At 37.2% G+C, this 57,786-nt stretch overlaps 2 protein-coding genes and 3 long non-coding RNA genes across 6 annotated transcripts in view; 3 read left to right on the plus strand and 2 right to left on the minus strand.

The window, feature by feature from the left end:
- Positions 1-91, plus strand: part of LOC139192603 (uncharacterized) — an 872-nt gene extending 781 nt beyond the window's left edge. The window contains exon 2 of the long non-coding RNA XR_011576818.1: positions 1-91. This exon is cut by the window's left edge and continues 409 nt beyond it. This is a non-coding gene — a long non-coding RNA (uncharacterized lncRNA).
- A 17,669-nt stretch (positions 92-17,760) lies between these two features.
- Positions 17,761-20,481, plus strand: LOC103455985 (patatin-like protein 2). Its single transcript, XM_008395604.4, has 7 exons — positions 17,761-18,047; positions 18,182-18,363; positions 18,748-18,937; positions 19,039-19,200; positions 19,420-19,725; positions 19,857-20,029; positions 20,172-20,481. Exons 1-7 carry the CDS (start codon positions 17,898-17,900, stop codon positions 20,254-20,256), a joined length of 1,248 nt encoding a protein of 415 aa, XP_008393826.2. The 5' UTR covers positions 17,761-17,897; the 3' UTR covers positions 20,257-20,481.
- A 1,434-nt stretch (positions 20,482-21,915) lies between these two features.
- On the minus strand, positions 21,916-22,758 carry LOC103400166 (uncharacterized). Its single transcript, XR_011576797.1, has 3 exons — positions 22,571-22,758; positions 22,251-22,423; positions 21,916-22,152 (listed from the first exon to the last, which is right to left on the minus strand). It is a non-coding gene; the product is annotated as an uncharacterized lncRNA (long non-coding RNA).
- Positions 22,759-30,381: 7,623 nt separating this feature from the next.
- LOC103455986 (patatin-like protein 2) lies at positions 30,382-33,380 on the minus strand. Its single transcript, XM_070814842.1, has 7 exons — positions 33,143-33,380; positions 32,834-33,015; positions 32,514-32,703; positions 32,256-32,417; positions 31,852-32,154; positions 30,722-30,894; positions 30,382-30,624 (listed from the first exon to the last, which is right to left on the minus strand). The coding sequence occupies exons 1-7, from the start codon at positions 33,275-33,277 to the stop codon at positions 30,546-30,548; spliced, it is 1,224 nt and encodes a 407-aa protein (XP_070670943.1). The 5' UTR covers positions 33,278-33,380; the 3' UTR covers positions 30,382-30,545.
- A 1,948-nt stretch (positions 33,381-35,328) lies between these two features.
- LOC108169415 (uncharacterized) lies at positions 35,329-37,722 on the plus strand. 2 transcript variants are annotated; one of them, XR_011576027.1, is made up of 3 exons: positions 35,329-35,550; positions 36,169-36,237; positions 37,559-37,722. It is a non-coding gene; the product is annotated as an uncharacterized lncRNA (long non-coding RNA). The 2 variants fall into 2 exon arrangements; XR_001785729.3 differs by lacking the exon at positions 35,329-35,550 and having other exon boundaries at positions 36,103-36,237.
- Positions 37,723-57,786: the final 20,064 nt, after the last annotated feature.

Genomic DNA, 57,786 nt, shown 5'->3' on the forward strand with positions numbered 1-57,786 from the left:
CAAGTGCTTATAAGTAAGTTATTCTCCATATTATTAATTGGTTTATGGTGGAACCTTAACTTTCTTCATGATATTAGATCAGGTTGTTCCATGTGCTTATAAGTCTAAACCTCAACTTTCTTTGGCTTAGACTTTCCTTTTTGTTGAGCGATCCCCATCTTACGACTTTATGCTTGAATTGTTGATGTTAAGAGCAAGTCCACTTGTTTTAGGAAGGCAAAGATAAGGCAAGGGTAAGGGTAATGAAATTGTCCTTAGTATTTCATTGCCCTTACTATTCACTCTAAACAATAATTGCCTTTGTGTAAGTCCATCCGTTTAGGAAGAGAAAGGGTAAGGGCAATTACTATTCACTTTATGTTACATCCACCCTTAATTTAAATTGTATTATCATTAAGTTTGAGTTTATCTTGTTTTTAAAAAATGGTTTGTAGTTCTTAATTGGTGAAGGGGCCACCCCTTTATTTGTGTTCCCTCCCCGTGACCCTCTTTTTTTTCCCCCTCTTTCTTCTCTCAACTCTCTTTGCACTCTCTCCTTCCTTCCCCGTGTATCATCACACACACTAACACCCTAATCTCCTTCAACAATAACAACAACAACAACAAAACATCATCACCATCACCCTTGTGTTCACAAAAACGAAGAAAGGACACCCCAAACCCTTCTCTTCCTTTCGGCCGGTACTGTTCATCGTCTTCCCCGATGAGTTTCTTGATTTTTCAACGTTGGTAAGCTTCTAAAAACCCTTGGGATGTGTTTTAGGGTTAGATTGAAGCTTGTTTTAAATTGTGTATACGTTTGAATCACATAAAATAGCTCAGGAAAGCTTTTCCAAATTTTCCTGCGAGTACTGCCAATTTCGAGGAAATTTCCGGCCAAAGCATGGAGAGTTGACCGGCTTGCAAGGTATCAATCTCTTCATCTCACTGAGTTCTACAACTTTCCTTTTTGTTTCACCCAATTTCGTTGAGTATTGAAGAAGTTATACTCATTTGAATCTTACCCAGTTTTCGGCGACCTCGGTGATTTTCGAGGCGTTTTTCGGCCAAACCACGGCGAGTTAGACATCATGCAAGGTACCATTCTCTTTGTCTCGTCGAGAAATACAACTTTCATTTTTGTTTCACTCGATTTCGTTGAGTATTGACAAAATTATTAACGTTTAAAGGTTGTTCAGTTTTTCGGCCGAAATTCGGCCTTCTCCTTCATTGGGTCCAGCGACCCATGAAACTGGTGGGCCAAAAATCAGCCCCTTTGGGCAGCCCAACCCTTTAACCCTTTGAACTCATCCCAAAACCCTTAAGAACCCAAACCCACGGGCCTTTAGGCCTAACCCGGAACCAATTCAAAGCCCTTAACCCAATTATTAAAACCCAATCCACTAACCTTTTAAACCCTAGGGTCTCAAGCCTTTGGGCCATCCACCTAGGGCCATCGGCCCATTTACTTAAAACCCTCAATCCTTTGGACCTTAGACCCAAAACCCAAAACCCTAAAACCCTAGGTCCAAACGACTTTAGGCTCAATCCTTGTTAAAGCCCTAACCCCTTTTAGTTTAAAAACCTAAACCCAACCCACCTAAAGTCTAAGTCTAAACCCTTTAACCCTTCCAACCCTAAACCCTAGCCGGCTCAAACCTTTTGGAATATTCCATCAGAGAATATATTCTCTGGAATATTCTATTGACGTTTACAAAATTATCCGAGACCCTTCTTAGGGTAATTCGACGTTCTGAATCCATTTCCAACGTCCGTTTTCCCAAATTCAATTGCTATTATATAGTTTTATTCATTGGACTCTTTATGTGCTTAGGGGCAATTATAGTGGCGTTTCTGTCTTCGCTAGCTGCGTGACTTTTCAACGACAAAGTACTGTGAGTGGACCCCTTCTAAAATACATGTTTTGAATATAGAAATGCATACATGAAAAGCATGATTTAATGATTATGTTCTATGAAACACTTTGAGATAACATGCTTACTAAGGCCAGATTGAATTACTATTATTTTTCCTATAACCCGTGTTCTTATAGAATATCCGATGGATGACGATATGATATTTAGAACACCTTTTTATAGTATAGACGATGAATGACCTTATACTATGAAGTTGTTTTTCAATATATATATGTTCAATGGTTTTGTACTTACTTAATAGTCCTTTCTGCTACGAAACATAGGGATAGATTCCGGTCTGTCCCGGGTGACGGTTTGGTGTTGGCATAGGGCCTGAAGTGTGTTTCCTCTGGCTATTAGCACAGGGACGGGGAGCCGGCATAGGGTCTGAAGTGTATTTTCCTCTGACTGTCTGCTCAGAGACAGGGAGCCGGCATGGGGTTATTGGACATTCACTAGTGATTATTATATATATAAGTTATGATTTGAGACATTATACAACATGCTAGGTTTCGGAAAACCTATGTTTATCATGATATATGAGTTTTCATAAAACCTGGGGTTAGTATGTTGATAACTATTTTACTATATATATATATATATTAACTTGGTCCACTCATGTTTGTTTTGTGCCCCATTCAGGGCTTAGAATCGAGGCATACAATCCCGGCGTCAAGGCATTTCTGCATCAGCATATTCGAGTCCTCTCGATGTAGGACCCACTTCTTTGTTCATTCAATTTTATATTATTTCTTTTAGTATTCTAGTTAGTTGTGTGCTCTGAACACGTTCCTTAAATACTTATTCTTTATTCTTTTATATTTATAAACCTTATCTATTCTTTATTTTCAGCAATTGCACTCAATAAATGACTTTCGTCATCCTCGGGTGTCGGTCTGCACGTGCCTTTCTTGGTATTCGGGGAATATAGGGATCGGGGTGTGTCACTCTAAACAATATGTTTAATTTGTAAGTACTGTCACTTAGTACTACTTTCTAATGGTTTTCCTCTTCACTTGTAAGTGAGAGATCTTAGGTTGGCTTAACCTACTCCCCCACTCTTTAGTGTAGATGATATCGTTTGTTCAAAAATTTTTAAGTGTATTGAACGTTTCTTTAATTGTGAACCAAGTAAGATTGTTTTAAGTATAAAAACTTTGTAAGTTTTTTATATTTTTGTATTTTGTCGAATTTTTAACCGTAGACTAACCCTAGTAGTTGATATTTGTATTTTTTTTTATAAATCAAATTAGCCAAATGATGTCACGTGACGTGGCGCATCAACATATTTTTCAATTTTTCATTACCGTTGAAAATCCAACGATCTTGATCAACAGACGGTTAAAAATTCAACAGTTGTGGCGAGCAAAAATTGGACCCGTTTGGCTCTAGGTACAACATGTGGGTGGACCCCACCCTATTGCAAGGCCGACGTCACCATTACCAGCGGGCGCAAGGCCTTGCAATTCTTTCAAAGGAAAACTAATGAAAAATGTTTGAAAACTTTGAGTTTTAACGATAAGAACAAAATAAAGGGTAAAATGAATAGTATTATGATTGATTTTTTAGTGTAAAAATATGATTTTTCGTTAAAATGAACAGTACTGGGAGCTTTTCGTTAAAGTTCCCTTCTTTCAAGGGCAGTCCAACAGGCTTCCTGGAGCCCATCGAGCGCCAGCCAAATTTTGCACCGGTGGACCAACAATTTTTGGAGCAAGGGCAATTTGACTCAATTGCCATGGCTTTTGGATCACCGCTAGACATGCTCTAATAATCGCAGATATTTTCGGATGGAATAGTTCATTACCTTCTAGCTAGTTGAAAATTTATAACCACAGATAACATTTCTTCTGTTCTTATTTTTTGGCGACAGCAGCTAAGGTAATGAAGAATTAGATTAGAAAAACCATACACCAAGGCAGGGTAGTCAAGCAACAAGAATTTGTCGAAAAGAAAAAAAGAATTAGTCAAAAGACCTATAAGAAACGGTACTTGGGCATGCCCAACTAGTCTCTATAAGCCAAAAGGACGAATTATAATCAACTGGGAAATCTCACAAAGAAAAACCAAACCCCAGTACGCGGTACACCATGATTTGACAACGTGTTCTGTATTTGTTGATTTTTTCATGACTTGGATTAATGCCTCTTCTCTAATTAATTGTTCAGACCAGATTCTTTCTAGTAAAAAATGTTCGTGCAAAAAAATAAATTCAGAGTAATATCAGAGAAACCACATGCACATTTAGTAGACCATTCTAATGTCAAAACGGCACTTTGCAGCCCTTATGTAGTTACGTAACCAACAAGGTCGGCTAGAGAGGCTTAGGGTTAGGTTAGACTCACCCAACGTGATTGAATTAGGGAATTATTTATTTACTGTACACTTGCGTGCTATTATGGATGAGGAATATTGGTCAAAAGTTTCGACACAGTTTTTAAGTTTTCTTGGTACTTAATAGTTAATTGTTTTAAGATGCAAGTGCACTATTGGAATTGTCGTGTTGAATTCGATTTTCTTGGTACTTAATAGTTAATTATTTTAAGATGCAAGTGCACTATTGGAATTGTCGTGTTGAATTCGAACTGAATCATTCAGAAATAAAAGTCCAGTAGTGTGTGTTGAAAATTATAGTTAGTCATGATTGTATGTGTATTTGTTTGGCTGAACAACAATTCAGAACAGTTTAGAATTAAAATCAAGAAAGTTCGTCATGTTGAAGATTTAAAAGAATCAAACATCGAAAAATTAACGAAATAAACTACAAGATATGATAAATGGTTTCCGTTCTAGTGCAGGGTTTTCATGATAAAATTTTACATTTGATGTGTTATACAGATAGTAAAATTTAAGTTTGAAAACAATATCGGTATGATTAGAATTGAACAGTTGTCCGTCCCTTTCAAATTTTGACATGATATCAAACTGAGTTTTGTGACCGAGCCTTTACCTTGCACTATCGAGTTTAATGTAGGCCCTAATAGTGTCTTTAGCTTGCCCTTCCGAATTACCAAGTTTAATATCTTGCTACTTGTGAAATTGGCTGCATGTAAGGCCAATAAATTAGAATATATAATGAATAATGATTGCACTTTTATTAATATCAAGACTTGTGTTAAAATGTTCACACATGCTGTGTTGTCTAGCTGATAATTGATACAAGTTAGGAGATACTATTGATATGGTTATGAGTGAGCGTTAACCCGGCTCTCTGAAACGTTGACATGCATAATAGCATAGGTTGTATTTTAAACTTTTAAATGAAGAATAATAAAGGGTAAGTTTATAATTATGTGCCCATGCCATGCACTATTACAATAACGCTATGACAAACAAGATCGACATCATTATTAACACTCTATAAAAACGTGAACCTTTCATGATTGTACGTGGAACTCAAGTACTTTATAGAGTTAATCATCAATAGTTTCAATTTTGTGTGTCTAAATATCATCACTAATAAGATTATTACTCGTTTGAATGAATTTTCTTCCCCATTCATACATGCGAGAACATAGCATGTAATCAACAATGCTGAAAATCACCAACTTTATTCACCAAAACACGTTCACGCGCTTAATGATCTTTTCATTGTATGTGTAATTATCTTGTATAATTTAGGCTTATTTTTTATCACGCTCCCTATAATTCAATTTCGATCCCACTTTATCATTTGAAACTCAAAAGTTATCATTTTACTCTTTGGAACTCAATTTTGATCTCACTTTGTCTATTGAAAATTAAAAGTCGTCAATTTACTCGTTGAAACTAGATTTTAATCTCACTTTGCTTTCTGAAACTCAAAGATTACTCCCTAAAATTCAAAATTCATTTTACATGCCTTGTTTCAATTTTTTTAAATAAGTTCATCCCTTCAAAATTTATAATTGGTAATATGCCAAATTTCACCTTGAAATAAATGCATAATAAAAAAGAACAAAAAAAACCATCGTATCTCTTCACCAGCCACGGCCATTAAAAACATATGAACAAAGTGGGGGGGTATGGGCAACGAGTGGAAAAACAAGTTTTTTTGTTTTTTGTTTTTTTGGGGGGGGGGGGGGTGGTTTCTTTTGGTTTTTTTTTTTTTTTTTTTTTTTTTTTTTTTTGTTTCAATCTATGTAGCTACATTTGATTGGATATGTGAGCTTTATACTTGTGCCACCTTAGCTATAAGTGTGCCTAATTATATCACAAAAGTAAACTTAATGATTATTTAATAGAATACATAGAAAAAATGAGAAATTAGGTTTTCATCCCTCATTTTACTACTCAATTGATTAAAATCCTATTCCTTTTTAATTTTTGATCAAGGTCCTTGGGTATTAATAACATCATTAATTATTTCAATAATAAAATATTTTTTTATATTTTTAAATACATTCATTTAATGTTAAAAATGTTACAATTAGTATATTTATATTTATGACTAAATTTTTTATCATATATTTTTAGCTTTAGTTTGTACCCATTTTTAATTTGTACCAATTTTTTTTTCTGTTTTAATTTGTAACCAGATATTAATTTCTTTTTGTGCCCATATTTTTTAAAGTTTATTTGCATTTGTACACATATATTTTTTTTATTTGTACTTTTTATTTTGCTAAATGTACCCATGCTAATTATATGTACCATTAATGTAAAACTTTTTAATCTTCAAATGTACTCATTCTTAAATATACCAATTTGTTATATGTAAAATGTACCCTTTTTTATATAAAATCTATTCAATTTTTTTCTAATCCATTTTTAAACTTATATGGGTACATTCTTTTTTCTTTGATTTTAAATTGTATCCATGTCAAGTTTAATCGAAGAAATTTACTAATGTTATTAAGCCTAATATCTTTTTTTTTTTTGTGATTTTGAAAAATGTACCCATGTTTTGATACAATAATTTTTTTGGTTAATTATGATGAATGTACCCATGTTTATACACACACACAAACACACACACACAATAGTATATTTATATTTTAATATTTTTAATCCCACAAATTATGGTTTTTTATTTAAAATCTCATTTATATAAACAACTAAAATTTCTAATTTATAATTTAAAAAATATAGTAACTTACATAGAAATAAATTATTGACACACCCCGACCGAGGTCAAGGCATGCTGGCCGTCACGTGAGAGTGACGTAGCCATGTGCACAATGCGGAAGCAATAAAGATAAGAATTATACAAATAATTAAAAACCGAATTACTAGAGTGCACTACTAAACATAAAGTGATAGGAGTTAGTTACAACAGTAAACATTCCTAATCAGAGCATAAAAGTCTAGGTGCAGTCCAGTAGGACAAGTACTAGTTATACAGTACTAGGAATGTCCTACTATTATTTAGATAGGGCAGAACTGCTGATGTCCTCAAGCCACCAAGAACAAGCTTACTTAAAACCTGGAGGGGCGCAAAACAGAAAACGTGAGTGGGCAAAAACAAATGTTTTACAAAATCATTTTCTTTATCAATATATCTAACCCCTCGCTGTATATATATGAAATCATAACAATTCAATTCATGCTTCACATAATCATAGTCACATGTATGCCATGCCAAAATATAACAAAGTAAACAATCCAGGTAAGAATGATTTCATAGAAATATGATATGTTAGCCGGAACCCCTGTGGTAGTTTGTACGGCTGAATTCATAGTTCAAAAGTCAATCTAGCCGGAGTCACTACAATGACCTATACGGCAATATATTGCACATAAGTCGGAATCACTAAAAAGGGGTCTGTACGACAAGATTGAGTGTAATATAATTATGCTCAATTCTATTCTCTCATAATAGCTGGGCGATAAATCGCTAGTCACCTATGAGTCGGAACCATGAATAAAGTCTATACGACAAGACTGTGCACTTAAGTTGGATCCAATATGAGCATATAGTGTGGGAGGTGACGTAAATAAACAGGCCTATACTTCATATCTCTGGCTAAATCACCATCACCCTAGGTGCAGTTTTATGAGCTCAACATTATTCAATTACATATCACATCATCGATGATTCACATAATCAAACATAACTTACCTGAACTTACCTGTGCCTCCACAGCACCACATTTATATATATATATATATATGCAACCATGAAATGCATATTCAAAATATAAAAGCATTTAGCATATTATTTCAAAGCATACTTTCCTAAAAAAATGCATTTCTGGGAAATATATTAACTATAGAAATATATACTGAAAACAAAAGCCCACTCACTGGTATGTCGACGGGTCGTAACCCCTGAGTCGCCTGTGGATACGCTCATCCTCGGGATCAGTCTCACCTATATGCGAATTAACTATAAAAACCTTATTTTAAAGCACATAGGCAAAACTAGCTAATAACTTCTCATACATTGCTCAATTTTGGTATTTGAATATACCAGCGTGACCTACACAACCTCACGAACATCGTGATATTTTTAAAATAATTTTTCTGTGGCTCACGCGCCCTCACGTGCTGAGGAGGGCACGGCCTCACGCGCAGGCGCACTGACGGATTCCCTAACTGCCGTTAGGGAATATTTTGTTAAAATCTAACAGATTCCGTTGAAATTGACTGACGATGTTAGCATATTCCGTCCAAACTGACGGAATATGCCGTCATCTTCTTCGGCGAGTAGCCGGCCACCGAAAAACTGGGTAAAACTTTAAAACGTCTATTCTCGCTCGTTTCTTATAAAATTTGAACCATTGGAAAGCTAGCAACATGTAGAATCACGTTATACCATTTTTAATCCTTGAAATCCATTAGAATTTACCTGAGGAAGCTCGATAATCCAGTCAACTTCGAAACTAGATATCCCGACGTCCAAATTTATCCAACGAACCACCCGAGCCTCCTTAGGACCTTCTAAAGCTCTCTATGAGCTTGAAATTCCCTGAAATCAACATATTTACGTCCACATGAATAGTGACAAAAATCAGGGCGAGGGTTTCCACGTGAAATCGAAGGTTTCCTTACCTGAAATTGATACCTTTGAACTCGTAGGGTCCTTGGTGTTTGTCCGTACAAGAAGAAGGATAGAGAGAGAGTCTAAGAAATGAGAGAAAGCACGAGAAGAAGAGAGAATGAGTGAGTGTGGTATGTGTGTGATCCACGTGGTCACCAATCCAAGACCACAAAACAACCTCTAAGTCTCAATATGTCACACATACACACTACCATTTTCCCGTCCAAGGATAAAGCTGTCATTTTACATCACTGATAAATGAATTTCGGGATGGGCTGTGACAATCTCTCCACCTTGTAAAATTTCATCCTCGAAATTATACATAACAAATACATCCATTAATAATCATAAAATAAGCGTGGGTACATCTCTCTCATTCGATCATCTGTCTCCCAAGTAGCTTCTTCCACTGAATGATTTCTCCATAATACTTTCACCAAACGCACAGTCTTGTTCCTTAGTTCCTTATCTTTCCAATCCAAAAAAGTCACTGGTTCCTTATCATAAGTCAAATCCGGATTAATTTCCAAAGGTTAAGGAGGAATCACATGCGAATGATCTGAAACATAATGTCGAAGCATCGAAACATGAAATACATCGTGCACCTTGGACAACTCTAGAGGCAACTCAAGCCTGTAAGCAACCTCACCGACTCGTTTGGTGATCATATATGGTCCAATGTACCTAGGACTTAACTTTCCTTTCTTTCCAAATCATACAACACCTTTCTAAGGTGATAGCTTCAGGAATACCCAATCGCCTACATGATACTTCCGATCAGTGGCATGTTTGTCTGCTAAGCTCTTTTGTCGATCTTGGGCCGCTTTCAGGTTAGACTTAATTACCTGAACATTTTGAGTAGTCACATCCACAATCTCAGGGCCCATTAAAACTCTTTCGCCAACCTTTGACCAACATAAGGGCCTACGACAAGATTTCCCATAAAGTGCCTTAAATGGTGCCATACCAATACTCGAATGATAACTGTTCTTGTAGGAGAACTCCATCAAATCCAAACAATCATGCCAACTATCTCCAAACTGCAGCACTGAAGATCTCAACATATCCTCTAATGTCTGAATGGTCCTCTCAGATTGTCCATCTGTTTGAGGATGATATGTCGTACTATAAAGCAATCTCATACCAAGAGCTTCCTGGAATGCTATCCAGAACTTGGAAGTAAATCTAGGATCCCAATCCGAGATAATATTAACTGGCACACCATGATACTTCACAATCTGCGATATAAATAACTTAGCTAATCGGCTTAACGAATACTTCTTCCTCACTGGAATAAAATGCGCTGACTTTGTAAGCCGATCAACTACTACCCAAATGCCGTCATGACCATTCTGTGTACGAGCAAGCTTGTACATAAAATTCATAGTAATATTTTCCCATTTCCACTATGGAACGGGAAGTGGCTGCATCAACCCAAACGACTTCTTCCTTTCATCTTTAACCTGTTGGTAAATGGCACACCTACTCACATATTCGGCAATTTCTCTTTTCATACCCGGCCAATAATAAAATGGTCTAATGATATGATATATCTTAGTGCCTCCTAGATGCATCGCATATGCCGAAATATGTGATTCATCCAAAATTTCTTTCTTTAATTCTGCATTATTCGACACATATTTCCTGCTTTCCTGTATCAACATGCCATCAGTTTCTCGAATCTCAAAATCTTTCTTTTTGCCTTGGTTCCTTGCTTGAATTATTTCCTGGGTCTCCTCATCAATCATCTGAGCCTCAAGCACACAATCAATTAATACTGGCCTAACCTGAAAATTAGCAAGTAAGGTTTCTTCTCGATCTTCCACTCCTAGCTCCACTCCAATGGACCTCAAATTTGCTAAGAGAGGAACATGACAATCATAAATGACATTAAGTCTGGCTGGAGTCTTTCTACTAGGTGTGTCCGCCACTGCACGACCAGGGTGATACTCAATCGTGCACTAAGTAACTCAATCCACCTTCGCTGTCGAAGATTAAGATTTCTCTGAGTAAACAAATACTGGAGACTCTTATAATATGTGAAGATCTTACATTTCTCACCATAAAGATAATGTCTCCAAATCTTCAAGGCAAAGATAATAGTTGCTAACTCCAAATCATGTGTAAGGTAATTTTTCTCATGAGGTTTCAACTGTCTCGAAGCATAAACAATTACTCTACCATGTTGCATCAATACATAACCCAAACCATTTAGAGAAGCATCACTATAAACCTCATAATTACCGCCATAATCTGGAAGCGCTAGAACATGAGCATGGGTGATATAGTACTTCACATGTTGGAAACTTTGCTCACATTTATTATCCCACTCAAACTTAACATCCTTTCGCGTCAACCTCGTCAATGGCAAAGCAATCACTGAAAAATCCTTAACGAACCGTCTATAATAGCCTGCTAAGCCAAGAAAACTCTGTACCTCGGTGACGGTTCGAGGTTGCTCCCAATTTTCCACAGCTACCACTTTTTGAGAATCCACTTGAATGCCTTGAGCAGAAATGACATATCCCAAAAGTGCCACTTGATTCAACTAGAATTCACATGTGCTAAACTTAGCATATAGTTAGTGTTCCCTCAAACTGCTCAACACCAACTTCAAATGTCTAGCATGCTCAGCCTTATACTTAGAGTATACCAGAATATCATTAATGAAGACAATAACAAACCTGTCCAAATATGGTTGGAATACTCGATTCATCAAATCCATAAAAGCTGCTGGTGCATTAGTTAACCCGAATGGCATCACAAGAAACTCTAATGACCATATCGAGTCTTGAATGTGGTCTTAGGGACATATTCATTTTTAATCTTCAACTGGTAGTAACCTGACCTCAAGTCAATCTTAGAAAATACACAGGCACCTCTGAGTTGATCAAACAAATCATCTATACGAGGCAATGGATAATGGTTTTTAATGGTTACCCGATTTAGTTGCCTGTAATCAATGCATAGCCTCAAAGTTCCGTTTTTCTTCCTCACAAATAACACTGGAGCTCCCCAAGGTGAAGTACTTAGTTGAATAAAACCTTTATCCACTAACTCTTGCAACTGTACTTTCAATTCTCTTAATTCAGCATGAGCCATTCTGTAAGGAGTCAAAGATATAGGATTCGTACCTGGAAGCAGATCAATAACAAACTCCACCTCTCTATCTGGCGGTAATCCAGGCAAATCCTCAGGGAATACATTCGGAAAATAATTGACCACACAAACATCCTCCACACTACTAGGAGCATCATCATTCAACACCACATAAGCCAAACATCCCTGACAACCTTTCGACAACAATCTCTTTGCTTTCATGGCTGAAATAATACCATGCCTCACCCCACTAGGCTCTCCTACAAATGTAACTTCAGGTAATCCAAGACAATGAAATGTGACTGTCTTCCCATAACAATCTATCTTGGCACGATTATAATGTAATCAATCAGTACCCAAAATCACATCAAAATCCATAATATCCAACGACATAAGATTAGCCGGCATAATAATATCCTCTACTATCATTGGATATACCCGATCCACAAAACATTTATCCCATATAGGCATAGAAAATTCTAAATTATATCCTAGAAATGTAGGATGAGGTTGTGTCATTTGAGCAAATGTATGAGAAATAACAGAATGTGTAGCACCACAATCAATTAATACTCTAGCAAAATGACCAAAAATATTTAACGTACCCATGATTAAATCTGGATTATTCTGGGCATCTTGCAGTGACATGTTGTGGATACACCCCTGATTCTGCTGTTGTCCACCATGACATCTGTTGGCATGAACACCACGTCCCTGCCTCTGCTGACCCGACTACCCTGAAGATCCTGCACTACTAGCAGCAATCTCTGCCTGCTAGGGTTGTCCCCTTGGTACCACTGAGATCCACTGGCTGAATGTGGCTGATAAGTCATAGATCCTCCATGATACTGAGGATACCCACTCTGATACTGAGAATCCTGAGAGTACTACTGTCGTCCTGAGGTGTAAGGAGCGGCGTCGCCCTGATAGTGGTAGGCACCTCCTCGTCCAGTCTGAGTATAACCACCAGATCCTGAAGTTTGCTGGGTAAGTGCAGGTGGTGGGAATGAAGGCTGTTGGGGTCTCTGCTGACTCTGAGGGCATTGGGCAGCCCTATGACCCATCTGTCCATAAATAAAACATCCATTGCTGCCTCTCATACACTTCAAAAAATGCCGATTATTACACCTGCGGTATAAGGGAGCACCAAATCCACCTGAACCACCAAAATCTCTCTACCTCTGAAACCTAGGGCCTCCAGTAAATCTACCACCTCTCCTTTGCATATTAGTACTCAATCCTCCGCTAGAAGAGCTGGAACTGCCACCACTCATATTAAAGTTCTGGGTCTTGCGGGGTCCCTGAAATGCTTGCCCTTTTCCTTTGTCATCTCCTTTCTGGCCCCTATTCTTTCCTTCCTCATCCTCACTTTCACTAGGCATGTTCTCTGAGGCCTCAATCCTCAGTAGATTTCATAAAACTCCTGGTAAGAGGCACAATGAGTCGATGTCGCTATGGAACGCCATTTCTTCTTAGTACCCAAACTGAAACGGCGAAGCATCTCTACCGGATTAGCAGCAACCTCCGGATCATATCTCGACATATCAGTAAACATCTTGTAATACTCATTAGCGGCCATCTTTCCTTGCCTCAGATGAGTAAACTCATGTTTCTTACGATTGATATACGTATGAGGAATGAACATTTTCTGAAACAACTCCTTAAACACTCCCAGTCCGCAATATCTGCTGGGGTCAACTGATAAGACTCATGTCTCCACCAGGATGCAGGCTGTTCTCCAAAAAACTAGGTAGTCATCTCGACCCACCTATCAGGAGCAAGATTCCCCTAACTCTGCATCACTTGAAAGGTCTTCTCCACATGATTAAGCCATTTTTCTGCCCCCTCATGACCTTCATTTCCCATGAGTAAGTCAACTTCAGATTATGAACTGTCTCAAGAAGTGTCATCTGGGGAGTACGGAATGCAGTTTGAATGGCAGAAACTATAGCTTCCCCTAATTCAGCAATATCAGGGAAACTAGATTCATCTGATTAACGGGGCTCTCTACGAGGCGGCATAGTTCTGACATAAGACATCACAAGGATTAGAACATTCAATAATTATACAGAACTGCTATACATAGGCTCTAATACCAAACTGACACACCCTGATTGAGGTCAAGGCATGCTGGCCGTCATGTGAGAGTGACGTAGTCATGTGCACAGTGCAAAAGCAATAAAGATAAGAATTATATGAATAATTAAAAACCGAATTACTAGAGTGCACTACTAAACAGAAAGTGATATGAGTTAATTACAACAGTAAACACTCCTAATCAGAGCATAAAAGTCTAGGTGCAGTCCAGTAGGACAAGTACTAGTTATACAGTACCATGAATGTCCTACTATTATTTAGATAGGTCAGAACTGCCGACGTCCTCAAGCCACCAACAACAAGCTTACTTAAAACCTAGAGGGGTGCAAAACAGAAAACGTGAGTGGGCAAAAACAAAAGTTTTACAAAATCATTTTGTTTATCAATATATCTAACCCCTCGCTGTAAAACATGTATAATTTTTCTAAAATCAAGATATAAGCATATATATATATATATATATATATATATATATATATATCTGAAATCATAACAATTCAATTCATGCTTCACATAATCATAGTCATATGTATGCCATGCCAAAATATAACAAAGTAAACAATCCAGGTAAGAATGATTTCATAGAAATATAATATGTTAGCCAGAACCCATGTGGTAGTTTGTACAGCTGAATTCATAGCTCAAAAGTCAATCTAGCCGGAGTCATTACAATGACCTATACGACAATATACTGCACATAAGTCGGAATCACTAAAAAGGGGTCTGTACGACAAGATTGGGTGTAATATAATTATGCTCAATTCTATTCTCTCATAATAGCCGGACGATAAATCGCTAGTCACCTATGAGTCGGAACCATGAAAAAGGTCTGTACAACAAGACTGTGCACTTAAGTTAGATCCAATATGAGCATATAGTGTGGGAGGTGATGTAAATAAACATACTTGTACTTCATATCTCTGGCTAAATCACCATCACCCTAGGTGCAGTTTTATGAGCTCAACATTATTTAATCACATATCACATCATCGATGATTCACATAATCAAACATAATTTACCTGAACTTACCTGTGCCTCCACAACACCACATTTATATATATATATATATATATATATATATATATATATATGCAACCATGAAATGCATATTCAGAATATAAAAGCATTTGACATATTATTTCAAAGCATACTTTCTCAAAAAAATGCATTTCTGGGAAATATATCAAGTATATAAATATATACTAAAAACAAAAGCCCACTCACTGGTATATCGATGGGTCGTAACCCCCGAGTCGCCCGTGGATACGCTCGTCCTCGGGATAAGTCTCACTTATATGCGAATTAACTATAAAAACGTTATTTTAAAGCACATAGGCAAAACTAGCTAATAACTTTTCATGCATTGATCAATTTTGGTATTTGAATATACCAACGTGACCTACACAACCTCACGAACATTGTGATATTTTTAAAATAATTTTTCTGTGGCTCACACGCCCTCACGGGCCGGGGAGGGCACGGCCTCACGCACAGGCGCACTGACGGATTCCCTAACTGTTGTTAGGGAATATTCCGTTAAAATCTAATAGATTCCGTTAAAACTGACTGACGGCGTCAGCATATTCCGTCCAAACTGACGGAATATGACGTCATCTTCTCCGGCGAGTCGCCGGTCACCGAAAAACTGGGTAAAAATTTAAAACGTCTATTCTCGCTCGTTTCTTAACCAAAACTTATGAAATTTGAACCATTGGAAAGCTAACAACATGTAGAATCACGTTATACCATTTTTAATCCTTGAAATCCACTAGAATTTACCTGAGGAAGCTCGATAATCCGGTCAACTTCGAAACTAGCTATCCCGACGTCCAAATTTATCCAACGAACCACCCCGAGCCTCCTTAGGACCTTCTAAAGCTCTCTATGAGCTTGAAATTCCCTGAAATCAACATATTTACGTCCACATGAATAGTGACCAAAATCGGGGCTAGGGATTCCACGTGAAATTGAAGGTTTCCTTACCTGAAATTGATACCTTTGAACTCGTAGGGTCCTCACGAACACAATGATACCATTTTCTTCCTCGATCTGTGAGGTTTAAGAGGTCCTTGGTGTTTGTCCGTACAAGAAGAAGGATAGAGAGAGAGTCTGAGAGATAAGAGAGAGCACGTGAAGAAAAGAGAAGGAGTGAGTGTGGTGTGTGTGTGATCCACGTGGTCACCAATCCAAGACCACAAAACAACCTCTAAGTCTCAATATGTCACACATACACACTACCATTTTCCCGTCCAAGGATAAAGCTATCATTTTACATCACTGATAAATGAATTTCAGGACGGGCTGTGACAATTATCACATTAATTTCAAGGACCTCAATAAAAAATTAAAAACTAACAAGGTTTCAATCAAAGAATATTCATAACTAAGGACCGCATCCAAAGTCTTCCTAGAAAAAAAACCAAAAGTGGAGTGCATATTGAGTTTCAGTAAGTAAAGTGGCAACTTTTGAATTTTAGAGAGAAAAGTGAGATCAAAATCAATTCCAGGGTATAAAGTAGCACTTTTTGAGTTTCAAGAGGTAAAGTGAGATCAAAATCGAGTTTCATAGAATAAAGTGGTGACTTATGAGTTTCAGGGGGAAATTGAATTGCAGGAGCGTAATAATAAATAAGCCTATAATTTAAATAGAAAACTAGATTTTAATTCTTAAATAAGATGAAGTTTAGAAAAATGTCTTATACAAGATTAAATATTGATTTTAGTCCCTTAGATTCTATTTAATGTCAGCATATGCATTCAATTTCTTTTTTTATTTATAATTTTATGGTGTCCATGAATTACATTTTATGTAAAATATAGTAAATTTTAATTTCTTTTGAAATTAAAATGAATTAGCCTTATTTGTTGACATTTCCATCACCACTTTATTGTAGGTATCTTATATAATAAAGAAATAATTTTGGTACAAACTTTTCGATACACTTATGTTTTTGCATATTTTCTTATGTGCCACTAATTCATTACAATATATTTAGGTACATACATTTTGGTATACTAGTTTTAGTATAATATGTTTAGGTATAGACATTTCGGTATACTAGATTGGTATAATATATTTAGGTACATATATTTTGATACACTAATTTAGTGTAATATATTTAGGTACAAACTAATGTTTTTGCATATTTTCTTATGTGCCACTAATTCATTAAAATATATTTAGGTACAAACATTTCAGTATACTAGTTCAATAAAAAATGTTATGGTACGGATGTTTAGTTACACTAAAAAGGAAGTTAAATAAAATTAAAGAATTAAAATATGTATAATAATAAATTTAAAATTTAAAGTAGAGACATTAAATAAGAATTTTCTTTTTTGAGAAAATAAGATATCTATTAAATATGAAAACAAAAATATAATATGAATTTGAATTAAGTACATATTAAATGACTAAATTTTTTATTAAATTTTAATCTTATTCAGGGATTAAAATTCAAAAGCCCCTAATTTAAATAAGATTTAAAGTGGACTGTTATGCTTGATAGTGTAATCACCTAGAAGATTCAACTGTCATTTTGATTAACCAACCATGTCCAGTACAAGAATGCAATACCTAATTTGAAAAGTCAGGAATAGATAATGGTCCAACTAAAACTTGTTTTGGATACATACCTACAAGCTTAGGGTCAAAGTTGGAGGGGAAAAGATCTCTATATAAGGCGTAGATAGGTACTCAAGGTTCTTACACTCAATTAATCTTGTCATCCCCCAGATTAATTGTCATCACCCAGGTTTGCTTTCTGCATTTGCTTCCGGTTCATAATAGTACTTACCGTTTCGTTCCTACGTACGCTTCCCTGTGCCGACTATCATTCATAATATGCCTTCGTTTTCTCAAATGGAAAGAGCAAGATCATTTCTTCAGTCTCCCACTTATGGAAACCTCGTCACTGTTCTTAGCATCGATGGAGGTGGTATCCGAGGGATTATCCCCGGAACTATACTCAGCTTCCTAGAGTCTGAGCTTCAGGTATAAATTTCAATTTAAACCCATAATTTAACTTCAAATTAAAAATGTTAAACGCCACTTTAATTTAATCTCATGCACAACATATGCTTGCACATTCGAACTAACCTTCACTTTAATTTGTTGGCCATATGCAGAAGCTGGATGGTGAAGATGCAAGGCTGGCAGATTACTTTGATGTAATTACAGGGACTAGCACAGGTGGACTTGTGACTGCCATGCTTACTACCCCAGATGAAAATAATCGTCCCTTGTTTTCTGCTAAAGATATTAACGCTTTCTACCTCGAACACTGCCCGAAAATCTTCCCCCAGGACAGGTACCTACTTAATTACAATCTTAACTTGAAATCTGTTTGAAATGGACCTTGCATGCATTGGGAATGAATTCTACAATGATAGGAGAAGAGACGTTGCCTGGGTTTTAAGTATAAGTTGGGTTTCTCACCATATTCTCAATTGATTTTATAGTAGAACCTAACTTTTTTAGGAGGAAGGATCTTGCATGGGTTTATAAGTAATTAAATTGAGTCACTCCATATTGCCAATTAATTTTATAATGAAACTGCAACTTTTTTCAATTGCTTCTTATAAGCTTATCGACCTTTTTCATTCGTTAATCTTTTCTTTCTGCTTCTTTTCTTTCCTATATTTCACAAGTCTACTGTTGCTAACAATCAGATAATCATTTTTTTTTTCTTCAGCGCTCCACTAATTGGTGAAGCCGTGGATATGGTTAAAAATTTGACGGGACCAAAATATGATGGGAAATATTTACATAATATAGTGAAGGAAAAATTAGGAGACAAACGATTGAACGACACATTGACTAACGTTATAATCCCAACTTTTGATATAAAGCGGCTCCAACCAACCATCTTTTCCAGCTATGAGGTTGGTTAATTTTTTAATACTCTCTCTTGGAATAATTTTGTGAAAAAGTTTGCTCTATCTCTACATATATATTTATTGTGTGTGTATGTTGTTGATTTTAGGCCAAGAAGAAGAGTTGCGTAGATGCTTTACTCTCGGACATATGTATTGCAACTTCAGCAGCACCAACCTACCTTCCAGCACATCATTTTGAAACCAAAACTTCCACTGGTGAAACAAGAGAGTTCCATCTCATTGATGGCGGTGTCGCTGCTAATAACCCGGTAAACATTAGTACGTAGTTTCCATAGTTAAAATATGGATAAGACTAATTTGTTATTAAAAACTCGAGTGTTAGAATTTTGAATTTTCATGGGAATACCTATCTCGGAATCCAATCTAAACACCTATATTTTATGTAAAAGACATATTTATCTATTCATGACAATATAATTACCAACTAGCAGTACGATTTCCTCTGATTAAATTTGTTCATTTCTCAGGCCTTGGTTGCCATAAACGAAGTCACGAAGGAAATCCACCAGGGAAATTCCGACTTCAACTTTTCCACGAGACCAACTGAGTATGGTCGGTTCTTAGTTGTGTCGTTGGGTACTGGTTCTGCAAAATGTGAGGAGAAGTACCATGCCAATGACGTAGCTAAATGGGGTCTTTTGGCATGGTTGACAAGCGGAGGTTCTTGTCCACTCATCGATGTATTTACCCAAGCCAGTAGTGACATGGTTGATTTTCACCTTGCCACTGTTTTCCAAGCTCTTAACTGTGAGAAAAGTTATCTTCGAATCCAGGTATATATACATCGATCCTTCTATGTATGTTTAAAATACTTACACTTTGACAACAGAGCATACTTATATTGCTATATAAATCAATTATATGTTGAAAAAAATATTTACGTGAGGCAAATTTATGTTTGTAGGATGATACATTGGAAAAGACAGTGTCTTCAGTAGACATTGCTACGAAGGAAAACTTGGATAATCTTGTGAAAGTTGGAGAGAAATTGCTGAAAAAGCCTGTTTCAAGGGTGAATATGGATACCGGTGCCTTTGAACCTGCCCATCAATCTACAAATGAAGAGGCTCTCGTAAGGTAATATATAATTTAATCATCATTCACCAAATATCTCCACTATATACGTATTTTAGCAAGATCATATATGTTATAATATTGATTAAAAATTGCTCATTACTATTTGTTTTCTTGACTAATAATTAATCTTCATGTGCTGCAGGATTGCTAGAATTCTGTCTCGGGAGAGGAAGGTCCGTGAAACGCAATCACCACATGGAAAGGCCGTAACCAGCAAGCCCAACTGATGATCAAGCTGCTTTCTCTCTCACAAACAATTAGTATTCCCTTTAATAGAATTCAATTTTTATTTGGAAGATTAATCAATTCATTTTAGTTAAAATAAAGCACTATATAGAAAAATAATTAACCATATGGTGAAATTATTGCTAATTAATTACTCTTGTAATTCAGTACTGAAATTCATTATTTTCTCTCCCAATAAATACTACTCAGCTTCTTGGTTTTGATTATTTTTTCATCTTGTAATTTTTTATTTGGTTATGAATTTTTTTCTTCGACAGTTATCACGGTTTTGTATTCTTTCCTTTTTCTTTCTCAGTCCCCTTAACCCTCTTCCGAAAAAAAAAAAAATAATAATAATAAACACACACCCCTGTTTAATTTGTTTTTAGCCTTTCAGACCGTAAATAAAAATATGCGAGACACTAAAACACGTGTGTAAAAATCACCTCCTAACAATAATAATATTATATATAACTAAAAAAAGTTGAAACAACAATACGGCTGAGAGCCATATATAACCAAATTATGCAGAGTTTAATTAACTATCCCCAACATTGCCAATTGACTAAAGTTTGAACAGTTTCGACCAAAGTAGAAATTTTCCCTTTCTGTTAGTAATATTCTCAGACTTTTACGTTTTTGTTTCATTGGTTTGGTTACTTGCTGGAACGAAAAATCAATCTTTAAAGTCTCTTTCGCGGGTCTATGGAAAACAAGTTCCATCACGAAATGACTCCACTTCCATAAAGCAAGAACAAAAACGAAATTAGTAGCTCACGTGTTCTTTATCTAAACAATAATTAAGAGCATTTTGCTTATAATTGTGGACTTTGCTGGTAAGAGTCATTATCCAAGAATATAGACTCATCAAGCTTGGACCATAGCTTGACCAAATGGTCAAATATGCATGCTCCTCAAACCGTTCCAAACGCTCACGTATGTTACATCTAACTTTTCAAAACTTTCTTTACGAATCGAATTTTGTCGGCGGGAGTGGTTAGGCATGCTTACATAAGAGTGAAACAAATATAATTAACCTTGCTATATATATATATAGAAAGAGGGATGAGGAGTTTTTGCATTTCAAAAGAAAATTACATTTTAATTTTTGTTGAAAGTATTTAATTAGATCAATTGATCATATATAGTTTTAAGCCGCAATTGGTTATTGACTAATACTTTGTTTGAATAAGGAAATTTATAATTACTATGATAATTAGGTAAATTTGAAATGACAGAAATAGAAATGACGAAATTATTTTTTTTAGAATTTGTGAATTTTCTTGTTTAGTTAACCTAGAAGAGTAATGGAATTTGAATATGAATTATTTATTTATTTTTAAACTCTCACTCAAAGAAATTTGGAAGTGACCTATTTACATGGAATTCAAATTTGACAAATGGAGGTCTCAAATTCAAAGTATTTTTTCTACGCAAAAATTCTAAATTTATTTGTTTATGATTCAAACAAGTGAACTAGTGCATGTCAAATTATAATTTATATCTTGTGTCAAAATTACAAGTTTATTTTCCTCATCCAAACATAATGTAAGTTTTTTTTTTCTTTGGGCAACTTACAATTATTTTGGAATAGTCATTAAGTTAGCATATACAACACCCGGAAGAAAACTTATTCCAGCACAAAAAAGAATCTAAAAGAATAATCTAAACAGTATGATGGATCATTTGCCCCCAACTTGACGTTATTACAGCAATTTAATTATCATTCAAATGAATTACCAAAACAAAAGAGTCATGATTTTTATCCAAAAAACAAAAACGAAAGAATCTTGGCTAGTTTGGTCATAGACTCAAAGGGTGATATATGGCTTTGCAGCATGTCCAACAGACGACTTTGCAAGGCGAAGCCACTTCTCTTCAGATAATAGTTTTGCAAACTTGCACAATCACAAATAACAACTTTCGATTATGACAAAAATTATACCACAGAAATTGGGGAAATTTATATCTGGTTTTGGTAATTGATATGGTGTACCTAGTGAGAGCCTCTTCATTGGACTCGTGTTTTGAAGGCTCCACCCTGCCAGTCTCCAAATTAACCCTAGAAACTGGTATTTTCAACAGGCCTTCACCCACTTTGAGAAGATCATCCAAATTCTTCTTAACGGCTATGTCCACAGAAGATACTTGTCCAGTTAACGTGTCATCCTGCATTTTTGTTTATTCCATTTAAAAACACTTATAATGGTGTTTGGCAAAAAAACATGGATATGGGTCAAACAAACGCTTTCTAAAGAATTGCTTGAATTTTTAACAGAAATTTTAACATATTTGTAACAAAAGAAAGTTGCTGACCGTTTAGCATGGTGTTGATCAATATGCTGTTCATTGCTGGGGTTCATGCCCTCCTTCTGGTTTTATATATGTTCCCCTTTAGTTCTCTGTCTTTATTTATTTGAATAAGAAAGGGGGAAGAGGCGCCTGGCTCTTAGAGAGTGTAGGACCCTTAACCTTTAGGGTTGGAGAGTTAGACGCTACGCATTCTACACCGTGTTATTAAAAGGAGATAAGGAGATAATATATTGTTTTTTTTATTGAACAAATGATGTTATCTACATTAAAGGGGAGGGGAGGTAGGCTAATCCTCACAATGGGGATAACAATAATGTGGTTCAAATTTGCTTAAAAGATAATATATCTTAATACTCTATTTGCTTAAAAAAATCAACAAAAAATAGTAATTGAAATGTAATAGGGTGACGTAAAGCACATGCAAGGTCCCTCCAATAAAACTAATTGGCAATATAGAAATTGCCCAACCACTTATAAGTACAAGCAAGGTCCCTTTTCCCATCAATGTGAGAATTTTTTTCTTTTGTCAAACCCATCAGTGTGAAATTCATTCTTAACAAGTAATAACTAATTAATAACTAATAAAATTAATTAATGTACCTGAATTCGAAGGTAATTGTTCTCCGAACGAAGGGCTTGGAAAACTACAGAAAGATGATAATCGACCATATCAGAACTTGATTGACTGAAAACATCAATTATTGGGGTTCCACCACCGCTGGTTAACCAATCTAATAAACCCCACTTGGCTGCAGAATGCGCACGGTATTTGAAACTCAGCTTTTGGCGAGCCAGTTCCGAGAGATATCACTAGAAATCGCCCATAGTCCATGGCCTTTATAGGGAAGAAATCTTCACTCCCACTTATTATTGTCTTTGTCACTTCACCTATTGCAAGTAAAGTCTGGAATAAGACCAAAAATAATGTTGGAAGTCATTAAACCAACCAAATAAAATTTAACCTATCAGAAAAGGTCTTAAGTTCAAATTAATTCTTATATATACCGGATTATTCGCAGCCACACCGCCATCTATAAGGTTAAAATCTTTTACATTCCCTTCTGGGTCAATTGTTTCAAAATAGTGAGCTGGGAGATAAGTGTTAAATGTCCCACATCGGTGGGGTAAAGGAAACCTAATGGGTTTAAATAGTATTATCTTACTCTAACTAATATTGAGGCATTTTGTGTTATAACTCCACACTTGACGGATTAGGCAGGTGGAAAAGTTGGGGACAGTATCGGTGTCGTTAGAGTGGGGTGGGTCGGCGATCCAAAAATTCCAACAATAAGCTGGAAAATATAGTTGGCGGGAGCTGTTTTATGTTAAATGTGGGAATGACAACATTAGTCAATGTCTGATGAAGTTTTTTAGAACCAAGTTTCTGCCCAACCAAGTCATGCAGATACTTCCCATCATATTTTTTCCCTGAGGGCTTTGATAATCTTTTTCATTTTCGGAAACAGCGGACAACTGTTGTTTAAAACATTAATGTTCATGTTAGAAACTGTGGCATGCACCCAAACAAGTACAATGTCAGTGGATAAGAATTTGATTCAAAAACTGTGGACTAGCTTCTTGGATAGAGCTCATCAAGTTGGACAAAGTCAGTTCGTATTTAGCCATAAATTGTTTACTAATCTCTGTGAAATAATTGCAGAATGGTGGGTGAGACTCCAAGCATGAGACTAGTTGGTTATAATGTAAAGCCATATTGGAGGGTTAATAAACAAGGCACTAAGTTTGGCCAAAGCCAAACCCTGTGATATGCTCATGAACTGCCTACCCTTCAAGCAAACCTCCATCAAGCATATGCAGCTAATACTTTAAGCTTATTATTAAGATTATCAAGTTGTTCTGTGCGGCTGCGTACAATGAAGCCACACGATGTAATATTCCTTGTCAAATGGCCACTAGCTAGAAAAACTTTACGCGTTATATATAATTTGATTCGTATAAGGCGGCGATGCACATTAGCAGTAACTTAAGAAGGTCAATTCGAGGGCCAAAAGTTGCTGGTGTGATTGATCTACTGGCCAAATGCAAAGCACTTGTAAGAAATAAAAAATTGGTCTACCATTCAATTATGTCTGCATATAACTTCAACTTGATGGTAAAGTGATGCTGCATAATTTAATCAAGTTGTATATTGTCATGAGTTTTTCGTGTACTTTGATTAAGGGCGTATGTAGTATTTGGTTGTCCAGTCAGTAACCTTATGCTTCAGTAATACCAGAATCATTGTATGATTCTAATGCTCCTGTCAACAAGGAAGAGGAAAATATATTTTAGTTCTGTTTTTTCATGCCATGTATCACATTTCAGAAAATAGAATTTTCCACAAATTTATCCAGCTTAATTAAATGTGCCCTGCAGTAACTTGGAGGTATATGCTTCTCTTTTAGCATACCACATGACTGGTATGCCTAAATTTGGCTCCAATATAACTGAAGCGAAAATTAACTTACCAGTTAATCTTTTCTGAACTTACTGAAGTGGTGATTCAAAACTACATGTTGTGAGTGGTAGAAATTTCAGTTGTTTTTAGAGCATATACTGTACATACATATGTAAAACAATTGTGTATATAAGCACGCTACACCGCAGTGAGTTGGATGAACTTTATAAAGAAAATATTGAAGTGCAAAGAATCACAATGACTCTATTAGAGGATTTGTTCGACAAGATTTGAAGGATGCAAAAATAAATCATAAGATTGCAGTATGTTCATAAGATTGATGAGTCTGCAATATTTCTCCAACATATAAGCTGTTTTGTTTGCTATACTCCAAACATTTACTGAAGAAAAAACAAGTGCAACTATGCGCAGATCAGTGAAAAACTGAAATTCAATGAAGAAAACGGATCGACAAGACTCCTGATGTAACAAATTCTAAGACAGTCAATTGGATAGAAAGCTGAGCTTAAGAATAAGCTGTTCTATCTGAGCTTAAGAATAAGCTGCAACAAGCCTCACATTGCTGACCTTGATTTGTACTGCTCACGAGTCATGATGGGGCAGGTGTTGAATAATAGAAAGTCCCACGTCAGAAATCTTTCAAAATAATTTTCATTTTATCTCAAGTGATTCCACTACTACTTGTACTAAAAACTCACACCAGCTGGACTGTACGAGCCATCTGGTTAAGTTAAGGACAATATCAGTGTTGATTAGTGGTGGGTCGCTAACCTGCCTCTCTGAAACTGCAGGTTTTGTTAAGAACCAATGGGAAAGCCATCGCTAGTGACTCATCCACAATGCTTTAAAAATGCTGTTAAAAAACAAAAAGAAGGCCATCCCTAGTACTCCATGTTCAATGTTTTACTGATCATTATGTTTAAATGATTAAGTTTTGTTCATGTCAGATGCTGTGCTTTGGGGGTGTTCATTTGAAAAAAAAAAGGAAGCCTGTACTTTCTGACTGACTGCTTCATATATATTGATGCCAAGAAAAACCAGTTCTTCCTCCCATGGGATTGTATGGCACTACAAAAAAATGCTCTAAATTAGTTCGTGCAAACCCTAGAGGCCAAGATAAATGGTGGCCGGCCTTCTTCTTTTACCAAATATAATATGATTCACCTAATCTTTAAAGTCTCTGCACAGTTAAACTATGCTTGTGGACTTGTTGGTAAAAGTCACATTCCAACTTGACTAATACAAAATTATATTAATACCGTCTCATTCCAACTGACCAAATAGTCAAGCTAATTTGTGACAACATTCCCTTTACCAAATAGTCAAGCTATTCTGCCCATGCAACATTCCCTTTACAGAAAAAAAAACCCCTCAACCCTTTTGTTTAAACAACAAGCAACAAAAGTGCCAGACGAGAAAAGTTCTTAAAGTTGAATGTTGTAATTAATATCACTATATCTAGAAATAAACTAAGAAGAGTTGGTGAATTAATGGCTGTTTTTATCGAAAGATCTCCAAGAGGCCGGTCTGGCCACATGTATGTGCATAATATAAACAGAACTATTGGCAATTTTACTCAATTTTTTTTTTCCTTAGACTATGAATTTTAATGATGAATCACAACATAATAATAGTTGAACTAAGGAATATTTGCCACCCCACGGGGGATTTATTCGATTACATAAAGAATACTAAAGAATCTAGAAAGTTGGATCAAATGATCATTAGCTGTGTACACAAAGATTAAGATGTGTTTTTGATGATCAGTTGGGTTTTGCAGTACATTGACCATGTGGCGACTTTGCAAGACGAAGCCTCTTCTCTTCAGAGAGTAGTTTTGCAAACCTGCAAAATATAAAATGTGGATGAGTTATAAATCAGAGAAATGTTAGCATATAGATTGTGGAAATATATATTATGATTGATATATGATCTGTATACCTTATAAGAGTTTCTTCATGATTACAAGCTTCAAATTTCCCCGTCTCTAAATTAACCCCAGAATGAACAGGTTGTTTTTATAGGCCTTCACCAACTTTCACAAGATCGTCCAAATTCTTCTCTGTTGCTATATCTACAGAAGATACGTCCCCATGCATGCAGAAAAAAAAAAAAATGTATTTGTTAATAAATCTGAACCTTCAATCTTAGTCTCAACTCTATTATTTTATGATGTTCTTAGTCGCGTAGAGAGAATGAATTAATACCTGAATTCGAAGGTAGTTTTTCTCAGAGTGAAGGGCTTGGAAAACCACAGAAAGGTTAAGATCAACCATATCAGCACTTCCTTGACTGAAAACATCGATGATCGGTGTCGAGCCTCCGCTGGTTAACCAATTCAATAAGCCCCATTTAGCTGCATTATCCCAAGTTTTATCCTTTCATCCAAACATAGTGTAAGTTTTTTCTCTTTCAGCAGCTTACAATTATTTGGAAATGTAACGACTTGTCCCCAAATATTATGGCTTTTATAATTTTAAAGCATGAATTTACGAAAATGCCCTTCGAGGCAAAAATGTTGACTTTTGTTGACCGTCTTGTCGTGTCACGTAAGGTTTGTTTCCTTGGTGTATCCTTGTAGTACTCATTGTTACGAACTCATGGGAGCAAGTAGAATCGAATTTGGAGTTACGATGAACGTTTTAAGGAACTATGAAGTAGATGGGCAAAGTAGTCAATTCACTATTCTAGATATTAGGGTTGGATATTTTATCATTTAAATAATTTTTGTCATGCGGGGCCCACACCCCACTTCTCATTCTTACATGTGTCCTCCCCTCCCCCAATCTCCGAAACTCTTTCTCCCTCATTTTCCTATGTCACTCCCCCCTCCCCTAACACACCTACATACCACTTGCTCGCCATTCTCTCTAGTGAGCACCACAAACCAACCACCACCTCGCCACTCTTCCTCCGGTGAACCACTCAGACCACCATCACTTTTCCTAACGTGCTCAGGACGCTAGGTTGATGGTTCGAAACGCACAGTGGTTGCTGCCACTATTATTGATTTTCCCGTCAATTCCTCGATTTTCTTGACGAAGTGAGTCTCGGGACTCCCTTAATATTTCTCATCTAGCTATCCTACGTTTATAAGTTACGTTAGACGTGTGTGTTGATGAAGTTTGGTGCAGATCGACTGGGAGGAAAAGTTCCCCAGATTCTGGTGGATATCCGGCAGCTTCAAGCCGTTTTTCTACCAACTTCGGCCACGGATGGCCACAAGATAGGTATAATATTCTTCCTTGTTCCTTGGGCTTCATTTTGGTATATAGAATGACTAGTTTTAGTTAAGTTTTGGGGATGATCGGAGATTGGAAGCTCCGGCTTTCTTCTTCGTGGAGACTGGCCGACCCATGATTTGAATTCGAGTCAACTCGACCCATAACCCAATAACCGGCCCAAATCCAACTTATTAACCCAGGCCCAACCCAACAATCGGCCCAACCCAACAACCCAAACCCCAGATCCGACCTGGACTTAACCCCAACTTCCATGGTCGGCGCGTAGGCTGCACGTGGCGGGTTGTCATGGCCGGCGCATAAAGCACATGCACCTTCGTCATATGTACTGTTCTTTGCTGCCATCCACGGTGGTGCCGGTGAATTTTTTGACGACTTTTCCAGCAACCTATCTCGACGCGTGCGATGATGCGTGGCCTTTCGGGCCACCGCCCCGTGGATGCGTGTGGGGGAACCTGAGCTCCCTTCTTAGGTTTGTCGACGTGCCGAATCCAAATCCACTGTTCATTTTATGAAATTCGATCATTTCAGTAAAGTTCTATTAAATGGGCTCTATTTGTGTTTAGGTGCATCGGTAGAAAGTGACACCGTCTTCTCGAGTTCGAGCGACTCTCGGGCAACAAAATATATGTGAGTGGACCCCTTTTTAAATTGCATGTTTTTATAAAATATTATGCATTTCATATTTCATGAATTGATTACGTTTCATGATATGATTTACGGATTTCTTTATTTATGGTTTACGAAGAATTTATGATTTATTTAAATTGCTCTTACGAAATAATTATGATTTATTGAATTTATGTTTTACTAGAGGTTAGGAATTATTGGATTTTCGTATATGAAATTCTATGGATTTACGAATATGATTTACTACGGTTTATGAGATGAGGTTTTGAGCTTTTGAACTCCGGTGTTTTAATACGAGTTTTGAGATACGTTTTATGTGCTTACCTAGTGGCTTATCATACAACACATACACACAACATGGGTATGTAGACGTCTATGGCCATAGGACACAGTTGATGATATTTATGACATACTCCCAGCTTTACTGGCGAAACCAATGTCGGACAGCTTCACTAGCCACGACTAGTGTCTATGTGTTATGTTATGCTATTTTATACAGCTTCACTTTCGGGTGATGGACGTGTTATACAGCTTCACCTTTGGGTGATGGACATGTACTGCCTTCGGGCGACCATGATACCCCTAGTTAAGTACCTCATTGATGTGATTCACAGATGTTTTACGAATTTACCTTCGGGCGACTATTTCCATTACTGAGCATTGTTTTACACGTACTTATTTTATGAATGTTTTCCATGACATGCTAGAGTTTTCAGAAAACCTATTATGTAGTATTATATGTGTTTTCAAAACAGGGGCTAGTATGTTCAGAAAGAAAATAGTTTTCTTATTATTAGTTCCACTCACCCTTTGTTTTGCGCCCCCTTCAAGAGTTAGGATCGAGGCATACAATCCCAGCGTCATAACACCTCTGCATAGGTATCTTCGAGTTTTCTCAATGTAGGACCCATTCCTTGGTTCGTACCATTTTATAATAATTCTTTCACATTATTCTTGATTAGTTGTATACTTTGAACACGGTTCTGCATGAATGTATTTCTTTCTAATTATATATTTTATTTGTATGCATGTTTAAAATTACTTCATCACCTTCGGATGTCGGCCAACACGTGCTTATTCTGATATTTGAGGATATTGGAATCAGAGTGTGTTAGGAAAAGTCATTAAGTTAGGATATCCAACACCTGGAAGAAAATGGAGTAGGATTATCTTCCTTTTTTTACCCTTCCCTCCCCTCCTATTTGAATGATCATGATTAGGCCATGTCAACATGTTATATTAATTTTTTTATAGCAAGAGAAAGACAAAATAAGATAATGTAAAAGAAGGGGATGAAAGGGGATGGAAAGAGGAGGGGAGAGAATCCTAGTTCGAAGAAAACTTATTCCAACACAAAAAAGAACCTAAAAGAATAATCTAAACAGTATGATGGATCATTTGCTCCAACTTGACGTTATTACAACAATTTAATTATCATTCAAATTAATTACCAAAACAAAAGAGTCATGATTTTTATCAAAAAAAAAAAAACACCCGGAAGAAAACTTATTCCAACACAAAAATAAATCTAAAAGAATAATCTAAACATTATGATGGATCATTTGCCCCCAAGTTGACGTTATTACAACAATTTAATTATCATTCAAATTAATTACCAAAACAAAAGAGTCATGATTTTTATCAATAAAAACAAAAACTAAAGAATCTTGGCTGGTCTGATCATTGTTTAATTAGGCTTTGCGGCGTGTCCAACAGGCGACTTTGCAAGGCGAAGCCACTTCTCTTCAGATAATAGTTTTGCAAACCTGCAAAATAACAAGTAACAACTTTCTATTACTACAAAAAATTTACCACAAAAATTGTGGAAATTTATATCTGGTTTTGGTAATTGATATGGTGTACCTAGTGAGAGCCTCTTCATTGGACTCGTGTTTTGAAGGCTCCACCCTGCCAGTCTCCAAATTAACCCTAGAAACTGGTTTTTTCAACAGGCCTTCACCCACTTTGAGAAGATCATCCAAATTCTTCTTATCGGCTATGTCCACAGAAGATACTTGTCCAGTTAATGTGTCATCCTGCATTTTTGTTTATTCCATTTAATTGTGTTTTTACAATTAGATTAGGAGCCTGTCTTGGACTCTTGGCAACTAAAAACAGTTATAATAGTGTTTGGCAAAAAAACATGGATATGGGTCAAACAAACGCTTTCTAAAGAAGTACTTGAATTTTTAACAGAAAATTTAACATATTTGTAACAAACACCCTAATAAAACTGCTTCATGAGCAAAAGCTATTCTTACAAAGGAAATTCCAAATGCGTATATTTAACGTAGTATTTTTTTTTATCACTTTCATTGATAATTAAGGTAGTCAACAATGTGATAGGTAAATGTGATCCACTATATGTCGATTCAGATTTCGCATGTTGATATAAAGATAAGAAAGTTGCTGACTGTTTAACATGATGTTGATCAATACGGTGTTCATTGGTGGGGTTCATGCCCTTCTTTTGGTTTTATACATGTTCTCCTCTAGTTCTATGTCTTTCTCTATTTATTTGAATAAGAAAGGGGGAAGAGGCGCCTGGCTTTTGGAGACTGTACGACCCTTCACCTTTAGGTTTGAGAGCGAACGCTATGCATCATACACCGTGTTAATAAAATGAGATAATATATATATTTTTTTATTAAACAAATGATGTTATCTATACTAAGGAGGAGAGGGTAGGTTAAGTCTCATAAATAAGATAGTAATAATGTGGTTCAAATTTGGCTAGGAGAAAATATATCTTAATACTCTATTTACTTTAAAAAAGCAACAAAAAATAGTAAATGGAATGGGGTGACGTAAAGCACGTGCAAGGTCCCTTCAATAAAACCAATTGGCAATATAAAAATTGCCCAACTACTTATAAGCATATGCAAGGTCCCTCCTCCCATCAATGTGAGATTTTTTTTTTTTGTCGAACCCATAAATGTGAAATTCACTTTCAACAAGTAATAACTATTAACTACTAAAATTAATTAATGTACCTGAATTCGAAGGTAATTATTCTCCGAATGAAGGGCTTGGAAAACCACAGAAAGATGATAATCGACCATATCAGAACTTGATTGACTGAAAACATCAATTATTGGGGTTCCACCACCGCTGGTTAACCAATCTAATAAACCCCACTTGGCTGCAGAATGCGCACGGTATTTGAACTCAGCTTTTGCCGAGCCAGTTCCTAGAGATATCACTAGAAATCGCCCATAGTCCATTGGCTTTATAGGGAAGAAATCTTCACTCCCACTTATTATTGTCTTTGTCACTTCACCAATTGCAAGTAAAGTCTGGAATAAGACCAAAAATAATGTTGGAAGTCATTAAATCAACCAAATAACATTTAACTTATCAGAAAAAGTCTTAAGTTCAAATTAATTCTTTTATATACCGGATTATTCGCAGCCACACCGCCGTCTATAAGGTTAAAGTCTTTTACATTCCCTTCTGGGTCAATTGTTTCAAAATAGTGAGCTGGTAGATAAGTAGGTGCAGCTGAGGTTGCAATGCATATGTCTGAGAGTAAAGCATCAAAGAATGGTTTACTTTTCACCTAAGCACCCAAGAAAAGCAGATATTAATTCAGCTATATACATCCTTTTCTTTTTTGCTATAAACAGGGGGAAAAATAACAAAGTAACAAACCTACCTCATAGCTGGAAAATATAGTTGGCTGGAGCTGTTTTATGTCAAATGTGGGAATGACAACATTAGTCAATGTCTGATGCAGTTTCTTAGAACCAAGTTTCTGCCCAACCAAGTCATGCAGATACTTCCCATCATATTTTGGCCCTGATAGGGCTTTGATAATCTTTGTCATTTTCGGAAACAATGGACAACTGTTGTTTAAAGCATTAATGTTCATATTAGAATCTATATATGCAGGAAGAGAAGTAATTTTTTTTTTGGTAAGAACAATATGTTCTGTATCAATATTCTAAAAATTTGACATAAAGATGCGGACATTACTGTTTCTGGGGGAAAATTTTGGGGCAGTGAGTGAGGTAGAAATCCTTAATATCCTTGGCAGCAAATACAGGGCGGTTGTTGTCATCTGGGGTTGCAAGCATTGCAGTCACAAGACCACCGGTGCTTGTTCCTGCAATCACATCAAAATAGTCGGCGATTCTTGCATCCTCACCATCCAACTTCTGCAACATGATCAATGAAATTCGACATTTAGTACTTAATGTGAAACATTAATATAATTTAGCAACTATTCTTTGACATGCAATTAATAAGGATGCATATGAAGACGAGATTGAATATCCTAGCTACCTGAAGCTCAGATTCAAGGTAACCAAGAATGGTTCCTGGGATAAGTCCTCTTATTCCACCCCCATCAATGCTGAGAATCGTTATTAAGTTTCCGTAAGTTGGGGCCTGTAATGGTATACTCTTGGTTCTGTCCATGAGACTTTCAGAGATAGAGAAAAAGAAAGAGAGATGGATTCTAGAAGAGGCTTTAAGCAAATATATAGCCTGACTGTTTTGCTGAGTTAGCCTTTGAGAGTACAGGGGTACTTATAGACTCCTCTTCATTAAGTTTCGAAGAATATCAACCAAGTTACTGGATCATATGCATGCATGCACCCAAACAAGTACAATGTCAGTGGATAAGAATTTGATTATTCAAATACTTTAGAGAAGCTTCTTGGATAGAGCTCATCAAGTTGGACAAAGTCGGTTCGTATTTAGTCATAAATTGTTTACTAATCTCTGTGAAATAATTGCAGAATGGTAGGTGAGACTCCAAGCATGAGACTAGTTGGTTATAATCTGAAGCCATTGGAGGGTTAATAAACAAGGCACTGAGTTTGGCCAAATCCAAACCCCATGATACGCTCATGAACTGCCTACCCTTAAAGCAAACCTCCATCAAGCATGCAGCTAAATACTTTACGTTTATTATTAAGATTATCAAGTTCTTCTGTGCGGCTTCGTATAATGAAGCCACATGATGTAATATTCCTTGTCAAATGGCCATTAGCTAGAAAATTTTTACGCGTTATATGTAATTTGATTCGTATAGAGGTCGCACTTGGTGCGATGGCAAGTGCCTTCGCCCATGAGCGGTAGGTCTCGGGTTTGAGACTTGGGAGCAGCCTCTCCATAAATGGGGGTAAGGCTAGCCGACATTCACCTCTCCCAGACCCTGCGTAAAGCGGGAGCCTTGTGCACTAAGTACAACCTATATGTAATTTGATTCGTATAAGGCGGCGATGCACATTAGCAGTAACTTGAGAAGGTCAATTCGAAGGCCAAAAGTTGCTAGTGTGATTGATCTGTTGGCCAAATGCCGCACTCGTAAGAAATAAAAAATTGGTCTACCATTCAATTATGTCTGCATATAACTTCAACTTGATGGTAAAGTGATGCTGCATAATTTAATCAAGTTGTATATTTTCATGAGTTTTTCGTGTACTTTGATTAAGGGAGTATGTAGTATTTGGTTGTCCTGTCAGTAACCTTATACTTCAGTAATACCAGAATCATTGTATGATTCTAATGCTCCTGTCAACAAGGAAGAGGAAATATTTTGATTCTGTGTTTTCATACCGTATATCACACTTTCAGAAAATAAAATTTTCCACAAAATTTTCCAGCTTAATTAAATGTGCCCTGCAGTAACTAGGAGGTATATGCTTCTCTTTTAGCATGCCACATGACTGGTATACCTAAATTTGGCTCCAATATAACTGAAGCGAAAATTAACTTACCAGTTAATTTTTTATGAACTTGCTGAAGTGATGATTCAAAACTACATGTTGTGAGTGGTAGAAATTTCAGTGGTTCAAAAATATTTAAAACCATTGTGTATATAAGCACACTACGCCGCAGTGAGTTCGACGAATTTTATAAAGAAAATATTGAAGAGCATAGAATCACAATGACTCTATTAGAGGATTTCACTACAAGAAAAGTGAGCTTTGGGTACAAAACAAAGGGCACAATTGAGAATTTTGTGTCAGTTTGACAACCAAAAAGCTTAAACAGTTCTCATTCCAAAAAGGGCACCATCTATTGTGCCCAATGTTAAAAAAAAATGACACAAAACAGTAATGAGCACGGAAACCGTGCCGAATAGGATCAGATGACAACTTTTTCATTGAAGATGGGCACAAAAAGCATTTTGTGTCTATAAAATATGTTTGTCAGCAACGCTGTATGTCCAGCCAGCCTTGCATGTGTCAGATTTGGAATTTTTTTATTAATTTGCAAAAACACGACAAAGATTATTGTGCCCTCTAGTTTAATATATTTAAATAAAAAGTAAATTTTGTGTCCTTTACATATTTACTTTTGGGATTTTTATGGGGCAAGCAAGGAAACCAAAGAAGGTTTGGATAGGATAAGTTAAAATATGTAAACTTAAAAAATATGAAAAATCTCCCTTCCCTTCACAAACGTCCAACTCCCCTCTCTCCCCTCATTTTCCCCCACCTCTCTTCCTCCTTCGTCCTCTCTCTCTCTCTCCCCCCTCTTTCACGCAAGCCGTCCACCGGTCACCAACGACCGTCAAATTAAACCTCCAGAATCCTCTTCACGTCCTCTTTCCAACCCCCAAGTTAGTTTCTACAAATTCGTAGCCGAATTTCGTCAATTTCAGATCTAAGAAGCGGTGGCCGCGGATTTTCCGACAAATTTTCGGCCAAACCTGCCGGAATCGAACCTCGACCCAAGAGGTAAAAATGATCCTCTCCTTGTAGGTTGTCCTCCACTATAAGTTGTTTTCCAAAATAAAAACTTTTAGTTTTGGGATAGATTCTAGATTTCGAATTTTAAATCCATTTTCTGTATGCATGTCAAAGATTGGGACGAGGAAGTGAATCAAGTTTGTTTCCAACCTGGGCCGAGAAGAATTGGACCCGCCCACGTATGGATTTTTTTTGTATGCATGTCAAAGATTGGATTTTCTTTTTGCTTAAATTCATCCTAGTGTTACAAGTAGCTTCTGGAAGTTTATGGAAGAGCTTATGAAAAGATTCACATCCGTTTTACTCGTTTAAACTTGAAGTAGTTAATTGTCTTATTTTTCATTTGGGGCGCTTGGTTCCACTTTGTTGTCCTGGAATGTATGACGGTAGTTGATGAATGTGCTGTGCATGTGGGTAACCTGTAAATTCCAAGTGTTCATATATAGTACAAAAATATTCTATTTGCCATCAAGCTAAGAATGCCCCTCATAATAACTTATAAGTATATATTTGTGTCTGATTTGTGGTTCTCATAAAATTATACGAAATTTACAATATTGTATGTTTACATGCAATTTCTCTATGTGCATGAACACTTATGTGGAGGCGGTGGGTCGGGTTTGGGAAGATCGGTGGATGTAGAGCCTGAATCGGAAATCACGTTGGTAAAATCAGGTAATCTTTTTCTAAGAATTTTCAATTTTAATGTGTTTTGGTTTCTAGGTAGTACTTTGTTTTAGTATTTCTTGTTTCGAATTCATGATCGCTGACTGGTGTTTATGTGATAATTAAATTATGTAAATCTTCATTTCTTGACTGTTTTTAACTGGGTTTCTTTGGGGGAAGTTTCAATTTGACTATAGAAGATATTCCCTAATTTTTTTGCTCAGATCTGACTTTGATTTAGGTAATTTACATTAGGTTTCTTTTGGGGAAGTTTCAATTTGCCTATAGGATAACGTCATTATCATTGAATGTGGAAATTTGTCAATGTCTTACAGTTAATTGTGATGCCCATGACGAGATGTGCATTTTTTTTCCATTACACTTATGTGTTTTGTCAATTAAACTCCAGACCAACTACTACTTATCACCTAAGTTCCTAAAATTCGTGTTTGTTATATGTTGTAGGAAATGACCTATTTTGAGATATTTTTTTGCATCTCTCTTTTATTCTACATTCGAAAGAGGTAGAGTCGCATTATTGGGACTGTGGATTGCTTTTTTCATGTGTTAATCTGTGTGAAGATTGATTGCCATGCATGAAGAAATTAAAAATGTTACTAAAGTGTCTGGCAAAAGTCATTATGTTTCAATCACGGACGAGTGCATGTATACATAGCAGAATTACACCAATTAATATGTGGGAGGAAAGATATATAGCATCTGATCTGGTAAAGAAAAGGAATCATGATTTAAAAATTTGGAAGCCATTACATATTTATTCTTGCTGCTCTGTGTAAATGATGTCACCTTCATTTTCAATAGCTTCTTGGTAGTCTAAATTTATAGTTCATTTTTTCAGCGATATCCAATGTGATAATGTATTTTACTGCTTGATATATTTCTTACTCGTGGTCATTTTTTAGAGGCTGTCAGAGCAGGGGATGTCAATACTGTGTTTTTTGTGGTGGTTGAAGGTTGTTTGGCGTCCGATGAATTCAAATGGTATTAGGAATTATTGGTTTCATTATCTGTATGAATCAGTTTGTAGAACTAAATCATAAAAGCTTGTTTTTGCCCTACCCATAGTTTAATTGCCTGAACTACAAGATATTGATATTTTGGTGGATTGATTGGATGGTATCTTTAGAAGATATACAAATGCTTTTATCAATCTCTGCAAGGAGAAATGGCTTGAGGGGTTTGCTGGTTTGCATTATAGTTATACTATGTCTTCTTGGAATTGTATATAAGATGCACTTTTTTCTTTAATTATTCTTACTAAAGACTAAAGAGTACCGGCTTTTGTTTGTGTGTTTGTCTTTGTTACCAGAGATTTGGAAGTACCACCAAGCTGGCCTTCCTATTTGGACGTTCCACGCTTTGAAGATTTAAGTATCACCGACAAGCTAGCCTTCCTATTTTGGACTTATTTTGTTTTGAATTCGACTATATCTGTTATGGCTTTTGATGAGGTGCAAGGCTTGTTGGGGAAAATGCATTTGTCCAAAAATATGTGCTTTCAAGTTTTATTGTATTAGAGATAAAGTATGTAACATTACATTATGTTTGTGAGATTGGGAATGTGTTGTAGGCCTTTTCATTTTAAAAAAATTAAGGTTTTTCATTTCGTCAATTTTTTTTTAATATTTAATTCATGTTGGCACAATTACAATATGAAGTGCCAACGTGTCTGGAAAAGGTTGTCTGACAAGGTGTCAGAAACAAGGCACATATAGTGGTCTATTTGTGCCTGCCTCTTTGAGCACAAATCATCATACTGTGCGCTTTCTGAAATGGTGACGCCCATAGAGGGCACAGACCCAAAAATAGTAGCTGCATTGTTGCTATTGGTCTATGGGCACAATTGTTGGTGCTTTTTGACCTCAAAGAGCATAGATAAATTATTGTGTGCAGTGCTCATTTTTTTTGTAGTGTTTGTACGACAAGATTTGAAGTACGCAAAAATAAATCATAAGATTGCAGTATGTTCATAAGATTGATGAATCTGCAATATTTCTCCGACATATAAGCTGTTTTGTTAGCTCCAATCATTTACTGAAGAAAAAACAAGACCCAACAATGGGCAGATCAGTGAAAAACTGAAATTCAATGAAGAAAACGGATCGACAAGACTCCTGATGTAACAAATTCAAAGACAGTTAATTGGTTAGAAAGCTGAGCTTTAGAATAAGCTGCAACTAGCCTCACATTGCAGACCTTGATTTTGTTGGGGCTTAAAAAGACTTCATTACTTTGGAGATGTTTATCTCACAAAGAAGAATGTAATGCAGCGGAATTGATAGGTAAGAGAAAGAAAGAACACTCAAAGTATTACACAAAAATTTTTATTCACTCACAAACTTAGTACAAGAGGAAACACTCAAACACTCTTAGAAGCTTTGTTGCTTCTTCTTACTTCTTACTTGACACTCTCACTTCTTACTATTTGCTCTCTTGGTTGTTACACAACACCACACACCTATTTATAGGTGGTGTTCACCGATTATCTTTGTTACCATCGACATGAGCATTGCGGCAATGGCCACATGATTTTGCTGCCTCTAGATCTTTCTTTAGCTTGGATATTTTAGTGATAACCGACTGGAATTGCTAGAATTCTCCAGCTATATTACCGACATAGATTGCTAGAATTTTCTAGCATTTGCACATTTACTTTGGGTTGGATGACTTGTCTTGGGTTGAAGACAAGATTACCTTTTAACATCCCCCCTTAATCTTGTCTTGTGACGCCGATTGAGTTTCTCAGTCTGACAAAGTCTTCTTGTTTGAGTGGCTTAGTGAATATGTCCGCAACTTGATCTTGAGACTTCACGTATTCCACTTGCACATCCTTTCTTGCAATACACTCTCTTATGTAATGATAGCGGGTATCTATGTGTTTGCTCCTGTCATGGAATACTGGATTCTTTGCTAGAGCTATTGCAGACTTGTTGACATAGATCTCTGTTGGCTCTTCTTATGGCATGCTTAATTCTTTCAGCAAGTTTCTCAGTCAGATTGCATGACAGACACATGAGGTAGTAGCTATGTATTCAGCTTCGCAGGTAAAAATAGTGACAATCGGTTGCTTCTTCGACATCCATGTGAATGCAGTGTCTCCCATGAAGAACACAATTCCAGTAGTGTTTTTTCTATCGTCGGAATCTCTTGCTCAATCACTGTCGATATATCCAACAAGTTTGTAGTTATCAGAACTAGAATAGAACAAGCCAAAGTTAATAGTACCTTTAAGGTATCGAACAATTCTTTTGGCCGTCTTCAAATGTGTAGTTGTGGGATTCTCCATGTAGTGACTGACCAATCCGACGGCATAGAGAATATCTGGTCTTGTGCAAGTCAAGTAGTGCAAGCTTCTAACTAGAATTTTGAAAAATGTTGGATCTACGCTTCCTCATTCGTCATGCTTGGTTAGTTTGACTCCGCACTCCATTGACTTGCTTATGGGCTTGCAGTCTTCCATTTTGAACTTTTTCAGTATCTCCTTTGTGTAGCTTTCTTGGGAGATGAAAATACCTTTTTCGTTCCGCTTGACTTCAATGCCTAGGTAGTATGCCATTAACCCGATGTCGGTCATCTCAAATTCTTTGGTTATCACTCTCTTGAACTCTTCAAACATGTTTGGATTATTTCCTGTGAAGATTAGATCATCCACATATAAGCACACAATTAGAATATCTCCATCTTTGACTTTGATGTAGAGAGCATGTTCATGAGGGCACTTGGTGAAGTTGTTTTCTTGAAAGTACTTGTCAATGCGACTATTCCATGCTCGTGGCCCTTGTTTTAACCCATAGAGGCCTTTCTTCAGCTTCAGAACTTTGTCTTCATGCCCTTTGATTTCATAGCCTGACGGTTGCTGAATGTAGACTTCTTCTTCAAGGACTCCATTTAGGAAAGCGGACTTCACATCCATTTGTTGAATCTTCCATTTGTTTTGAGTTGCCAAAGAAATTAGTAATCGTATAGTTTCCAACTGAGCAACGGGTGCAAATACCTCATGACACGTCCCAACCCCGATATTCTCTGAATACCCGGATAGGCACGTGTTGGCCGACACTCGAGGGTGACGAAAGCCATTTATTGAATACAAGAGTAATGATTAGGAGAAAATGAACATGAATAATCATTAGAATCTAAAGGTAATAAACAAAGTTTAAGGAAATGTCTATAGTGCACATAATACGTTCTAATTCAAGATCACAAAAGGAAAGATCATTACAAGATATCACCCAAGTGAGTGATAGATTGCTACTGGTAGGGGAATGCCTCGTACGTTGTGTCATAGTCCTCGTTTCTAAAACCTGAATGGGGGCGCAAAATAAAGGTGAGTGGACCAAGTTCATATATACAATAAAACAGTTATCAAGATACTAACTCCCACAATTTATATAAAGAAAACTACTAACATAATAAGTGATAGATTTACTGAAAACCCTAGCATGCCAAAAACATCTCAAAGGTCATATCGCAGAAAACATTGCGGAGATAAAAAAAATCAAATATCTCACAGATCGTCTCGTAAGCGCGGTGTGCTGCCAATAAGATCACTGAATAAATATAACTCCTGGCCCTATGCCAGCACCGTGGTCTCTGCACCCTTAGCTAGAGATTACCAACTCCCGGCCCAATGCCTGCTCCATGTCCCTCAGCCCGTAGCTAGGGATTATTTCTCCCTGCCTAACTGCCAACACCAGATCCTCGCCCTAGGTGGCATAGTGTCCACTAGGTACGCACAAATAATTACGCCTATCAAATATAACCACTTTATAGTATAAAGTCATCCATCATCTATACTATAAATAGGGGTTTTGAAAATATGTTCTAGCATCCTATCGTCATCAATTAGATAGTCTACCAGTTCATGGTTTTTATAGAAAATATGATATATTAAAATATAGCTCAATATAGGCCAACAATTAATTCTTACAGAATAACGAGACGATAATCAACATTTCAATAAACATGCTTAACATAAAATCAATTCATAAACTCGTAAGGCATGCATTTCATTTATGCAAATAAACTATAAAATTATGCAAATTTTAGAAGGGGTCCACTCACAGATACTCTGTAGCAGCAAAGTTATGCGGAAAAGAATTAAGGAAATCCCCATTAGCAACTTCACCTAAGCACAAAAATATACAATTTATCAAACTATGCCCAAACGATAAAATTCCAAGAAATGGAAATGGGTCTTGGGTTTGGATTTGGATTAGGGTTTAGGTTTAGGTTAAATAGGATTAAGACCTATTGGGTTTTGGGTTTCGGTAGTTTAGGAACAAATGGGTGGTTTGGGCTTGAGCCCAAACCCACACAACACACATACACACACGCCAGCACACACACGTGTATGCACAGCACACATGCATACACATCATATACACGTGCACATGCACTAAACACACACACACACACACACACACACTGTACACGCACACACCCATACACAACAACACACACACACACACACTCACACGGGTGCACAATATACACATCACACACCTACACACACACACACACATACACGTGCACCGCACACACTCACACATGCACACACCCACGAACTTGCCGAAGTTTGACTGTTCACACTAGTAAAAAACTGGAAAAAAAAAGTATAAACATCCATGCAAGAGTTAGAGCTCGAAATTATCTCCACATCACTCATAAACCTTGGATTAAACACTAAATGAGGCATATGTTTCACCTGGAACCGACGGGGAAGACTCGAAGCTCACGGTTCAGTGAGTTTGAAACTCTGCCATGCGCAGATGATCCATGCAGAGCCACTGCTGAGAACCTCATGCAACCCATTATCTATTTCTGGTGATTTTATGTTGAACCAAGCCGTAAGAAATGTTGGTTGTAAGTGGTAATGCTAGGGAAATTAGAGAGAGTGAAGGTTGAGAGAGAGATGTCTAAGAGGGATGACTCGGGAAGAGAAGAAAAGAGAAGAGAGCTAGGGATCGATCCCACATGAAAAAACATATTTATCTAGATCAACGATTGATATGAAGGGAAAGGAAGAGAAATGAGAGAGATGAACGATTGATATGTTTAGAGATGAGTTAACAAACATATCTACCAATTGGCAGTTTAGGAGAAATGAGGAATCTAGATCAAAGGCAAGGATTAAATGAGATAAGGGACTAAATTGATACACTTAAACATGTTCCAGGGAGAAATATAGAACTATAAATAAAAATGTGGGGGTGGGTGTAACAATCTACCCCCTCTTACAGAAATTTCGTCTTCGAAATTGCGAATTTACACGAAAAGAAAGGGATTTTGGTTCCGTATTGATTCCTCTGTTTCCCAAGTAGCTTATTCGACTGCATGGTTCCTCCACAGTACCTTCACCAAAGGAATAACCTTGTTTCACAACACCTTATCCTGTCTGTCAAGGATAGCCACTGGTTCTTCTACATAGTTAGCATCCGGATTTACTTCCAATAACTCTTATTGGATGATATGAGAGGGATCTGGTACACATTTCCGAAGCATGGAAACATGGAAAACGTTATAGATCAGTGACAACTCCGGTGGTAGCTCTAACCTATAAGCAACTGCACCAATTCTTTCAATAATCTGATATGGACCGACGTATAGAGGCTCACCTTTCCTCGCTTACCAAAACGAACAACACCCTTCCAGGAAGACAGCTTCAAGAATACAAAGTCGCCCACTGTAAACGCACGATCTTTGGAGTGTTTGTCTGTAATGCTTTTTTGTCGGTCTTGTGCTACTTTCAAATTCGCCTTAATTAGTTGGTTATTAGCGTTGGTCATATCCACAATCTCTGGTCCCACCAATGACCTTTCTCATGCCTCTGTCCAACATAATGGCCTCCTACATGCCTTCCCGTAAAGTGCTTCAAAAGGCGCCATACCAATACTTAAGTGATAACTATTATTGTAAGTAAACTCCACCAACAGTAAATAGTTATCCCAGCTACCTTTCCACTGTAATACCGACACTCTCAACATGTCCTCTAAAGTCTGAATCGTCCTCTTGGACTAACCATAAGTTTGTGGATGATAAGTAGTGCTGAACAGTAATTGAGTATCCATAACGGCATTAAAGGCTTTCCAAAACCTGGAAGTAAATCTGGGATCTCTGTCTGACATGATGGAGGTAGGTACACCATGTAGACGAACAATATTATCGACGAATAATTTCGCCAATTTCTCCAACGAGTAGGTCTGTCGAACTGGTAAGAAATGAGCGGTCTTGGTAAGTCGATCGACAATTACCCAAATACCATCATCCCTTGACGGTGTTCTAGGCAGTCCGTACATAAAGTCCATAGTGATATCCTCCCACTTCCAAACTAGTATTAAAAGATTCTGCATCAATCCCCCAGGTCTTTGTCTGTCTGCTTTAACCTATTGGCAGATTAAACATCTATTCACATACTCTGCTACGTCCCGTTTCATCCCTTCCCAGTAATAGAAAGGATAAATGGTGCGATACAATTTAGTACTTCCCGGATGCATATCATAAACTGAAGTATGAGCCTCATCCAGAATTTCCTTTTTAACAGCTTCATTATCTTTATGAACGAATGAACGGTTCCCTTTCAATAAAGCTTCGTCCCTACGGATGACGAATTTCTCATTCTTCCCCTTCAACACTTGTTCCTTTAATTCAGCGCATTCTGGTTCAAGTTCCTGAGCTTCTCTGACCATGTCTACAAAGATAGGTCTAACATGAAAATGTGCTAGCCAAGCTCCGTGCTCACCTGGTTCCAAATTAACACCAGTTTTCCGGAGAGAAAATAGTAATGGAACGTGTACAACTTGAAGTGATGCAAGTTGCTCGTTATGTTTCCGACTAAGAGCATCAGCCACAGCATTGCATGCCCAGGATGGTACTCGATCGAACAACCATAATCACTGATAAGCTCCATCCACCTTCTCTGTCTCAAATTCAGCACATTCTTCGTGAACACATACTTAAGACTCTTATGATCCGTAAAAATACGACATTTCTCTCCATATAAGTAGTGCATCCAAATCTTCAAAGCGAAAATCATTACTCCTAACTCCAAGTCATGAGTGGGATAATTTCTTTCATGGGTTTTGAGTTGTCTGGAAGCGTAAGCGATAACTTTTCCATGCTGCATCAGTACACACCCAAAACCCGATAGAGAAGCATCAGTATACACCTCAAATTCACCACTATAATCTGGAAGAGCGAGAACATGGGCTTGAGTGAGATGTCACTTAAGCTCTTGAAAACTTTGTTCACAATTTTCATCCCACACAAACTGGACACCTTTACGAGTTAATTTAGTAAGAGGCAGAGCAATTGCAGAAAAATTCTGAATAAATCTTCGATAATACCCTGCCAAACCCAGGAAACTTCTCAGTTCGGTGACATTTTTCAGTTGTTCCTAGTTAGACACTGCTGACACCTTTTGGGGATCCATACTAATTCCTTCAGCAAAAACTATGTGTCCAAGAAAACCAACCTGAGTTAACCAAAACTGGCACTTACTGAACTTGGCATAAAACTGGTTGTTCCTCAGTCGTTCTAGCACTAGTCTCAAATGCTTCTTGTGCTCATTAACATTTCTAGAATAAACTAGAATGTCATCAATGAACACAATCACAAACCGATCCAGATACGGTCTAAAGACTCTGTTCATCAAATCCATGAATGTTACAGGTGCATTTGTCAATCCAAAGGGCATGACACGAAACTCATAAGTCCATACCTCGTACGGAAAGCAGTTTTCGGAACATCATCCTCGCGAATCCTCAATTGACGGTAACCTGATCGAAGATCAATTTTGGAAAATACCTGAGCACCTTTCAATTGATCGAACAAATCATCGATCTGAGGCAGAGGGTAATGATTCTTTACCGTCACTTGATTCAGTTGTCTATAATCGATACAAAGTCTCATTGATCCATCATTCTTTCTAACAAAAAAAATAGAAGCTCCCTACGGGGATGTACTCAGCTGTATGTAACCTTTGTCTACCAATTCCTGGAGTTTGATCTTCAATTCTCTCAACTTTATTGGTGCCATTCGATAAGGTGGCAAGGAAATAGGATTTGTACCTGGAAGTAAGTCCATAGTAAACTCAATTTCCTTCACAGGTGGCAACCCCGGTAAATCATCAGGAAACACATTGATGAAGTTCCTTACAACTGGCACCTCTTCTGGACGTAAAGAAGGTTCATCATTCACAACTACGTGGGCTAAAAACCCCACACAACCCTTATTCAACAACCTAGTTGCTCGAATGGCAGAAATAATATTATTGGGAAGGACACGTCGCTCACCCATAGATGTAACTAATGGATGTCCTAGCCGATTGAACATCACAAGTTTCTCCCAACATGCGACATTTGCTCGGTGCTTAGATAGCCAATCCATTCCCAGAATGATGTCAAACTCCGCTAGTTTAAAAGGAATTAAATCAATCTCTAAGTTTTCCACTTCCACAATAACTGGACAATTCCGATATTGCCATTGAGCACAAAATAATTCACCACGTGGCATTTGAATCAGCATATCAAAACCTAGTAGCTGAGGTTGAGAAGGTATAAGCCGAGCAAAAGATGAAGAAACAAAAGACTGTGTAGCACCCAGATCAATTAAAACTCTAGCCCAAGTATTACAGATAGGTAACATACCGGTGATAACTCGAGAATCCTGATCAGTCTCCTGCTGAGTCATGGCGTTTGTACGTCCATGAACTTGATATCCTGCATTATTGTTCCTACCGCCACGACCTCTGGAACCACGTCTTGCTCTGTTCCCCTGATTACTGTTACAAGAAGATGTTCTAGCTTGCTGCTGGGTTGAAAACTGAGCACTCCGGCTGTTATTTCCTCTAAAACTTTGGCTACCTCTGCCACCAAACTGCAGACTTATGTTACCCCTGTAGTTCTGATTAGTACTGCTACCATAACTCCAACTACTACTGCCACTACCATCATAGCTCTATCAGGCGCCAAAATTTTGAACGGTCTGATATCCACTGTAGCCTGAGCCATAGGCAAAATCACCATGTAGTGGTGCTGAAGGACAATCACGAATAAAATGCCCAGTGCCACCGCACCTGTGACAAACTATAGTAGTTATCCTACAACTCCCTCGATGACGTAACCCACATTGCTTACAAACCGGATAACTCGGAGTGAAATAACCGAAAGATAGTCTCGCCGACTCGTTGCTTGAGCTTTCACTGGAAGACCCTGAACCCTGACATGGTCGTTTAAAGGAAAAATAATGTCTGGGACCTACAGAACTGGAGGGGCCCACTGATTCTCTGGTACTCCGTGACTAGAAATTCTGACTCCTCTAATTCTGATTCCGTTGTCTATTCTATCTCTGGGGCTGGCTTTAAATTTGAGGTTGATCCTGAATATATGTATTCCACTTAGACTGTTCTATACTCAGACTTATCTCGATTAATTCTTCATAAGTTATGGGTCTCTGAGCAGCTACTAGTGTACGATACTCTTGGTTCAGTGCAAGCATCACCTGATCCATATGTGCTTGTGGATGATCATAAGTCCTATCATGATGAATAGCCAAGCGCCTAAATTCTGTGATGTTGAGGTTACCATGTCGGAACTCTAAATACTTCTGCCTCTTCCTCAATCTGTAACTGGGCCTAGAAAGTAAGTAATAAAACGTTTCCTGAAGGCAACCCATGTCATCCAAAAACCAAGTGGACGAGATTCCTTCGTTGATTTCTACCAGCTCCTAGCATCACCTTAAATGAAAAAACCTGCAGTGTTTGCCCACTCATTTAATGGACACTTCATAGTCTCGAAAGTATCCTCCATTTTCTCTAACCACTGCTCAGCCTCCTTACAATTTCCCATAGATTTCAACTCAATAACTCCATGACTTCTAGCAATTTCTATATACATCTGATTCGGCTTATAACCCGGAAGATCATTCATTAATGCAGAGGTAAACTGCTGGATTCCCCATATTATAGAAGAACGAGGTCGTCAAGGCACATTCCCGCTAGGATTAGCCATCATTCTGGCAAGGACAACAAGATTTAGAAAGGCTAAAATTTACCAAATTGGTGGAAAAAAAACCCTAACCATGCACTGATACCAATCTGACAATTCCCGACCCGATATTCTCTGAATACCCGGATAAGCACGTACTGGCTGACACCCGAGGGTGACGAAAGCCATTTATTGAATATAGGAGTAATGATTAGGAGGAAATGAACATGAATAATCATTAGAATCCAAAGGTAATAAACAAAGTTTAAGGAAATGTCTAGAGTGCACAAAATACGTTCTAATTCAAGATCACAGAAGGAAATATCATTACAAGATATCACCCAAGTGAGTGATAGACTGCCACGGGTAGGGGAATGCCTCGTACATTATGTCGTAGTCCTCATTTCTAAGACCTGAATGGGGGCGCAAAACAAAGGTGAGTGGACCAAGTTCATATATACAATAATAATAAAACAGTTATCAAAATACTAACCCCCACAGTTTATATAAAGAAAACTATTGGCATAATAAGTGATAGGTTTATTGAAAACCCTAGCATGCCAAAAATGTCTCAAAGGTCATATTGCAGAAAACATCGCGGAGATCAAAATATCAAACGTCTCACAGATCGTCTCGTAAGCGCGTTGTGCTGCCAATAAGATCACTGAATAAATATAACTCCTGACCCTATGCCAGCATCATGATCTCTGCGCCCATAGCCAGAGATTACCAACTCCTGGCCCAATGCCTGCTCCATGTCCCTCAGCCTATAACTAGGGATTATTTCTCCCGGCCTAACTGCCAACATCAGATCCTCACCCCAGGCGGCATAGTGTCCACTAAGTACGCACAAATAATTAAGCCTCTCAAATATAACCACTTCATAGTATAAAGTCATCAATCGTCTATACTATAAAGAGGGGTTTTCAAAACATGTTCTAGCATCCTATAGTCATCCATCAAATAGTCTACCAGTTCATGGTATTTATAGAAAATACAATATATTAAAATATAGCTCAATATAGGCCAACAATTAATTCCTTACAAAATAACGAGACAATAATCAACATTTCAATAAACATGCTTAACATAAAATCAGTTCATAAACTCGCAAGGCATGCATTTCATTTATGCAAATAAACTATAAAATTATCCAAATTTTAGAAGGGGTCCACTCACAGATACTCCGTAGCAGCAGAGTTGTGCGGAAAAGAATTAAGGAAATCCCCACTAGCAACTTCACCTAAGCACAAAAATGTACAATTTATCAAAATGTGCTCAAACGATAGAATTCCAGGAAATGGAAATGGGTCTTGGGTTTGGATCTGGATTAGGGTTTAGGTTTAGGTTAAATAGGATTATGATATTTTGGGTTTTGGGTTTGGGTAGTTCAAGAACAAAGGGGTGGTTTGGGCTTGAGCCCAAACCCACACAACACGCATACACACACGCTAGCACACACACGTGCATGCACGGTACACATGCACACACATCATATACACGTGTACACACACTAAACACATACACACACACTGTACATGCACACACCCATAAACAACAACACATACACACTCACATGGGTTCACAGTATACACATCACACACCTACACATGCACAACACACACACACACACGACACAACACACACACACACGTGTACCACACACACTCACACACGCACACACCCACGAACTCCTCGGAGTTCAACTATTCACACTAGTTGAAAACTGGTAAAAAAATATAAACCTGCATGCAAGAGTTAGAGCTCGAAATTATCTTAACATCACTCATAAACCTTGGATTAAACACTAAATGAGGCAGATGTTTCACTTGGAACCGACATGGAAGACTCGAAGCTCACGGTTCAGTGAGTTCGAAACTCTGTCATGCATAAATGATCCATGCAGAGCCACTGCTGAGATCCTCATGCAACCTATTATTTATTTTTGTTGATTTTGTGTTGAACCAAGCCGTAAAAGATGATGGTTGTGAGTGGTGATGCTCGAGAAATTAGAAAGAGTGAGGGTTGAGAGAGAGAGATATGTCTGAGAGGGATGACTCGGGAAGAGAAGAAAAGAGAAGAAAGTTAGGGATCTGCCACTTGGCAGTTTATGAGAAATGGGGAATCTAGATCAAAGGCTAGGATTAAATGAGATAAGGGACTAAATTGATAGACTTAAACATGTTCCAGGGAGAAATATAGAAATATAAATAAAAATGTGGGGGTTGGTGTAACACCTTATCATAGTAGATTTTGGCTCTTTGACTATAGTCATTCGCCACTAATCTCGCCTTGTATCTTTCGACCTCTCTGTTGGCATTTTTCTTTGTCTTGTACACCCACTTGACTCTGATGGCTTTGTGTCTTTTTGGAAGAATAGTGAGTTCCCATGTATCATTTTTCTGATGGCTTTGATTTCTTCATCCATTGCTTTCCTCCACTTAGTATCTTGCACCGTTTCTTGGAAGTTGACTGGTTCATAATCAGCAAATAGACAGAAAAGTGTAGGATTATCGAGTCTTTCAGCTACCTCATAGAGATCTCGTAGACTTCTTGTGCGTGGTACTTATCTTTCATTTAGACTCCCACTTGATGATGGTAATGCTGATGCTAATGAATTACCATGATTGGTTGATGTTGATGAAACATATGGAGTAGTGGATTCTTGTTGAACCTTTCTTACTTGCTCCATCATCCCTTGTTCATTCTCTTTTTCAAATTGAGTAAAGAAGTGAAGATCACCTGCATGAGAGCCAAAATCTCATTCTCTTTCTTCATCGATTGTCAGGTCTCGACTGATCACCGTCTTCCCATTGTTTGGATTATACAACTTATAGCCTTTTGAATTTGTATCATATCCAATGAAGATGAACTTTTCACTTTTGTCATCGAGTGTGGTTCTCCTCTCGTCTGGTACATGTACATGGGCTATGCTTCCAAAAACTCTTAGATGAGAGATACCTGGTTTTCTTCCACTCCATGCTTTTTGCGGAGTCTTTCCCCGCACACTTCTTGTTGGAGACCAATTAGATAAGTAAACATCACATGCCACAACTTCTGCCCACAACCCCGTAGGTAATTTCTTGCTTTTGAGCATGCTTTGAGCCATGTCGAGGATAGTTCAATTTTTTCTTTTCGCCACACCATTTTGTTGAGGGGATCTTGGAACTGTCAAAGGTCAACGAATTCCATTGGCTTCACATAATTCTTGAAATTCCTTCGAAGTGAATTCTCCTCCTCAATCAGATCTCATGGCATTAATCTTGCAACCACTTTCTTTTTCTATAGCAGCTTTGAACTTCTTGAATACTCCAAAGGCCTCTGATTTCTGCTTCAAGAAATATACCTAGGTTTTCCTTGAAAAATCATTAATGAAGAGAAGGAAATAATTATTTTTACCCAAAGAGCTTGGTTTTATTAGATCGCACACATCGGTGTGAATAAGCCCGATTGGATTTTGGGCTCTTGTGGTCGACTCGTTAGGAAAGCTTTTCTTGAACTGTTTCCCAAGTAAACATCATTCGCAAACTTGATTAGGGTGACTGATGCACGGCAAGCCTCTCACCATTTCCTTTTTGGATAATAACTCTAGTCCTCTAAAGTTAAGATACCTAAAACGAAGATGCCAAAGCCAGGATATGTCTTTGTAACATATCTTGAGACATTTTGCAACATTGTTTTGAATGTTCATGGGAAACATCCTGTTTATACCATACTTAGGACATCTGTATTTAGACCTCGTATAAATACTTGGGGGACTCAATTGTAATTATGTAATAAATGGAAGGGTAAATATGTAATAAGTGAGGAGCCCTTATTCTATAAAAGGGTCTTCTCACCCTCACAAACCTCAGGCCTGACTCTCACATTACAAAGCCCTGATCCTCACATACGGAGGCCTCACTCTCACATTACAAAACTCTCTCCCCCTCACAATCTTCTCACAAAAAGAGAATTACAATATCCGTGTGGACGTAGCCCAAACATTGGGGTGAACCACGATACATCTTGTGTTCTTTACTTTCTTGCAGATTCACTGTCGGATTTACGTTGTTCCAAGACCCCTCCGGTTTTTTGCATCAACACATCCTATTCTTTGACATTTTCACCTTGCCAATTAATCTTCCTTTGTCATCTCTAAGAAAAAGGCTATAATTTTTCATGTGAATATCATAACCTTTTTTCTAAGAGTTGAACCAAACTCAAAATGTTGCTTTTCATATTGGGCACGTAGTAGACATTTGAAATTAATTGGTGACCACCAATTTTTAGGGGAATAAGGATGTTACCTTTTCCTTTTACAGGTATTTTGGATTCGTCTCCAAAAGAAATGTTGTCATTCACAAATTCATTGAGCTCTACGAACATGCTTCTTCTTCCGCACATATGGTTGCTGGCGCCAGTGTCAATGTACCATGTATAGTCTTAGTCTCCATCATTGTTCTTACATGTTAGTAGCATAACGCCATTATCTTATTTCTCTTCTTTCACATAATTAACCTTCTCATCAGGTCTGTTGCTTGGAGCTCTACATTCCCAAGCATAATGCCCAAACTTTTGACAGTTGTAGCATTGAACTTGAGATTTTTCATACCTTAAGTTTGAGCGCCTTCTTCCACGACCTTTTGTTGAGCTTTTTCCTCTTTTGTAGTTGTTATGGTTGTTGAAGTTCCAACCACGTCCACGTCCATGTCCACGTCCGCGTCCTCGACCACAACTTCTTTCGTACTGGCTTCTCTCGTTATCAAAGCTTTCTTCTTTCTTCTTTGACTGAACATGCGTCTTGAAGTGCTGCTCATCATTCCCTTGCCTCTTCTTATGTTTCTTTTCATATGCTTGTAGTGAACCCATTAATTGCTCTATACTAATTTCTTCCAAGTTTTTAGTTTCTTCAATCGTCACGACAATGTGCTCGAACTTGGGGTCCAACGAGCGTAGTATCTTCTCTATAATTCTAACATCTTCGAACTTTTCACCATTTCTTTTTAATTGATTAGAAACAACTAAGACTCTTGAGAAATAATCAGAGATTGATTCATACCCTTTCATTTGTAGAGATTCGAACTCACCTCTTAATATTTGAAGACGAACCTTTTTCACTTATTCGACTCCTTTGTAAGAGGTTTGAAGCTTCTCCCATGCTTGCTTGACAGAGGTTGCACTCGAGACCTTCTCAAAGCCATTGTCATCTAATGTTGGGTAGATGAGGTAGAGAGCCTTCTTGTCTCTCTTTCTTGAATCTTTCAAACTCTCATTCTGGGGTTGGGATAAAGTAGCTTCATCTTCTGGCTCAATGTAGCTTTTCTCCACGACTTCTCATACATCGTGTGTTTCCAAAAGAGCCTTCATTTTGATACTCCAATTATCAAAGTTGTTGTTGTCGAGCACTGGAACTTGGAAGGCTGCCACAGTGTTGCTAGCCATAGCTTTGATACCACTTTGTTGGGGCTTAAAAAGACTTCACTACTTTGGACATGTTTATCTCACAAAGAAGAATGTAATGCAGCAGAATTGATAGGTAAGAGAAAGAAAGAACACTCAAAGTATTACACAAATTTTTTATTCACTCACAAACTTAGTACAAGAGAAAACACTCAAACACTCTTAGAAGCTTTGTTGCTTCTTCTTACTTCTTACTTGACACTCTCACTCCTTACTACTTGCTCTCTTGGTTGTTACACAACACCACACACCTATTTATAGGTGGTGTTAACCGACTATCTTTGTTAACACCAACTTGAGCATTGCAACAATGACCACATGATTTTGCTGCCTTTAGATCTTTCTTTAGCTTGGATATTTTAGTGATAACCGACTGGAATTGTTAGAATTCTCCAGCTATATTACCAACATAGATTGCTAGAATTTTCTAGCATTTGCACATTAACTTTGGGTTGGATGACTTGTCTTGGGCCGAAGACAAGATTACCTTTTAACAGATTTGTACTACTACTCATGAGTCATGATGCGGTAGGTGTTGAATAATATAAAGACCCACGTCAGAAATCTTTCAAAATAATTTTCAACTTATCTTAAGTGGTTCCACACTTCCACTACTACTTGTAATGAAAACTAACACTTGCCGGATTGTACAAGTCATGTGGTTAAGTTAAGGACAAAATCGGTGTTTTAAGTAGTGCTGACCCGCCTCTCTGAAACTGCAGGTTTTGTTGAGAACCCAAAAGGAAAGCCATCCTTAGTGACTAATCTATAATGCTTTAAAAATGCTGTTAAAAAAAACAAAAAGAAGGCCATCCCTAGTAGGGGTGGGCACGGGCCGGACCGGGTCCAAAATTGAAGGAACCGGACCGGACCGGTTTGTAAATAAAAAGGGGCGGGGCGGGTTTTGAGTTTTTCAAAATGGAATCCGGACCTAACCCGACCTTTTTGAAACGGGTCGGTCCTACGGGTCCAAGTGTGGGTGCCTCAGCTTCCTAGCAAGTCCATGTCTCCTCCATTCTCGGGTACCACCTCGAGTCCTTCAGCCGCTTCACCGTCATGATAAACCCGAACTCCATCACCACCTTGTATGTACTTCCCATTATGGATCCATACATATAAAATCATGGCACCATTTATCCAAAATCAACAAAATCAATCACTTTGTCTCTAGTTCCTTTTCAAAATCAACAAAAGGGATATGAGTTTATACCCTTTGATTACAAGATCCCTACACAGATAACAACATGCAAGAGACATTTTCCTTCAATTTTTCCTTAATCTAAACATTAGAAACAAAATTGAAGAATGATGAGACTAAAGTCTAAACTCCACAACAAATTCAGAAAAAAAAGAAGAAGAAAAAAACCCCATCTCATATTTCCCACCATACGGTACCTGCAGATTAATGAAAACCCAGATGGGGTAGATGCCCAATCTTGCAAAACATTAAGATCTGAGAGGAGACACTGGAAGACTAAGAACAGAGGGCATGGTGGTCGACTTCGATTCGCATGGCGCTGATGATGGTGGTGTTTGACCATCTCGAGGTGCTGATGATGGGGGTCTTCGTTGAGGAGGAGAATCGAGAGATAGGTGGTGCGACGGCGGCAATGGTTCTGAGTTTGATGTCGTTGAGATCGCACAAAATGCCTACATAAATCTGGTGCTCCACGCTCTCAAGCACAAGACCTCTGCCGTCAACGGCATCCTCCTTGGCCACGTCTCCCCCCAGAATAACGTCATCGAGATCACCAACTCCGTCCTTCTCTTTCACTCCCACATCGGCCTCCTCCCCCAGAACGAGAGATAGGTGGTGCGACGGCAACAATGGTTCTTAGTTTGATGTCATTGAAGTTGAGGAGGAGAAGACGAGTGACAAAGAGTCTATGGGTGGGAGGAGACGAGAAAGAGTCTGAGTTACAAACTGGGGGATGGGATCCTAGATGATGGACTAAGAAACAGGCCGGTTCGAGGGCTCGTTCTTCTCAATATTTGGACTCAGGCCCGAACCTTAATTGCCATCTCCCAGCCCCGCCCCGCCCCGTTTATTCTCCAAAAAAATTGGAACCGCCCCGTACCCGCCCCGAACCTAGATTACCCGTCTCGACCCGCGGTTCCACTACCCGTTTGCCCACCCCTAATCCCTAGTGCTCCATGTTCAATGTTTTACTGATCATTATGTCTAAATGATTAATTTTGTTCATGTCAGATGCTGTGCTTTGGGGGCGTTCATTTGAAACAATAAAGGAAGCCTGTACTTTCTGATTGACTGCTTCATATATATATTTTGAAGCTGTCAGTCAAGCTAATTTGCTGTGCTGTGCTTTGGGACTTGTTGGTAAAAGTCACATTCCAACTTGACTAATACAAAATTATATTAATACTGTCTCATTCCAACTGACCACATAGTCAAGCGAATTTGTGACAACGTTTTCAACAGTGATGCATCTACTGTTCTGCCCATGCAACATTCCCTTTACAGAAAAGAAAAAAGAAAAAAGAAACCCTCAACCCTTTTGTTTAAACAACAAGCAACAAAGTGCCAAACGAGAAAAGTTCTTAAAGTTGAATGTTGTAATTAATCACTATATCTAGAAATAAACTAAGAAAAGTTGGTGAATTTATGGCTGTTTTTATCGAAAGATCTCCAAGAGGCCGGTCTGGCCACATGTATGCGCATAATATAAAACAGAAATATTGGCAATTGGACTCAGAAATTTTTTTTATTTGGAATACGTTGAATTTTATTGATGAATCACTACATAATAATGTAAGATTATTTTAGTATCAATGAAATCCCATCCGTTGACTTACACGACAATCAACTTGGTAACAAGTTGATTCTCGGCCAAATATGTGGGAGTCCTGATATGAATGAGATTTGAAGTCTTAATCACATGCAACTAATTAGGAGGCCTCATTTGGTAAGACTTATATATCATGTTAAGAAACATAATTGATATCATAAGCTATGGGATATTCCTGACTATTCGATGATAGGCAGATTAGTAGGAAACCCTAGTGATATAAATATGGATGTTTCTGCACACATAGTATGCGTTCTTCTTTAGTGCTGTTTACCCTATTCATCAGTAAAGAACATTCTGATTGTGTGTGGAGAAAACTTCCTTACCCTATAACCTTAGCATCATGTCTGCTGCTTCAGGTTAGTACTATATGGTTTTATACATTCATGCTTATAACTGTGATCTTATGTACTGTTGTGTTTTTCCCTTATTTCTAACATGTGGTATCAGAGCCGCCACAACAGTTTTGAGATTCAGTTTACAAAATGTTATGAGTATTTTTCAATCATCAGATCCTATATAATGCTTCCGCTGCATGCATGTATATATTTAAAAATATCCTAACTGCATTAGATGGATAGATCTATATGTGCTTCGATTACTGCTCACTGAATCAGGAATAGTTAACGACATCAGCAAGATGAAATGAATCCTCCAATCAGTTGCTGTTTGAAGAAATGCTGTTGAATAATAATATCATTATTTGTCACTTTTGAATCGATAAATAATTGGCATTATGTTATTCATGTTGAAAGAAATCTACAAGTATTTTCTGCTTAAAAGTGATTGCTTATAGATTTCATATTGGTTCGAACAGAACAAGTGACTTATGTGCAATGATGAGTACCTTAAAAATTTATCCAAAAGGATTTTTGTGAATGTATTCAGTTCTGGCACTAAGTTAATGTATAATGGAATGTGAAACTACAAGGTTTTTATAGTTCTTATGCTCAAAAGTGTTGATCTATATAAACAAGTTGCAGTTTTACATTTTAGTTAAGCAAAAATTAATATGATCAGTGCCAATCTAAAGAATGACACTGGAATTGTATGATTACTGCAATAAACAGAAGACATCATGTTATAGTTTTCTGTTTTCTGATGGACAAGATTAATAAACCATAAAGTTTTATTTGAGCTTCAGGTATAACTTCTCTCAATTTCAGCAACATTGAGACCCTAACTGGTTCAAACTATAAAAAGTGGAAGCAGGATATTGAAATCGTGTTGGGGCTGATGGACTTTGACCTGGTCTTAAGGGGAGATTTTGATACATTATGGACATGCTAAAGGTTATTTTAAAACTACTCATGGTCAATTGTGAATTATTATGCAATTTTATCATGCTATGTTAGTATATGATTTTTATAATTAAAAGTTCTCACGTCATTTTGGCATGACATGAAATCATTCTAAAATTTAAAAAGGAGATTATGCTACTGAAATTTTCAAATTTCTGCAACATTGTCTGTTTGTGATATTATTTTGGTATACCCATTCAACTCCTAAATTCATGAAATTTTAGTATGATAGAGATCGATATATCTAGTTTAAATCTGGATATTTGCACGACAATTGGCTGCAAAATGAATTATTGGTGAATTTTGTTTTAGTCTCGGGTATGTAGTTCGGAATTTCTACAGCTTCTGCAGCACATTCCGTTTCGACTTTATTTTTAGCCCACTTATAAAATCTCAAAAATTATGAAATTTTGTGATATTTCAGCTTTATGTATCTACTTCACTTCTGGAAATTTTCATATACATTGGATGGAAAATGAATGTTTAGTCAAATTTTCATCTCAGTTGTACTGCAGATTTTCTGCACTTTCTGCAGCATATCCCATTTCGAATTTGCCTCTCGTATACTTGGCAAATTTAAAAAAAAAAAAAAAAAAAAAAATTATAAACCTTTAGGAAATAGTAGCATTGTATGTCTGCTTTATGTCTGGAAATTTTTATGCACATTGAATGAAAAAGGAGTATTTAGTGAATTTTTTTTAATCTTAGGTCTGCATGCAGATTTTTTTTTTTGCAGTTTCTGCAGCACATCTCATTTCGAATTCATTTTTGGCTAGCTTATAAAATTTTAACAATCATGAAATTTTGCAAAATAGTAGCCATATATGTCTAGTGCATACCTAAAAATTTTCATGACAATCTAAAGAGAAGTGATTTTTTAGTGAATTTGGAAACTAAAGTAGTACTGCTGAATTTTGGTACTTCAAAACTAGTTTTGTTATGTGATATTGTTTTCACTTATTTGTGCACATCTATTGGTACCGATTATTATACAAGTTTATGATT

Source organism: Malus domestica, chromosome 15, assembly GCF_042453785.1.
Source record: "Malus domestica chromosome 15, GDT2T_hap1".
NCBI lineage: Eukaryota > Viridiplantae > Streptophyta > Magnoliopsida > Rosales > Rosaceae > Malus > Malus domestica.

Excerpts from the sequence above, each read along its gene's own strand:
- LOC103455986 (XM_070814842.1), bottom strand. The coding sequence starts at position 33,277 with ATGGACAGAACCAAGAGTATACCATTACAGGCCCCAACTTACGGAAAC. Across the intron at positions 32,418-32,513 it reads CTATATTTTCCAGCTATGAG|GTGAAAAGTAAACCATTCTT; the intron begins GTAGGTTTGTTA and ends TTGGGTGCTTAG. Across the intron at positions 32,155-32,255 it reads GTGTGGCTGCGAATAATCCG|ACTTTACTTGCAATTGGTGA; the intron begins GTATATAAAAGA and ends GTCTTATTCCAG.
- LOC103455985 (XM_008395604.4), top strand. The coding sequence starts at position 17,898 with ATGCCTTCGTTTTCTCAAATGGAAAGAGCAAGATCATTTCTTCAGTCT. Across the intron at positions 18,938-19,038 it reads CCATCTTTTCCAGCTATGAG|GCCAAGAAGAAGAGTTGCGT; the intron begins GTTGGTTAATTT and ends TGTTGATTTTAG. Across the intron at positions 19,201-19,419 it reads GTGTCGCTGCTAATAACCCG|GCCTTGGTTGCCATAAACGA; the intron begins GTAAACATTAGT and ends TTCATTTCTCAG.